The sequence below is a fragment of the Lactuca saligna genome, chromosome 5 (assembly GCF_052625555.1).
Source record: "Lactuca saligna cultivar CGN05327 chromosome 5, ASM5262555v1, whole genome shotgun sequence".
Taxonomy (NCBI): Eukaryota; Viridiplantae; Streptophyta; class Magnoliopsida; order Asterales; family Asteraceae; genus Lactuca; species Lactuca saligna.
In genome coordinates, this window is record NC_136421.1 from 32,603,896 (window position 1) to 32,675,984 (window position 72,089).

Sequence of the window (72,089 nt, forward strand, 5' to 3'; positions counted from 1 at the left end):
TGAGAGTAAACTTGATTTTGACTTGATTCTCCTTAAAATTGAATGTAGGGTTGATTCCCTTGCTTCCCACGCTCCAGCAGCACCTTTAGTCGACAATTGGCCTCCAAGGGTTCATCTCTCTCCTAGGGTATCGATCTGAAAGTCCCTTTATATAGATTTTCGCAAAACAGGGGCTACTCGGCGAGTCCATTGACCTACTCGGCGAGTCCATCACTTAAAACCCGTGTGCGGCAAGTCAGCGCGTCCAGAATCGCGAAACTTCTGACCAACTCGGCGAGTAATCGGCCCTACTCGCCGAGTACGTTTGGAATCAGCATTTTCTTAAAACACGAAAGTCGTTCGAAATTGTGTCTAGTTTTCAGAACATTTTGAATCTCATCAATCAGAGTTACGGTTCATGAGATATGGCCAAAACACTGACGAGGGGTCAAGCTGTCCAGCAACATCCTTCTTTCTTCAAAATCGAAGATCCATGCGTCCAATCGCTAGTTCCGCTTCATTTTCCTTTCGAGCATGTATTTGTTGCTGAAAATGAAATATTTAATCTAATTAAGCACCTTTTGTTCATTAAATGAGACAAAATCAACATAAAGTATTAAGATAATGCATGAATTTTATAACTAAATATGCCCATATGAATGAGTAACTAAATCCTGGACTTCTTGACTGCATGCGTTGCTCAATCTTGCACCCGCTCTCTATCGCGCATTAGACTTTCAATCATAACCTTCGAGTTAAAAAAATCAATATTTATTGGAGACTCCTTCTTCTTCTTAACAGATTTAACTTAAGAGAAGTTCTTTACTTTTATTATTATGACTGACTGCTGGGTCATGTTCTAATGACCTCTCATCGTATGATGCAATGCTTAGATTCAGGTCTCTTAGAGTCAAATTCCAGAATGGAATATACCTTCCTTCATGTTCTAATGTGATATAAGCACGTTCTAGTATGCAACACTTCTAGTTATAAGCTTCTTACTTTAACATCGATCGCGATATTTCTACTAATCGCTTCGATTATCTTTCATTTCGATCTTCTCTCTTAAGTCTGATGCTACATTGATCTTAGTTCTCTAAACCATGTAACATACTCGTCTTAGTCAGACTCGATTTGATATGACCACTAGGTTCGGAATAACAATCATCTTCTTAGTAATTACTGAAACAATGGTAACGAAAAACATGAACAAAACAAAATCAGTTACTAGCGCCTTTGTAACCTTGTGACTTTCCCAGATCCAATTGTGAGTCGTCTGCTTCAGGTAGTATATGCCTCTACTACCTTTCACACCTACTCATACTTGTCGCAAGTATTGTCTCGCAGTCCCCAAGTTCTCACTTCTTAATATCACAAAACGATTTAACAGATATGAACGTCTCCAAATAATCACAAAAATTTCCTTAGACTCTACTAGGAATTATTCCATGCGTATCTTCAGTCATCAATTCTGCTTCAACTCGGTTGGTGGTGGACATGCCAGACGATAGGAAAACTTTAGGAATCACCGGTCTAGCCTCCGCCTAACACATACGATAATTATCTATAATTAGTAACGACTCTCAATGAAGCTAGCCTAAACCCTTCTATAAAATCACAGAAGGATAAAAGACAATTTTACCCTTCCATGGCCTTAATAGTCCACAAGTTTACCAAACCCTAAAATTCAACTAAAAGTCAATGACAGCGCGTACTCTGTGCCTACAAGTCCTCTACGCTAGGCATACTCCTTCGCCATGCATGCATCGGGGATGCTCGCCCTACATTGCGCGTACTGGGATTACACTTAGTGTACGCCCCAGTTTTGCTCTTCCAACTCATTTAAATTAATCTATTAAGACATTAGCTCAAATCTCAGATTTGGAATCCCTAAAGGCTCATACTCCATAAAGTCTGTGACTTTAAGCCTTTGCATGGCTAAAAAAGTCACAAACACAAAAATTCTCGCTCTCTATTTTCAAGAATGCTCATATCACATGCGTGGGTTGGTTCAAACGTCAAAGTCTCGATTTTTATGACTCCACGCCACTAAAAACACTCAAAGGATTTGATAATAAACTCTGGAGCTCAATATCTCATAAAGCATCCAACTTTGGGACCAAAACCCTAAAATGGACTAAAATGATGCACAAATCAAAAGGGGTGAGAAAGCTTTGAGCTTTATACCATTAACTGAAGCTCCAACCACAGATAAGCTCAGATCTAAAGCCTGGACTCCCACTCCTTCCTCTTTAAAGCTTTGTCTTCACTCCAAAGAAACCACAAGAACACTTATTTAATTAGGATTAATCGAGAATTAATTTTGTGATCAAAAGAGACTAATTAAATACATGGGGATTGATTGTGTAAATCATTCATTCTTATATAGTGAGTTTATGATCCATGATTCATTAGATTGGGCTAAAACCCATAGGATGATCCATGGATGCTCCATGGAGGTTAAAACCCATGGATCATGGAGGAAATGAAAAGTCATGCACATTAGGATTTGCATGGTGTAACACTACATGTGACACATTATATAAAGAACCTCATAGCAAGTAAAATCGGCCACTAGAAATACAAGTGAGGGCTAGCCAAATTTTTTAGTACAAGTGTTCTTCTCTCAAGTTATTCCAATATTTGTGGTGTTGTGTGAGACAATTGAGGCACAACACTTGGGGTGCTAGGCTCACAAGGTCTTAAGGAATCAAAGCTACAAGAAAGGTATGTTATTCTATTAGTTTTTATATTACATATACCCCCATGATATGATAGTTAGGATGAAAACCTTGGAAAATGAAAGTTTGCATGTATAATAGAGAAACACATAGATCCAAGGTTTCTAGGCTTGCATGTACACCATAGGAGTGTTAGAATGCTCAAAACCCATCATATGGTGCACCAGACTCCATACATGTAATGGCGCCAAATCTTGAGGGCGTACACCACCACCCCCAATTCCAAATCGTGGGTGGGATACCTCGCCTTATGAGGCTTCAACTTCCTTGAGGCATAGTCTATCACATTCCCCCTCTACATCAACACTGTACCCAACCCCCTAATAGATGCATCACACAAAACCATGAAATCCTCCACTCCCTCGGGAAGGGCTAACACTGGAGCTTCGCACGATCTCTGGCAAAGAGTCTCAAATGAGGCCTACTGCTCGAGCCCCCAGACAAAAGGAACACCCTTCCGGGTCAGTCTGGTAAGAGGAAAACAATCTTGGAGAAATCCTTGATAAATCTCCGATAGTAGCCGGCCAGTCCCAGAAAAATCCTGATCTCAGATGGGGATCTCGACACCTCCAATCGCACAACTACCTCAATCTTGGATAGATCGACCAATATCCCATTCTGATTAATGAATTGTCCCAAGAACTGGACCTCTTGTAACCAGAAATCACACTTGGAGAATTTGGTGTAATGCCTCTTCGCCCTCAATACTCTAAGGATTTCCCGAAGATGCTTTTCGTGCTGCTCTCTAGACCTCGAGTTCACCAGAATGTCGTCGAGGAACATGATCACCAACCGATCCAACATGGGCCTGCACACCCGGTTCATGAGATCCATGAACGTTGTTGGTGCTTTGGTGAGTTCGAAAGGCATCACCACAAACTCGTAATTCCCATAACGAGTTCTGAAGGCCGTCTTCTGGATATCCTCCTCACAAACTCTTATCTGATGATATCCCGATCTCAAATCAATCTTGGAAAACCAAGATGCCCCCTGCAACTGATCGAACATATCCTCGATCCTTAGTAGCGGATAACAGTTCTTGACCGTCAGCTTGTTCAACTCCCGGTAATCAATGTACATCTTGTGTGAACCATCCTTTTTGATGACAAAAAGGATCCGTTCTCCCTACGGCGAGCTACTCGGCCTAATAAAACCTTCCCCAACAGCTCTTGGAGCTGCGAGGATAACTCCTGCATCTCAGGTGGCGCAAGGGGATAAGGTGCCTTGGCAAGAGGTGTCGCGCCCAGAATCAAATCAATCCGAAACTCCACCGGCCTCTCGGGAGGCACACCCGGTAACTCCTCAGGGAAAACATCTGAGATCTTGCACACTATCGGAACCTCGGAAATAGAACTTGGTCTCTCCAAAACGACCCGCGTATCCATCATGTAAGCCAAGAAGCCCATACAACCCTACTATAAACTCTGCCTCATAGTTCCAAAATGGCTCAACTAATTAATGCCCACGATGACATAGACATCACCCATTGCTATCGGCACCAGATTCATCGGGAAATCAACACCAAAAATATCTAACACAAATCCTTGGAATACATTGGTAGCAAAAACTGCATGCTCGTCGGCTATGGAAACCCTCATAGGTCGACTCAACACCTCAAGTCGGATACTGATGTGACGACTAAAAGCTATAGAAACAAAGGATCGACTGGCACCCGAGTCAAACAACACCATAGCAGGTACATGACTCACAAGAAAACTACCTATATATAACGCAACATAAGCACAACAGATATCAACATATATATATATATATATATATATATATATATATATATATATATATATATATATATATATATATATATATATATATAAGGAAATACATACCAGCCACAACATCAAGTGCTATGCGGACCTCCTCCTCGGTCAGCGGAAAAGCTCTCCAACGAGCCCTGAGAGCCTCGGCCTACACCGGACGACTATCACCAACACGTAATACATGAGGAGTAGAAGTATGAACTGATCCTTGAGTGAGCTGAGGACACTCAGCCTTCCGATGGCCAGTCTGGTTGCAAATAAAGCTAACCGAAAATCCCTTGGGGCAGTCCTTCTCCATATGCCCCTCCTTGCCACATTTGTAGCAGATCCCCGCCCGACAAGATCCCTCATGACTCTTGCCTCACTTGCCATAAGTGTGGCCCTTCTGGCCTCCTGATCTCGAATTAGCGAGTTTTGTCGGCTTCGGTGCAGGCTGCGACTGTACCGGTCTTCGGTCTCTCCCCTGGGACTCCCCCTCCTCCCTGGCCTGCAACTCAAGCTCGATCTCCCTCCGCCTGGCATTGTTCTGAATCTCATCCAATGTCTGGTATGACGATTTCGCCATGAACTCTTGTATATCCATCCTCAGTATGCTCAGATATTGGCTCACACGTTCCTGCTCGGTAGACACGTTCTTAGGGAAAAACAACACCCTTTCATGGAACATCCTCGAAATCTCAGTCACAGTTTCTATCTTCTGTTTGAGAGATAGAAAATCCTAGGCTAGCCGTTCCCTCTCCACCTAGGGAACATACTCGTCTCTGAACAACTGTGTAACCTCTTCCATGTCACTGCAGCATGATCTGCAGGGGTAAAGCTGGGTGTCACAAACTTCAACCAGTCCTTCGTTCCCAAGCGAAGCTGGTTCAGCACAAACCGAACTCTCAAATGCTCTGGGCATGAACACGTGGAAAAACATCGCTCGATGTCATAAATCTATCTGATAGCATAAATTGGATCATGTGTCCCATCAAACTCTGTTGGCTTCGTGTTGCTGAATTCCCGAAACAACAATGAGTCACCTTCCTGTGATCTAGCAGCAACAACAACCTCAGTAATAGCGGCATATCGCTCATCAAATGTCTCGATCAGGGTGGTCATAATTGACTCAAAATCTCTGATATCGCCTCTTGAATGGCTGCGGCCACCTCCTCATGGATAGTCCTGCGAATCTCCTCGTCACCAACACAACTACTCTTGGGGTTGTGGCCTGTACCCACCATGATGTCTCTGAAACACAACACAAAAATCATCAGAGACGTGCTCGAGCATACTCACACTCGAATTCCCTCCCCTACATGCTCCTTAGTACCCTAAGGATTCTTACTTGGGCTGCACACAAATCCGTTGTTTTCAGTAGTACGGGCCTAATATTACCTTCCACACCATCCTATAGTCACCCGAAGTCCTCCTAGGATTCCAATTCACAAGTACTCTATCTCTCATGGATATTAGACTAATCTCTCAATAGACTACTCATATACTTGTCTAGATATCTCTCCTAGATTAACCCTCGACTCAGAACTCTTTTTTAGTGATTCCTGCTAGATACTACTACTCAGCACATACTCAAGGCAACAACAGAGAGCAGCAATTCCTAGGCTAAGGCATCACAAATCAGGGAACTCTAGCCCTAAATATGAAATACCTAGCCTATCCTCTAGCATGCATCCCTAACATCTCATAATTATCTCATAACACATATAAGTAAAAGTATTTTGGGAAATCACTGTTCGGGCTCTGGCTGATTGTACACACTGCTCCAACTCGTTTTCTCTTAAAACTCTTGCCAGTTTTTAGAAAAATCATTTCTTTTGAAAAAATTTCTAAAATCCTCAGCTTGAGTCCAGACATACCCGAATGTATATCCGAATCCCTCAAATCAAGGCTCCGATACCAATTTGTAACACCGTAAATTTCCAAACAATTTTTTTCATTTAAGAAATCACATTTATTTCATTAACACAACCATAAAACCCCCAAATATCGAATTATCAAAAACACATGTTCAAAAATTCTTTAAAACACAATCCATGATCCTCCAAAACATATCTCCAACTCGCATGTGTATAATCAAGTCGGTGTCTTCCTGTGATCATGAGAAATACCTGAAAAACATAACACATAACACGGTAAGCATGAAGCTTAGTGAGTTCCCCAAAGTACCACACACATCTCATTAGCCTCTCATGGCTATACTCGAATAAGACTCTCCGGTCAATGTGTATTAGTGGAACCCTCCAGTCCCAAAACTCGGGTGGACCCTCCGGTCCTAACTCAGTAAGCTCAGAATAATACACAACATAATTCACAAAGACATAATGCAGGATATCACAATACTCAATATAAGCACATAAGACCCTTCGCCTAGCCTCCGCCTAACACATATGATAATTATCTCTAATTAATAACGACTCTCAAAGAAGCTAGACTAAACCCTTATACAAACTCACAGCAAGACAAAATACCATTTTACCCTTCCATGGCCTTAATAGTCCACAAACTCACCAAACCCTAAAAGTCAACTAAAAGTCAACAGCAGCACATACGTTGCGCGTACAAGCCCTCTACACTGGGCGTACTCCTTCAACATGCATGCATCGGGGATCCTCGACCCTACATTGCGCGTACTAGGATTACGCTCAGCGTACACCCCAATTTTGCTCTTTCTACTCATTTCATCTTAATCCGTTAAGACCTTAGCTCAAATCTCAGATTTAGACTCCCTAAAGGCTCATACTCCATAAAGTTTATGACTTTAAGCCTTTGCGTGGCTGAAAAAGTAACAAACACAAAAACTCCCACTCTCTATTTTCAAGAATGCTCATATCACATGCATGGGTTGGTTCAAATGTCCAAGTCTCAATTTTTATGACTCTACACCACTAAAAACACTCAAAGGAGCCGATAATAAACTCTAGAGCTCAATATCTGATAAAGCATCCAACTTTGGGACCAAAACCCTAAAATAGACTAAACTGATGCATAATCAAAAGGTGTGAGAAATTTTTAAGGTTTATACCTTTAATTGAAGCTCCAACCACATATAAGCTCAAATCCAAAGCCTGGACTCCCACTCCTTCCTCTTCAAAGCTCCTTCTTTACTCCAAAGAAACCACAAGAACACTTAATTGCTCACCAATGGACACACAAGCTCAAGGGACAAGAAATTAGGGTTTGAGAAGGTCGAGGTTTGGGAATGGTGGCTAGAAATGAGGCCATCATGTCCTTTAAATAGGGGCACACCCTTAATTAGGGTTTTCACTCTAGGCCTTATACACCCAACATACCCTCTAGTATGATTAACATACTAGGTGGCTTCCGCATCAAAAACATGCACATGAGTATGCTGACCGTACACACGCGTACGCCCCGTGTACTCATTTACCACCTTTTCTCAAATAAAGGGCCAAACTTGACAATTACCAAAAGAACAAGGGTTGATGAGGTATACCTGATCTAGGTATGTTACATTATGTTCATGGAAGTAGGCATTCAGTGCATCGGGACGAGAATATAGATAGAGAAGATTTAGATGTGTAATCCTCCTTATTACTTTGAAAAGTTTCATGTCAGTTCTAATACCGTAATTAAACATTCAGAAATATGAACACATAAAGTTTTTAGATCTGGTCTGCAACGGACCATAGATCCAATTAAATAATGACATCATAAAGTATCACAAATCGTTTAGCACATAAAAGCATTTTAGGCATCTTCCCTAATTAAGCAAGTGCTTGTGTCTATTCAGGTGTACTTCCTAAAATATATTAGACACGCTCCTCACGATAATCGCTTGACATTATAAGTTTAACTCTAGAAATAAATCATTATTCCTAGTTCGCTTAAACTAATGTTCTAATACCAACCGTGACATCCCCAAATTCACGGTCATTTTAATAATTTTATTTATGCTTAGTTAAAAATTGGAATATTCATTTTAAAGAATAATATTGTGGAATTTGTTCCCAAAAAAACATGATAAATATATTCTCTAAGCATTTCTGAAGAAATGTATTTTGTTTATATTAAAACATTGGGATGTCATCGTCAATATAGAAACATAAGCATAAACATACCTTACATTCATTTACACTAGTGATCTACATCTCCTTTAATGTCTCAGTGTAATGTAGCTTCGTATCGACAACTGTGATACGAATAAACTGAGTAGGTCATACTGGGAAACCTGGTGAGTACATAGGGTTTTCAACCCACAATAATAAAGTTATTATGTTTCAAAATCAAACAATTAACCTAATTACCTATCCCCATTATCTTTTATAATACTTAAGGATCTACCATAAGAATCATATATCATTCACTCATTCATTCATAAGGATTGTCCTAAGGAATAGGCACGAAGTCCATCGCTGCCACGATTCATTCAACATACATTAAGTCCATAGCTGCTGATTTTACTTATTAGGAACTAAGTCCATAGCTGCCAATATCCATTTATAGGGCACTAAATCCATAGCAGCCAACGTTCATTTGTAAGGAATTAAGTCCATAGCTACCGAGGTTTATCTATTTGACACTAAGTCCATAGCTGCCAAGGTTTATCTATTTGGCACTAAGTCCATAGCTGTCAGGGTTTATCTATCAGACACTAAGTCCATAGCTGTAAATGTTCATTTATATCATCTTTCATCTCTCATCATTCATCTACCCATCTTTAGCTAAAAAATTTATAGGTATAAAATACATATACAATTTAAATCAAATGAAACATGTATATTTTGTTCATCCAGTATAGATATCAAAAACACAGATAATATGCAAACATAACACATAATTTATATTAAATGCTTAATATCTATGTGTAAGATGAAAGTAACTACGCACTCATTTGTTAAAGTGATGATTCTAAACACGGGCAACACTTCGCTTCTAACAATTATATTTTCCTTCGGTGAATCCTTGTATCATTACCACTAGATTTTAGTCTAATATTTATAGAGACTATTTATAAGTGATATTGTTTTATAAGATTTAAACAATAGTTTTCGACCACTATGTACAGACAGGGGCCAAAAACGAAACATCGGAGAGCAGGACCATTTTGGCATTATAGCACTTCTGAAATCCAACAACCCTATGCTGTAACACCCATGAAATTAGAGCCAATTTAAACTTTTTAAATAATTTGAAACCATTAAATTATTACGATTTTTTTTCACAATAGTTTATACATCAGAGTTTCTAGAAATCATAATCATCAATCGAGGAAGTGTACGGTCACACCTTGGCCTTCCCGCGGTCATCCGCTGAACCTGAAACTGTAATCCCGAAATCTTAGTGAGTTACACCCAAAATACAAAGCCATACCGATAATCATATCAAATAAACATATAAGCAACAGAACAACCATGCATCTCGAGTCTATAGTATGACTCATCCGCCTGCACCAGGCCTTCAATCCACCTGGTACCCTCTCTGAGTCTACCGTATGATTGGACCACCCGCACCGGGCCTTCAGTCTATCTGGCCCACTCTTTGAGCCTTGGCATGTCTAGACCGCCCTCTCGGGGCCTTCATCCTATCCGCACCTCTCATCGGGCCTTCAGCCTGACTAGGTGCCCTCTGGTCCTCCCTGGGTATGTGGGCCAAACGCACGAAGCAGGACCCGCCTCAGCCTAACCACCATACCAATCAAGCAATCATGTGCACGTAAATATAATACACTAGCATGTATATAACAAACAATGATACCTATCTAATAGATCACTAGCATGTTCTTCCCGGCCTTTGGTACGAGTCTAGCATGTTCTTCCCTGCCATCATCTTTTATCTGCAATACTCATGAGCCCTTAGTATGAGTCTGACATGCCCTTCCCATCCCTCAACAAATATTTGGATTGCTCTAGGTCTTATTAGTTATCGCACGGAGCAATACAACCTCAACCCAACCCACACAGTATGTCGACATATAACAAATATTAAAATATATAGATAATCATACAGAGAGTATCACAGGTAGTCCTACCGATCTACCACACTAGCATATCAAAACTAGCATGTATATCAAATCCATACTCAAAATATCAATGAATATCATGTTATAAAACTAATGGGCCGACCTTGGTGCCTTCGACCCGTAAATACAGTGATGAAAACTCACCTTGCAAACTGAATAGAACTAATGAGGTCTGACACTGAATCTCATCTCTCTAACCAATATCTATTTCCAACAATCAAAATGCCAAATACCCAAAATATCCTCAAGGTTAAACATGGTCAAAGTCAACAGGTCAAACCCACTAACTTAACCCATGCAAGGCTAATCAACCGATTCAATTCAATAAGGCTGACCCAGTGAGAGTACGCAGGGCATACTTCAGAGGTACGCTTAGTGTACGCGAAGCCTCGCAGCTGACCACCATTGGGGTGTTTGACCAAGTACACGAGGCGTACTCCGATGTGTGCAGGGCGTATCCTCGCAGCCTCCAAATTACATTTAGTGCTTAATGGTTTAAGCACTTAAGCCCATATTTCAGATCCAAGGTCTAAATATGCTTTAGAATCATAAAGTTTCCAACTTTATGACTTTACAAGTCCAAAAAGTGCTTAATACAAGGTCTTAATCCATTAAGACCTTCTACAAGATGCATGAAGCAATTATAACAAATTGGAGCTCTTTTTATGGCATAGGACCCCTCCTAGGGTCTGAAAGGACAACTCAAATCGACAAGAACAACCCATGCACAAGATGAGACTTTTGGGACCAAAAAGATAACATAAAACACCCAAAAATGAGATCTATTAAAAACAAGTCATCAAGGTATGAGCTTTATACCTTCAAATGATGGAGAATGGTGCCAAAATTCCAAATCCAAGATGCTTTACTTCTCCAAGTTGATAATGATCTTTTTCCTTCCTTCTTTAAATCACACAAAAGCACTCTTTAATGCTTGAAATGGCCTCACAAGATGATTCTAGGGTGTCAATCACGAAGAGAGGGTAGATGTTGTTTAGGTGAAGAGAAATGTGTCCATAAAGATGCTTAAATACCACCCAAACCCTAAAAATTAAGGCTTCCATCTTTAGTTAGTATTCCCCGCATCCATAAGTGTACACCCAGTGTACTAGTGCACGCCCTAGTATGCTCAACATACACACATGTAGGCATGCTATACTTCTCCTTCCAAAATTAAGAGAATGCCACTAGGGCTTCAAGGCACATTCTCTTGGACTTAAGGACCAAATTGACATATAATAAAATTAAAAAGATAAATTTTGAAGTACCTTAACATCGGGGTGTTACAATGTCAGATCTCAACATATCATGGTATCGGGTCTTCCTCATTTCCTCACCAGCTGCATACTGGGGTACCAACAATTCCTTCTCTTTTAACTTGGTGGAGATCTCCGCTACAGTCTCAGTCATCTGCCTCATGTCAAGAAACTTCCTAGCTAATTGTTGGACCTTAACAGCTGGTGTAAACTTTGCTCGAAACCGGTTCACAATATATGTCCAAGTCATGGCCTTAATGGTCGGGGTTCCTAAAGCATAACTGACTTCTTCCTACCAATCTCAGGCTTGCTCCCTCAAAAATCTTGCAGTGAACCTAACCTTCGACCCCTCAAGACAGAAGCTCGTTATCTGAGCACACTCAATGTTGGATGTCCAATGCCTAACTACGATGGGGTCCTTCACCCCAAATAAATATGGAGTCCCAAATCCCCTGAAATATTTGAAGGAGAGTGTGTGGGTACCAGAATGGCTAGTGGCTAGATCGACCCTGAAAATCTAAAGTCTATCCACCATCAAATCCATGATACTTTCCTTGATTAACCCAAACATCACAGGGGTCGCACCAAGGTTGCACCTAGTAATCTATGATGCAATGAACTCTCATAAGCCCTAATCAATTGGTTCGGAACCTGTGACCGAACCAAATCCAGATCCTGAACCTCCCACTCCATGATTTATCATTACCATATAGAAACATAACCACATAAACAACTAGCATACACATGAGAAGTTTCACACTCTCGAGCTCCCTAGATTCACCTTAGTCCTCCTATATCGAGTATAAATCTTGTGTTTTTAGTACTATGAGCCTAATAATACATTCCATACCTACTTATACCCTCCTCAAGGCCTAGCCCGACTCCTCCAAGTCACTCTTCCCAACTAATACATTTCTCAAACTATAAGGCGTCCTACGCACCAAAGCATCCCATAGGGACTCCTTAAGACTCCCTTCTTCACCCCTCACTATTATCAGCTGCAGATGGAACTTATAGAAATACTACCTAACTACCGCATGAACACAGTTACATACTACTAGTATTAGATCATTCTTCAAATAACAGGTCCCACACTAAAATGATTGTACTCAAACAAGAGTTGCGCAATAGAGTTAAACCTATCCTTCTAAAATTATCTAATCACAATAATATGTAACCCAAGACATTCATCCACTAGTTAGCTAGTACCAACAAAAATTCTTAAAGAACAAAACTTGAAACATTCGAGCATTAGGCAATTCAACTCAAAACATACCCTATACAGGCCATCCTAAAAAGTAACTAATATTATACTAGCATGCAAATCCAAAAGCTCATACAAATAGGAATACAAAGAAATCTCTCCTAGAATTCTATCATGCAATTCTGAGCAGATCCTTAACCCCTAATCTAGCATGCAATCCTCATATCATAGCATAAAACATATAAGTCATATGAGTATTTTGGGAAGACTTACTTAGCTCGGTTGATTGCATGCATTACACCCATTTCCTTTTATTAAAAATCCTTAGATTAAAATGTTTCATTTTATGAAAAACCTACCAAACCCTCGATTTGAGTCCAAGCACACCCGAGAGTATGCTTGAATCCCTCAAACCAAGGCTCTGATACCAACTTGTAACATCCCAAAAATACAAATAAGTTTTTTTAAAATTTATTCAATTCATAAGAAAATGATATCAAAATAGTCAAAAGAGTATCATAATAAAATGTTATCAGAGTACAAATTCCCAAAATCTCTAAATGTGGAACCATATGATGATGTGGTGCGATCAGGTCGGGCCCTTCCCTTTCAAACTGGAAATACCTGAAACATAAACTAAAAATTGTACGCAAAAAGCTTAGTGGGTTTCCCCAACATACCACATACTAAACAAACATATTGCCAAGCATATATGGGTGTTGACCTACCCCTTCGGTCTATTTCAACATACTGCTAACAAGCATATCTAGGTGCTTACCTACCCTTTCAGTCTATTTCAACCAGATACTATCAAGCAAATCTGGGTGCTTGCAATCCCCTTCGGTCTATTTCAACCGGATACCAGGTCTATTTCACCCCTACTACTACCACATAATTTCATAATAGGAATCACAGATTCATCAAGCAAATACAGGCATCACTGACAATTATCACAAAGAAAATCATCACACTACATCATAAACTAGTGGGTTGGCATAGGTGCCTTCGACCCACGGATACTACAAAGGAAGACTCACCTCAGACTACATCATCAACTAGTTGGATGACTCATAGAAACCTCTCCTTAATACGCAATCATAAAAACATAATTAGAAATTAGGTTAATAGTCTAACCGAGAGTCCAAACCATAACCTTGACTTAAAGATAAGAGTTGCTTAACCCTTTCTGTAATGTACTTACCTCACTAAGGCCCAAATTCACATTAGTCTAAAAAAAGAATTCCAAGCCCAACTAAAACACCCTAAATCCCAAAAATACCCTGTTACAACATAAATGTCTGATGCCTAATTCTAGACAAGGCAAAGGGACTAACAAAGCTCAAGTTCAAAAATCACCTAAGCCCACTGGTTACGTACGCTCCATGTACTTGGCTTGTACACCCAATATACACTGGTGTTGATCCGGAGTCAGGACGCTGGACCAGTACGTGCAACGTACATTGCAGTACGCATGACATACTGTTCTGAAAACCCAAAAACACTTCCATGACTTAATCCATTAAGCCCTAACGTCCAAACCTTAGATCCAAGTTCAAAATAATATGTTAAGCCATAAAGTTGCAAACTTTATGCTTTTTCATGCATGGATGGGGCTCAAACCATGAAATAAGTCCATTAACTCACTTGGATGGTTACTAACACTTGCATGTTTGAGTGTTAACCACCAAGATTTAATTTTTATGACTCAAAACACTTCTAGGAATCCAAAAGGACAACTCAAATGGCCTGGATTTGCTCATACTCCAAGAAACCAAGCAATGAGACCAAAAGATGCCATATTCTACCCTAAACCTAGATCTAGGCTTGTGATGATAATATGTTCAAACTTTATACTTTCACTAGGATGGAAATGGTGCACAAAATTTGGATTTATAAGCTCCTTCTTCTCCTTTTCTTCATCCCAAACTTCCTTCTCCTTCAAAACCACCAAACAACACTATAAACACTTAAGGCAAGCTCAAAATTCACACAAGGAGGCTAGGGTTCTAGATTTTCAGTAAAAGAGCAGTGGAGGCTGAGAGGGGAGCCTAAAGAAAACACTGACAAAGTGATAAGTGTTCTGTATAGGTTCGTGTATATATATATATATATATATATATATATATATATATATATATATATATATATATATATATATATATAATGTGGCGATATATGATGTTTAGCTATAGGTCTCGTGTGCTTGCTATATAAAGTACATATACGAGTCACGAGTAAGAGGAAGTGGTAACGGTCGATGAATGTTCATATTCGAGTATTTGCTGAGGTAGAGGACTTGAGGGACTTAAGGTCTCTAAATACGGTGCAAACCATAAAAATTAGGGTTTTCCTTTTGGCTCGATTACGCCTAGCATACACCGGGGATCCCCCGATGATGTGTATTCAAGGAGGACGTTGTGTGTACCTAGTATATGCCCAACGTACTCACATTTCTCCTTCACCTTTTATTTGAATTAAACATAGAATGAAACAATAACTCATACCTGGTGACTCGGGTGCTACAATTCATCTCTTTTGTCTCTAAATATATTATGTAGTTTTGTTAGCTTTAATTGACTTGAAACACCCCTCCCTCTCCCCCCCCCCCCCCCCCCGCCATTTAGTTTATTGTTTATAGTGTAAATAGACTTTAAATTATCTAAACTGAATTCTCATTCTCTCTCTGATCGATACCTGGTCTTACCAAAACTAGACTGTTACACGGTCAGGTCTACTATCTATAATGTGTATTAGTTTAGCTGCGATAGATTATGATTTATAAATTTAGAACTACTAATAATTATATATATATATATATATATATATATATATATATATATATATATATATATATATATATACATACACATAACACATAAGGAAATATTTGTAGATCATTAGGTAACATTATTTGCGTTTATTGTAAGTTGTATTGACACGTTAATTTGAAGACTTTGATTTTTACGTTTTAGTATGTCAGCTTAAATCTTTTCCATTATGATTCCGTAGTACAATTGTATATTTGATTTTAATAATATGACTTGATTTTTTGTTTATATTTTCATCTAGAAATTCTATTCTTGTTTTAACCTAATGTTTAACTTGATCTTGGTGCATGTTGGCTACTAGAATTAAGGTTAGGTCATGGTTGTTAATCTATAATATATAAAATCCGAAATTATAATTTTATGAATTGATACCAAAGTAACCCACATTGAATTGATTCTATAATGGGATTAACTTTGGTGTAAACTAGAATGGAACGTTCTTACGCATCCGACCTTGTGAGAAGTATTGGATGTTGACTGCGAACATTAACACAAAATGTAATGAAGCTTTTCAATATAATTCTAAGAGCTTATATTGGTTAGAATAGTAAAGCTAAGGGGTGAATTATATCTTGCTTACTCGGTCCGGCTCAGCACTTTTGGCTGACTCAGTCCGATCAAAATGTTTGATATATGTGATTTTTGTCTGACTCAGTCAGTCCTTGCTGACCCACCTCCTGACTCAGTCTATTAATAGAATACAACTGACCGAGACCAAGCATCATCTTTTACCTCCTTGCCTTTCTCCTTCTTTTATAGGCCCCTTCTTCTCCATCACATACACCCATTGCCTCCACTCCAACAAATTCCTACCCCACACCAGTGACTGCCTCCAGCCACCATACATGAGCACCACCACCCCATCATTTCCCTCTCCTTCTCTTCGCCTTGACGAGGTTTCTTCCTTCTCCTTGCCCCAAAAGTAATTTCTTCCACAACTCCTACCACCTCCGACCAACACCTTTTCCACCTCCATGCAGTACCGCCTCGCTTAAGCTCTACCCTCCTTCCATTGGAATGAAAAACTCCATCTTTTTACAACTTTTTTTGTTCCAATTTTTTCTAGGTATGCATTTTTTTGTTCGATTTTTCTGCAATGTATTATCATAGATGTTCTCCCCGTCTTCATATCTTCAACCTTGGAGCTGTATACGATTTTATATACAAGTTTCAAGCATCACAACGTAATATTTTGGCATCCATGTTAGCTATTTGATAAAATTCCTGAACAAAATCAGATGAAAAGTCTGATGGATTTCTTTGTTTGTGAAATTAGACTATGTATGTATATGTGAAATCAGATTTTATATATATATACATATATATATATATATATATATCTATTTTTTTGCCTATGTTTATTTTTCATGTGGGAGGTTCAGATGTTGGTAGAAATCTTATGTATGTGTGAAATTTGATCTATGTTGGTACTTCTCCATGCTCATCCTTTGTCGGTGTTTTTCATGCTCATGTTGTTGATGATGTTTATGTTTGTGTTTGTACTAATGTACAAGTTCTTAAAAGTTAGGAACTTTGATATTGAAAAACCAAAAAATATGTGGGCTAAGATGCTTCAATGGAGAAAAGAATTTGGTATTGACAATATAATTGAGGATTTTGAGTTCAATGAGCTGAAAAAAAAATCTGGAGCATTATCCTTAAGGATATCATGGTGTAGATAAAGAAGGATGGTTTATTTATGTTTCCTACTTGTTCTTTAGTTGCACATAAATGTAATAATTTATGTTCTCATTTTCTAAAATATGTAATCGATTTCTGTGTGTTTCTTTGCTTTTGTAGTGAGACTCAAGATCAACATCGAAGCCCCCACAACCAAAACTTCCAGGGGCCATATCCTGGTCTTTCATAAAAATGCCAGGGGCTAGATCCTGGTCTTCCATATAATCATCACAAGGCATCCAAAATTCTTCACAAGAAACAATGGGTCGGCATTGGTGCATTAGACCCATGGATTTGGTAATGAAACTCTCCTCACAGATAGACGGAAAGCTGATCTGACATGCTGATCTAAAATCCTACTAGTCACCTTTATGAAAAAAGTAACCAAAACTCAGACTACCATTCAAATACCTAAAATACCTATAGGTCAAACTCTAGTCAAAATCCAGATCAACGTCAACTGAGTCAACTGGGTTGCCTCAGTAACTATGCGGGGCGTACTCCTCGTGTATGCGGGGCATACCTCGTAGTTGACCGAGGACCGGGGCACTAACCTCGTACGCTCAAAGTACCCTTCGGTACGCCCTGCATACAAGGTTGCTTGCCAACCTCTAAATAATTGCTTAATCCCTTAAGCACCTACGTCCAAACTTCAGATCTAGGTCACAAAAGATGCTCTAAACCATAATGTTTCCAACTTTATGGTCTAGCGTGGCTATAAAGTCCTTAATACCAAAAACTTTAGTCTCAACTCATTAAGACCATCTAGCACTTGCATGGAGGGAAACTAATGACCAAGAACTCGACATTATGACTTAACACCCCTTAAAACCTCTGAAAGGACAACTCAAATGCCTTGGAGTACCTTCTACTCACAAAGACTAAGTTTAGGACCAAAAGGGAACAGCTTAAGCAAAAACTAGATCCAAGATATTTCTTCATCAAGTTTGAAACTTTTTACCTCCACAACGTGCACAAGGGGGACAAAATGCTGGATTTAAAGCCTTAAGTGAAACACCACCACTTCAATGCTCTTCCTTCTACACCCAAAAGCTCCAAATCGCCCCAAAAATGTCTCAAAAAGCTTCACAATGCACAAACACTCTTTAGGGTTTTTAAGATGAAGAGGGAGGCTAAAGGTAAGAATGTGCATTAGCCCATGAATGCGTTTAAATAGGGTCCAAACACTAAATTTTAGGTTTTGTACCATCGCTACGTACTCCCTGCATATGTGCATCGTTCTAAGGTGCTCTGGAGTAAGCCCTGCGTACGAGGGTGTATGCCCTGTGTACTCCAGAGGACTTTGGATTTACAATTTTGCCACGGGGGACTAAACTTGGAAATTAAACATAACTTAATGGTTAAAACGAATACCTGAATTCTAGGTGTTACAACTCTCCGTCTGTAACACTGTAAAATTCAAAACAAATTTTTACCTTTTTAAACACGTTTTACCAAACAAATTTAACAAAAAAAATCCCATTGTATCATAACTTTGGTTCAAAAAATATTTCCCAAGATCAAAATACATAAAAATCCATGCATGTGTACGAAGCATGTCGGCGCCTTCCCGCGATCATCATTGGTACCTGAAACACATAACACATAACACTGTAAGCATAAAGCTTAGTGAGTTCCCCAAAATACAATACATAACACATACTAGCCACTCAAGGCTATAACTCTGTGGGCCGGTCGTTCCTAACTCTGTGGACCCTCTGGTCCTAACTCTGTGAACCTTTCGGTTCTAACACTGATATACTCTAATATACACATGATATAAACCACATAGAAACAATGCAGTACAACACATCACATAATAGCATACGATAACTCTGGCACATAACTCTAATTACCACTCCAGGTAAACTATAGTGAGAAGACTCACCTCAGATGTCCCGGTAAATCACTGACTCGCTAGAAATACGATCTAGCCTCGGCCTAAACACATAAAGTAATACCCTCATAAATATAACTCTCATACTAGACTCCACTCTCTCTAAGCACCCTCAAAAGGGTAAAAGACCATTTTACCCCTCCTTTGGCTCAAAGGACCTCATTGTTGACCAATCCCTAAAAGTCAACCAAAGTCAATGGTTAAACTTTGATCCGACTTGGCGAGTGCACTTGGGCAACTCGGCGAGTTCACCTGTGTCCACTTAACTCTTTAGTCCCATTTAACACGTCGAGTCCCTCCCTTTACTTGACGAGTCCCCAGGTAAGAATCGCGGGGCCACCCCAACTCAACTCGCCGAGTATCAAGAACAACTCGGCGAGTACATTCCATGCACAAACTCCATTGACCTCCTGACGTTAGATCTATTCCTCTAATCCATAGATCTATCCTTCCCAAGCATAATAATCACGTAAAGTCTAGACCTTGACACTCATATATCATCTAGATGGTATCATTTGGGGATTTAGCACCAAAAATGGCATTATAAGCTCATAAATCCCAACATAACTCATAAAGCTCCAAGGGTTAAGGTCTCTGGACCTATTTGAGTCCATATCCAAAGCATAAACTCGATAAGGGACCAATTGTTCCACATAATGATCCTCAAAAGAGGTTAGAAAACCCTAACTCTAAGAATCAATACCAAAACTGAAGAAGGTCTGAATAAATACCTCAACTTGAAGTCTCTGGACTCTGAAACCACTAGAATCACACCTCCTTCAGTCTCCTCTTTCTCTTGATCACCTTCTTCTTGCTAAACCAAAGATAGAAAGATCAAATATGGCTTCTCCTTACTCCCAAACGTTCTAGCTCACTAAGGGTTCTCTCAAGGGACTGGTAGCCGCAATGGGAGACTATGAGTGCCCTTAAATAGGCTCCAACACCGGGGATTTAGGGTTTCATTAAACAGCGTGGACTCGCCGAGTCCACTAATGGACTCACCGAGTCCAGATGCGAACCCGGATGATAATCCGCGACCCTACTCGGCGAGTCTAAGCATCAACTCACCGAATTCCTTCACAAATTTCAAAAATAAATTATTAGAATAATATACCTGGGAATCCGGATGTTACAATTCTCCCCCACTAGAATCAGACTTCGCCCTTGAAGTCTCATTCTACAAACAACTATGGATGCTGCTCACGCATCTCGCGCTCCGGCTGCCAAGTCAGTTCTGACCCTTTCCTATGCTGTCACTGCACCTGTACTAGAGGCACTTCCTTCTTCCTCAGAACCTTGACCTTCCGATCCCTAATTGCCACTGGTCTCTCAACATAGTTCAGCCCTACATCCACCTGAATATCCTCTAACGGTACCACTGCCGACTCGTCGGCTATACACTTTCTCAACTGCGACACGTGAAAAGTGTCATGAATCTGACCCAACTCCGCAGGTAGCTCCAAGCGGTAGGATACCCTACATACTCTCGCGATCACCCTGAAAGGTCCAATATATCAAGACCCCAACTTGCCCCTATTCCTGAATCAAATCACTCCTTTCCAAGGAGAGACCTTCAGGAGCACGAAGTCACCGACCCGAAACTCGAGCTCGGACCGACGTCTGTCCGCATAACTCTTCTAACGACTCTGAGCGGTCAAAAACCTCTATCTGGCCTGCTATATTTGCTCAGTCATCTGAAGCACAATCTCTGTACTACCTATCACACATTGCCCTACCTCTCCCCAGCAAATGGGGGTCCGACACCTCCTCCCATACAACAGCTCAAAGGGTGGCATACCAATGCTTGAATGATGGCTGTTGTTGTAGGAAAACTCTGCCAAGGGAAAATATGTGTCCCAACTTCCACCAAAATCCAATACACATGCTCGGAGCATATCCTCGAGCGTCTGAATTGTCCGCTCACTCTGCCCATCAGTCTGTGGGTGGTATGCGGTACTAAAATGCAGCCGCGTACCCAACTCCTCATGAAATTTCTTTCAGAATCTGGAAGTGAAACGCACATCTCGATCCGAGACAATAAAGATCGAAACTCCATACCATGATACCACCTCTCTCACATACAACTCTGCCAACCTCTCTGCAGAACAGGTCTCGCTAATAGCAAGGAAGTGAGCGCTCTTCGTCAACCGGTCTACAATCACCCAAATTGCATCGACGCCCCTCGCAGTCCTTGGAAATTTGGTGATAAAGTCCATAGTAATATGTTCCCACTTCCACTCGGGAACCTCTAACGGCTGCAACTTACCATGTGGTCTCTGGTGCTCGGTCTTAACCCGGCGATAGGTTAGGCACCTCTCAACGAACCATGCAACATCCCTCTTCATACAGGGCCACCAATACTCCTTCTTTAGGTCCAAATACATCTTAGTGGCCCCGGGATGGATCGAGAACTTCGATCCATGTGCCTCTTCCATCAAAATGGTACATGTCCCACCCACAAACGGTACCCAAATCCGACCCTAAAATGTCATAAGTCCTCGGCTATCGGTAATGAACTCCGATACCTGCCCGATAACTCGCTCCCTCTTTTGGTTTTCTGGTCTAACAGCCTCGGCCTGGGCCCCACGAATGGTGTCCAACACCGAAGTCATCACTATCAATCTCATACAAATGTCTCGCATCGGGACGCTCTCTGTCCTACGGCTCAGGGCGCTACCACATTAGCCTTACCCAGGTGGTACAGGATCTCACAATCATAATTCTTTACCACATCCAACCACCTCCTCTGCCGCATGTTCAGGCTGGGCTGATCCATCAACTACTTCACACTCTTATGATCTGTGTATATGGTACACCGGACCCCATACAGATAGTGATACTAGATCTTGAGGGCGAACACCACTGCCCCCAACTCTAAATCGTGGGTGTGATAGCTTGCCTCATGAGGCTTCAGCTGCCTCGATGCATATGCTATCACGTGCCCCCTTTGCATAAGCACCACTCCCAACCCTGATATCGACGCATCACAATATACCACGAAGTCTTCCATTCCCTCCGGAAGGGATAACACCGGGGCTTCGCATAACCTCTGACAAAGTGTCTCAAAGGAGGCCTGCTGCTCTGGGCCCCAAGAAAAAGCAACGCCCTTTCGGGTCAACTTGGTGAGTGGCACGGCGATCTTGGAGAAATCCCTGATAGATCTCTGATAATAGCCTGCTAATCCTAGGAAACTCCTGATCTCTGTAGGTGACCTCGGCACCTCCCAACTCATCACCGCCTCAATCTTGGCTGGATCGACCAATATCCCTTTCTGGTTAACGACATGCCCTAGGAACTAGACCTCACGTAACCAGAAATCACACTTGGAGAATTTGGCGTAAAGCCTATCCGATCTCAAAACTCCGAGGATCTCTCTCAGATGTCCCTCATGTTGTTCTTTGGATCTCGAATACACCAATATTTCGTCAATGAACATGATCACCGAGCGATCCAACATCGGCCTACATACTCCATTCATGAGGTCCATGAACACCGCCGGTGCATTGGTGAGCCCGAAAGGCATCACCATGAACTTGTAATGCCCGTAATGAGTCCTGAACGCTGTCTTCTGGATGTCCTCATCTCGCACCCTCACCTGGTGATAACCCGACCTCAAATCGATCTTGGAGAACCAAGATGCTCCCTGTAACTGATCGAACAAATCATCGATCCTCAGCAACGGGTAACGATTCTTGACCGTCAGCTTGTTCAATTCCCTGTAATCAATGCACATTCGATGTGAGCCATCCTTCTTCTTAACAAAAAGGATAGGCGCTCCCCATGGCGAACTGCTCGGCCGAATAAACCCCTTCCCCAGCAGCTCCTGAAGCTGCGAGGATAACTCCTGCATCTCTGGAGGCGCCAGGCGATAAGGTGCCTTGGCGATAGGTGCAGCTCCCGGAACCAAATCGATGTTGAACTCAACCTGCCTCTCGGGAGGCACACCCGGTAACTCTTCTGGAAATAAATCTGGGAACTCACGCACTATCGTAACCTCATCAACTAACCTTGGTCTCTCTGAATCAACCCTCGTATCCATCACATATGCTACAAACCCCTTACAGCCCTGCTGTAGACTCTGTCTCGCTCTAGCAGCTGAACAAAATGCCGACCCAGAACGCGTACCCACGCCGTACACGGTAAGAACTCCCCCACTAGGGTCTCGTATGGTCACCACCTATCTATCGCAGTCGATAACCGCTCCAAACTTGCTCAACCAGTCCATGCCCACGATGACACAGACATCTCCCATCGTAATAGGAACTAGATCAATCGGGAACTTGACGCCGAAAATCTCGAGTAAACATCCTCGAATCACCTCGGTGGCATACACCGCTCTCTCATCAGCTATGGAAACTCTCAAAGGCCGACTCATCACCTCTCGACTAATACTGATGTGCTGACTAAAAGCCAAAGATACAAAAGACCGACTCGCACCCGAGTCAAATAACACCAAGGCAGGTCCAGAACTCACAAGAAAAGTACCTACGCATATCATAATAGAAGCACAATATCTCAACAAAAAAGTAAATATACGAAAGAATACACACCAGCCACGACATCGAGCGCTGCGCGGACCTCCTCCATAGTCAACTGGAAGGCTCTCCCTCACGCCTTCGGTACCTCGGTGATGTGTGCTTAATTAGTTAATTATTTAGCACATATTGTTAATCATTTTTAATTAATTATGTGAATAATGTGGACAAAAGGTACTTAAAATGTTTTGAATTTTGTTTTCAGCCCAGAAGACATGCTTGGAAGTAAAAGGGAGCAAGGGAAAGCAATTGAAGACCAAAGAATGAAAATAGGAGACAAAAGACCACCTACTCGGTGAGTAGACGACTCTACTCGGTGAGTACACGAGGATGTTCCAGAAGATAGCTATGATTCCTGATTCAAGATGGATAACTATGCACCTACTCGGCGAGTTGGTCCTGCTACTCGCCGAGTACACCCTGTTTTGAGATATCTATAAAAACCGAATCTTTATCCAATAGGGCAACATTCCCAGCGATTTTTGAAGGTTAAGCTACGACTAAGAGCCCTAGAAGACGCTGAGGAATCCTACGCTTCAATCTTTTGAAGAATTCAAGCAACTAGGTTAATCCTACCACTTAGATTTAGGAATTGAATATGTTTGATCTAGTAAAACTTGTTTTTATGTTTGTTTCTACTGCAACTATGAACTAAATTCATTTTTGTTTCTGTTTGGGGAATACCAAGGAACTCCTATGGTTTAATTATTAGTTTTTGTTTGATTGTTTATTGGTGATCTATTAAATTAAGTTTGTTAAAGAACCTTATGCATTAATCACTACTATTTTCTGTTAATTGGAAGACAATTAGGCTGCATGAACATCTCTTAGTTGTTAACCTCATATGTCTATGTGAACACTAAACCATATGCTTAGAAATAATGATTATGAAACTAAGATTAATAAGACAATAGGAAGATTAAGGTGTGAGCTTATTTGAGAAACCATCAAACAAGAGGTTAATTGAATTAGTAACTTAATTGAAATCTTATTTAATCCAAATCATTAATCTAGGGAATTAATTAGTTTAAACACTTGATCACCGCTTAAATTAGTTAATTGTCTAAGGGTGAGGAGTAATGAACATGAACCTAACCATTATAATTGGTAACCAATAGCAATTAATCTATCATAAATACAAATAACCATAGGAGTGAATTGGTTGAACCTAAATAGAAACATCTTTATCAAATTTGGTGAATTAGTTTTGCAAAACTAGAAGAAACCCCTTTTACTTTTATTAGTTCTTTTAGTTAAAATTAGTTATTAATTTAATTTTCCGTTCCCTGAGTTCGACACCTTACTTACTAATCTATACCACTAAAAGACAGGTTCACTGCCTTTGTGTGCTAAATTTATTAATAAAAAGTACGGATAAAACAAGTGCATTTTACACACATCACTCGGCCTTCACTGGCCGGCTCTCAGTAGCTCTGATAGCAGCAGGGGTAGATCCCTGAGGTGCTCCCTGGGTAGTCCCTCGTAACTGTGGACACTCTGCCTTGCGGTGTCCGGTCTGGTTGCAGTGAAAGCATACTGCAAATCCCTTGGGGGCAATCCCTGGCCATATGCCCCTCCTTGCCACATTTGTAGCATTACCCCACTCTTCACACCCCCCTCGTGGCTCTTGCCGTACTTGCCACAAGTGCGGCCCTTCTGACTCCCAGATCGCGAATCAGCGGGCTTGCCCCGCTTGGCTGCCGACTGAGACTGTGTCGGTCTCCGATCCCTCGCCTGAGACTCAGCCTCCTCCCTAGCCTGGGTCTCCAGCTCTATCTCCCTCTTTCGGGCATTTGCCTAAAGCTCAGCAAATGTCTGATACGTCGAGTTCGCCACAAACTCCCATATATCCCTCCGCAAAATGCTCAGGTAGCGGCTCATACGTGCCTGCTTGGAGGACACGTGCTCTGGGCAGAACATCACCTGCTCATGGAACTTCCTCGTAATCATCGTAACATAATCAGTACCCTGCTTTTGGGTCAAAAACTCCTGGGCCAAACGTTCCCTTTCCACCTGGGGAACGTACTCATCTTGGAACATAGCAATGAACCTCTCCCAAGTTACTGCAGCAAGCTCAGCAGTCGAATAATGTGCCGTCACAAACTTCCACTAGTCCTTCCCTCCCAAGCGAAGCTGGTTCAGCGCGAACCAAACCCTCAAATGCTCAGGAGATGAACAAGTAAAGAAACATCCCTCTATGTCTGATATCCACTTCATCGCTGCCATCGGGTCCTGGGTCCCATCAAACTCCGGTGGTTTTGTGTTGCTGAACTGTCGGAACAGCAACACATCACCACCATGTGGTCTAGCCGCAACTACAACTGCAGTGGCCGCAGCAACAGCAGCCTCAGAAAGAGCAGCGTATCTCTCATCGAATGTCTCTATCAGGGTGGTCTTAATAGACCCGAACATCTCTGCAATCTCATCGCGGATGGCAGCAGCCACCTCATCATGAATCATCTGGCGGAGCTCCTCGTCGCTCACACCCCCTCCACTGGTCCCTGGTCTGTGATGTGTCCCTACCATGATGCCTCTCTGAAATACAACATAAGATATCAGTAATTTGCTCGGATGTACACACACTCGATATCCCAACCCTACTTGATCTCTGGTGCCCTAAGGATTCTTACTTGGGTTTCACACTGACCCGGTGCCTTCGATAGTACGGGCCTAATACTACCAACCACACCGACTCAACATTCATACCAAGTCCTCCTCCCGGAGCCCCAAATCCCAAGTACGTTATTCTCTCTAATCATGTGCTACTCACTAGCAAATCTCTCATAAGCTCCTTGCTGCTATCTCAACACTCTCAAGCATTCCTAATAGCAAAATCCCTAGACTAAGGCATCATATATCAGGCCACTCTAGTCCTAATAAGAATACCAAGTCTTACTCTAGCATGCATAATATAATTCATATAGCATAGCATAACAATTCTTTTACAACTTATTGTAAGGATATTTTGGGAAATCACCGTTCGGGCGTTGGCTGATCGTACACACGGTTCTGATCTGTCTGTTTCAAAACTCTTTTTACTCTTTTGTCTTTTAAATTTCCTTTATTATCAAATTTTTCCTCAAATCCTCAGTTTGAGTTCAGATACGCCCGAAGATGCATCCGAATCCCTCAAACCATGGCTCTGATACCAAATTGTCACACCGTAAAATTCAAAACAATTTTTTACATTTTTAAACACGTTTTACCAAACACATTTAACAAGAAAATACCATTGTATCATAACTTTGGTTCACAAAATATTTCCCAAGATCAAAATACATAAAAATCCATGCGTGTGTACGAATCATGTCGGCGCCTTCCCGCGATCATCACTGGTACCTGAAACACATAACACATAACACTGTAAGCATAAAGCTTAGTGAGTTCCCCAAAATACCATACATAACACATACTAGCCACTCGAGGCTATAACTCTATGGGCCCGTAGGCCGTAACTCTGTGGACACTCTGGTCCTAACTCTGTGAACCTTTCGGTTCTAACTCTGATATAATCTGATATACACATGATATAAAACACATAGAAACAATGCAGTACAACACATCACATAATAGCATACGATAACTCGGGCACATCACTCTAATTCCCACTCCAGGTAAAGTATAGTGAGAAGACTCACCTCAGATGTCCCGGTAAATCACTGACTCGGTAGAAATACGATCTAGCCTCCGCCTAAACACATAAAGTAATACTCTCATAAATATAACTCTCAGAACTAGACTCCACTCTCTCTAAGCACCCTCAGAAGGGTAAAAGACCATTTTACCCCTCCTTTGGCTCAAAGGCCCTCATTATTGACCAAACCCTAAAATTCAACCAAATTCAATGGTCAAAATTTGACCCGACTCGGCCAGTGCACTTGGGAAACTCGGCGGGTTCACCTGTGTCCACTTAACTCTTTAGTCCCATTTGACATGTCGAGTCCTTCCCTTTACTCGACGAGTCCCCAAGTAAGAATTGTGGGGCCACCCCGACTCAACTCGCCGAGTCTCAAGAACAACTCGGCGAGTACATGCCATGCACAAACTCCATTGACCTCCTGACGTCAGATATGTTCCTCTAATCCATAGACCTGTCCTTCCCAAGCATAATAATCAAGTAAAATCCAGACCTTGACACTCATATATCATCTAGATGGTATCATTTGGTGATTTAGCCCCAAAAATGGCATTCTAAGCTCATAACTCCCAAGATAACTCATAAATCTCCAAGGGTTAAGGTCTCTGGACCTCTTTGAGTCCAGATCCAAATCATAAACATGATAAGGGACCAATTTCTCCACATAATTATCCTCAAAAGAGGTTAGAAAACCCTAACTCTAAGAATCAATACCAAAACTGAAGAAGGTCTGAATAAATACCTCAACTTGAAGTCTCTGGACTCTGAAACCACTAGAATCACACCTCCTTCAGTCTCTTCTTGCTCTTGATCACCTTCTTCTTGCTAAACCAAAGATAGAAAGATCAAATATGGCTTCTCCTTCCTCCCAAACGTTCTAGCTCACTAAGAGTTCTCTCAAGGGACTAGTAGCCGCAATGGGAGGCTATGAGTGCCCTTAAATAGGCTCCAACCCTGGGGATTTAGGGTTTCATTAAACAGCATGGACTCACTGAGTCCAGACACGAACCCGGATGATAATTCGCGACCCTACTCGGCTAGACTCGCCGAGTTCCTTCACAAATTCCAAAAATAAATTATTAGAATAATATACCTGGAATCCGAATGTTACACCCTCACTTGAACTAGACTTCGCCCTTGAAGTCTGCTTCTGTGAACAAATATAGTTAGTTCTCTTGGATCTCCGCCTCTGGCTTCCACGTCCATTCGAAACCCTTCCAATGTTGCCACTGGACCTTGAACAGTGACACTTCCTTATTGCGTAGAGCCTTCGTCTTCCGATCTAAGAAGACCATCGGTCTCTCCACATAATTCAGGAGATCATCAACCTGAATGTTAACCAAAGGAATGACTACATACTCATGAGCCATACACTTTCGAAGCTGAGACACATGGAAAGTGTTATGGATCTGGCTGAGCTCATCGAAAATTTCCAAACGATATGCGACCTTTCCCACCCGGGCTAAAATCCCTAAAGGCCCAATGAATATGGGGCATAACTTACCCTGCTGCCTAAATCAGATGACACCTTTCCAAGGAGACACCTTCAGAAGCACCAAGTCTCCCATCTAAAACTCAAGATCTGAGCGTTGTTGATCTACATAACTCTTCTATCGGCTCTGTGCAACCTGCAACTTATTGCGCACCTACTGGATCAACTTTGTATTCTTGAGTACAATCTCTGTACTACCTATCACTCGATGTCCGACCTCCCCCTAGCAAACCGGAGTCCTACACTTTCTTCCATACAACATCTCAAATGGTGGTCGGTCAATACCGGCATGATAACTATTGTTGTAGGGGAACTCAACCAATGGAAGGTAAGTATCCCAACTCCCTCCAAAATCCAACACACATGCTCGGAGCATATCTTCAAGCGTCTGAATCGTCCGCTTACTTTGGACATCGTTCTTAGGGTGGTATGCTATACTAAAGTGTAACTAAGTACCCAACTCCTCAAGGAACTTCCTCCAAAATAGGGAGGTAAATTGAACATCTCGGTTTGAAATTACCGATACCGGTACCCCATGTCGAACTCCTACCTCTCGTACATATATGTCTAGTAACTTCTCTGAGGATATACTCTTGGCAATCGGTATTGAATGCACACTCTTGGTTAGTCTGTACACAATGACCCATATAGTATCAACACCACGTGTCGTCCTTGGCAATTTTTGATGAAATTCATAGTGATCTCCTCCCACTTCCACATGGGAATAGGTAACGACTGCATCTTTCCGTGGGATCTCTGATGCTCGACCTTGACACTTCTACAAGTCAAGCATCATTGAACAAACCAATCTATCTCCCTCTTAATACAGGGCCACCAATAACTCAACCTCAAATCCATGTACATCTTCGTGGGGCCCAGATGGATAGAAAGCTTTGACTTATGCACCTCCTCTAGAACCATCTGTCTCACCCCACTTGATGTCGGGACCCAAACTCTACCGCATTGGGTCAACAATCCATTGATGTCCTTGATAAATAAGGGAATCTGTCCCATGATCCGCTCGGCCTTCCTATTCTCCTTTTTCAAACCCTCAACCTAAGCTTCCTTGATTAAATCCAATATAGGCGAGGTGATAACCATACCTAAGCAAACATCTCTGATAGAAGAACTCGTTGACTTGCGAATCAAAGCATCGGCCACCATATTGGCTTGCCCAAGGTGGTATAGGATCGCACAATCGTAATCCTTTACCACATACAACCATCTCTGCTACCGCATGTTTTGATTTTGTTGGTCCATCAAATACCACAAACTCTTGTGGTCGGTGTAGATGGTACATTGAAACCTATACAGATAGTGACTCTAGATCTTAAGGGAAAAACCCACGACCCTTAATAGTAAATCGTGAGTAAGGTAGTTCGCCGCATGAGGTTTCAGCTGCCTTGAAGCGTAAGCAATCACGTGACCCCTCTACATAAGAACGGATCCCTAACCCGAAATAGAGGTGTCAAAATAAACCACGAAATCATATAATACCTTGGGGAGCATGAGAATCGGGGCCTCACAAAATCTTTGCCTCAGGGTCTCAAAAGCCAACTGTTGGTCAGAACCTCACCAAAAGGTCACACTCTTCTTTGTCAAATGAGCTAATGACATTGAAATCTTGGAGAAATACTGGATAAATCTCCAATAATACCCTGCGAGACCTAAGAAACCCTGAATATCAGATGCAGTCCTTGGAACCTCCCACCACATCATAACCTTGATCTTGGCCGGGTCGACCAATATCCTCTTCTGGTTGACGATGTGCCCCAAGAATTGCACCTCACACAACCAGAACTCACATTTGTAGAATTTGGCATAAAGCCTCTCCCTCCTTAGGGTCTCTAACACCTCTCACAAGTGTTGCTCCTTGGTCTTGGAGTAGACCAAAATATCATCAATGAATACAATCAAAGATAGATCCAACATCGGCTTGCAGACCCGGTTCATGAGTTCCATGAACATTGTTGGTGCATTGGTGAGCCCAAATGACATCACCATGAACTCATAATGACCATAAAATGTCATTAAGGATGTATTCTACACATCCTCATCTCTGACCCTCATCTGGTGGTACCCCAATCGCAAATCAATCTTGGAAAACCAAGACACACCTTGAATCTGGTGAGACAAATCGTCAATCCTCGGAAGTGGGTAATGTTTCTTCACTTTTAGCTTATTCAAATATCGATGGTCAATGCACATTCTGTGTGAACCGTCTTTATTCCTCAAAAATAGAATCCATGCTCCCCACGGAGACCTGCTCGGACAAATGAAACCATTATCTAGCAGCTCCTATAGCTGCATAGATAACTCCTACATCTCCGGTGGCACCAGGTGATATGATGCCTTGGCTATCAGAGCCGTACCGAGTATCAAATCATTCTGAAACTCAACCTGCCACTCGGGAGGCACTCCTGGAAAATCCTTGGGGAAAACATTAGGGAAGTCTCTCACAATGGGTACCCTGCTCAACTCCGTTGTGCCTTCAACTTGTGTGTCAGAAACATAAGATAGGAACCCCACGCAACCCTACTCCAGATACCTCCCTGGATCTCATAATTGAACAAAGAGTTGGCCCGTGTGAACCTCTCTCACCAGAAATAGCCAATTCGAACCCTCACTAGTTGCCGCTCCCAATCAATCACGACCCTATAGGGGCCCATCCAATCCATCCCGATGATAACGTTTGATCCTATCAAGGGGATCGACACCAAATCAATAGAGAACCCCTCGCTAAACATGTTTAGGACACACCCACGGAAAATCCTCGTAGCAATCACGATACAATCATCTAAAATATCCACCTCTATAAGGGAATCCAAAGTCCTCATAGCATCTCGAAACTTCTTGATGAGCACAAGAGATACAAAGGATCGGGTAGCCTCGAATCAAACAAAACATAAGCAGACAAACCATTGACTAAAGAGGTCCCTATACACGATCACAATAACCATAAGCATAAAAAAGGAAGCAATAAAAGATAGAGATAAAACACATACCAGTAACCACATCCAGTACTGTACGGGCCTCATCGGTGGTCAGCTGAAAAGCCATGCTCTTCACCACAAAAGCCTCCACCTTACCGTGGCAATCGTTGGTAATCCTCAAGGTGGTTGGCACGGGCACCACCACTGCTCCCTTAGATAACCTCGAGCAATTAGACTTTTTATGGCCGGTCTGATTGCAATGAAAGAAAATTAGAGCCCTCTTGAGGTAATCCCTGCTCACGTGGCCCGAATGGCCACAACTAAAAATATTGGTCCTGCAAATCGGCAAGATCCATTGTATGGCTTTCTGCACTTGGCACAACGGCCATGACCCAACCAACCTAGAGTTTGAGCATCAGAGGTCTTTGGCCTCTTAGTCTGGCCCACCATTTTCTGAACCTGCTTTGGCTTCCACTTCGTCTAGAGCTCCAACTCAATCTCCTGCTCGCAGGCCTTCTCGATCATATCATTTAGGTTCGTACACCTCAAAAAGCTCACAAACTCTCTTATATCCTCCCTCACCATGTCATGATATCTCGTCTTCCTAATCTCCTCATCCGTATCGTACTAAGAGACCAACAATGCTCTCTCCTTGAATTTGGCGATAATCTCCACTACAGTCTATGTAGTTTAGTGAAGGTCTTGGAACTCCCTCGCCACATGTTGCACCTTGATAGCTGGTGCAAACTCCCTCTGAAACCTTTGAATAAAGTCCTCCCATGTCATCACTTCCATCACAATCATCCCTACAGCCCAAGTAACCTCCTCCCATCAGTCCTGTGCTCTGTCCCTCAAAAGGCAGGATGTCAATCCCACGTTCCCCCCCCCCCCCCTTCAAGGAAAAAGCTCTTCAGCTGAGCATTCTCCATGTCAACGATCTAAGGATGGATAGTGATGGGTTTACTTAGCCCCAAAGAACTCAGGAGCTCCACATGCCTTGAACTCGCAATATGGGGGAGCTCAAACTCCAATCTAACCCACATCAATCTCGACTTGAAAAGTCTTGAGCCTCTCATCCATAAGCTCCATAATCCCCTCATTGATGGTATCAAACAGCACAGGGATAGCATCCAAAATACCACGAGTAACCTCAGCCGGCATGAACTCATGCAACCTCTCATCAATCGGTTTAGTACCTGAACCCGAGCCTAAACCAGAACCCGAACCTGATCCTTCTTGGGTAATCATCACCATCCTCAAACGGAAACACAACATATTAACAATCAGTTTATGACTCAAGGGAAATTCCCAGCACAAAGGCCTCCATAGAGTTGTCAGCTTTTCTCTTCTCTTAGGTACAGGTCCTATGCTTTTAGTAGTACAGGCCCAATACTACCTTCCACACCTACGTGTAACTTCCTCAAGGTAAATTCTGATTCCTCTAAGTTTCCACACTACAACCCGAAACAAATCCTATTCCACAAAACATACATATCCTAGAATCTCCATGGTACTCTCAACTTTCACCAATCGCAGTACCAAGAACCTCAATCAACACTGTTGGTCTACTTATGCATGCAAGTTGTACACAAAATATGATCACATAGACTGTCAAATGAAGATTCTACCCTAAGTCGACAACCAAACAAGGAATAGGAAATGAGGCTAAATCAATCATTCTAGTGTATAAAATCATAATCATATACAACTTTGAAAGAATACACTTAGCAATTAACTAAGTTGATATCAATTCCAAATATTACATGGCATCAAGTTCTATTGGGCTATAAGGCATCACATAAATTAGGCAATTCTATCATATGTTTCCTGAAGGTATCCTTAGCCCTAATCAAGCATGCATTTCTCACACTAATCATAACACATAAGTGTGGTTAACTTGGGAACCACTTACTTGAGCTCGACTGATCGCACACATCACACCCCCTCCCTTTTGATAAAATCATTTTTTTAAGTTTAATTATTTATTTTCTTAAGAAAATTATCATTTTCTCATTTTGAGTTCTGACACACCTGAAAGTGTGCCCGAATCCCTCAAACCAATGCTCTGATACCAACTTGTAACAACCCAAAAATAATGGTAATTTAAATTTTAAAAAAAAAAAGCTAGCCAACTCATTCATTAAATTGTTCAAAATAAACATCAAGTCATAATATCCAAAACATCATTGTACAAATTATTTCAAATGAGGAATCCATGAGCGGAGGATGTTGTGCCGTCACGTCGGGCCATTCCCTTTGGACTGGAAGTACCTAAAATCATAAACACAAATTGTAAGCGTAACACTTAGTGAGTTCCCCAAGTACCAAATACTACACATGAAAGAAGATAAATGTTATGGGTCAAATCATAGTCTTTCCGTTCAGTTCCGAGTAGGGATGAGAGTGGGTCCAAACTAAGACCGGTAGACCAAAACCTGGAAAACCCAAGAACCATTTAATGAGATTTTGTAGAACTGGAAATTGGATCGGTATATATGAAACGGTTCTAGTTTGGTTCCGGGTAAAGTGGGTCTAGAACCGGAAAACCCGGAAACATCAAATTGGGTCGGATAGAACCGGATAAAGTGGGTCTAGAACCGGAAAACCTGGGAAAACCATAATTTTTTGCTAATTACTTAGTGGTTGAACTTTGAAAATTTTCAACTTTGATATCCCAACTTTAGGGGACTGTAAGTTATTGAATACTAAACCAAAAATTACAAACTTATAGTCTAAAACCATGTACTAACTCTAAACTACACGTTTCAAAAAATCTCATGATAATTTGACTTCAAATGAATTAGATATGCATGTTTTAAAATTTCACAAAATACAAAAATAAAGCTGAAAAATAGAAAATTTACAACTTTGATATCTCGACTTTAGGAGACTATAAATCAATGAATATAAAACCAAAAATGATAGAATTAAAGTCTAAAATCATTTACAAACTTTATACTACACTTTGGAAAAAACCGCATGCTATTCTAACTTCAAACGAATTAGATATGTATGTTTTAAAACTGTCACAGAATACAAAAAAAGCTTAAAAACATAAAATTTCCACTTTGATATCATGACTTTGAGTGACTGTAAGTCAATGAATATAAACCCAAAAATGAAAAAATTATAGTCTAAAATTATACTAAAATCATGTACTAACGATAAACTACACTCTGGAAAAAAACCTCAGGACAATTTGACTTCAAATGAATGAGATATGCTTGTTTTAAACTTTTCATAGAAACCAATTTCGGCCCCTAAAACTGGTTTCAGTTCCTAACACGGTTTCGGTTCTTCAACCCGGTTTACCCGGACCCGAAGGACTCGAAACCTGAATTACTTGGAACCCGAATAGAGCCTTTCTTTAAACCCAAGACCCGGACCGATTTTACATGTTCTAATTCTAATGGTTCTAGTGCAGATCCGGTTTTTCGGTTCTAAATCTCATCCCTAGTATTGAGGGCCAAATCCTGGTATTTCATACAAATATCAGGGGCCAAATCTTGGTCTTACATATAACTGCCAGGGTCTAAATCCTGGTCTTTCATACAAATGTCAGGAGCTTGATCCTGGTCTTCCATATAATCATCACAAGGCATCCAAAATTCTACACAACAAACAATGGGCCGATATTGGTGCTTTCCACCCATGAATCTGGTGAGCAAAACTTACCTCACAGACAAACAAAAAGTTGAACTGACACACTGCTCCGAAATCCTCACTACCGGTCACCTTTACGAACAATAGTAACCAAAACTCAGACTACCATTCAAATACCTAAAATACCCCTAGGTCAAACCCTAGTCAAAATCCAGGTCAAAGTCAATCGGGTTGACTCAGTCAGTATGCAGGGCTTACCTCGCATTTGACCAAGGATCAGGGCGATGACCTCGTACGCTCATCGTACCCTTCGGTACGCTCTGTGTACGAGGTTGCTTGCCGACCTCTAAATAAGTGCTTAATTCCCTAAGCACCTATGTCCAAACTTCAGATCTAGGTCACAAAAGAAGCTCTAAACCATAAAGTTTCCAACTTTGTGGTCTAGCATGGCTATTAAGTCCTTAACACCAAAAAACCTAGTCTCTTAACCCATTAAGACAATCTAGCACTTAAAATGGAGGGAAACTAGTGATCAAGAACCTAATTTATGACTTTCTGAAAGGACAACTCAAATGCCTTGGAGTACCTTCTACTCACAAAGAATAAGTTTGGGACCAAAAAGGGAAAAAATTGAGGAAAAACTAGATCCAAGAGATTACTTCATTAAGTTTGAAACTTTTTAGCTCCACAAGGTGCACAAGGGGGACAAAATGTTGGATCCAAACCCTTGAGTGAAACAACACCACTTCAATGCTCTTCTATCTACTTCAAAAGCTCCAAATGGCACCAAAAATGGCTCAACAAGCTTCACAATGCACAAACACTCTTTAGGGTTTCGAGATCAGGAGGGAGGCTGAAGGTAAGAAGGTGCATGAGGCCATAAATGTGTTTAAATAGGGTCTGAAACCTAACATTTTGGGTTTGCACATTGGCTGCGTACGCCTTGCGTACACGCAGCATTCTAAGGCGCTCTGGAGTACACCCTACGTACGAGGGTGTACGGCCCGCATACTCCAAAGGACTTCAGATTTACGATTTTGCCACCGGTGACTAAACTTGGAAATTAAACATAACTCAAGGGTTAAAACGGATACCTGAATTCTAGGTGTTACAAAATAGTTTTGTGTCTTTGTGGACCAAACCTTCTTGCTTTGTATTACTTTTCTAGTGCAACACAACAGTGAATTTGGAGTCTAGTTGTATCTTTTTATTTATTGGAATTGGCACACTAACAAAAAACATCATGATTGAATCAAGGATCCAGTGTTTATCAATTAATAACAACTAGATATCCACAAAAGGGTTTAAATAAAACCTTTATGATTTTAACAAGATCAAGGATTCAAATTAGAACCCATCTCATAGAATCACACTCCTCGGCTTCAAGCAAGCAAGATATTTAAGCTCTCTTCCTTGGCGCACTAGTTGAATAGGAAAACCCTTTTAGAGTTCCATTTTTAGTCGTGGAAGTGGAGAGGAGAAAAGTGAGAGAGGTGAACGAAATTATGATTTCCTTAGGAGCATCATTTGGTCTTGCATTCCTTATATAAGGATTGAAAACACTAGAAACATTTCTTAGCCTCCAAGTTTGTTCACATTGTGGTAACACTACCATAATAGAAACTCTCCAATTACACGTTAAAAAATTCTAAATGATACATTGTTTTTTCGTGATCGATAAAACTTTTTCTAGTCCTAATAACATCTTCTAAATGGTCTCATTTTGCCATGAGTATGTCAATCTTTGCATCCACACCACCAATCCACTTTTCTACCACTTTAATATTTTTTCTTATTATCCATTACCCATTTCATATTTTCTTCAATATCTCCTAAGAGAATGTCTACACGATCATTAACTATCTGATTTATTTTCGAGTCCCTTCATTGGTCTTTTTCAACATTTTCATCACTTCAAATATATAATTGAGCATCTTATATGGTTTTGGTCTACCACGATAAAAGTCTTGTTGATCTTACCAACTCTAGAAAATGAGTTAAGATCACACAAAATAACCATCTTCATTTTTGTAATGCAAAATACCATTTTGAGAAGTCTTTCAATTTGCTTGGAGGAACTCATGTTTATAAAAAAGTAAATGAATTAGTTCAACTAATATTAGTTTAGTTTGATATGAATAAGAGAATGTTACGGTTAACAATTTTATATACTATTTGAAATAAGATGGTAAACGATAAGTAAAGATTGTTAGGTAAATTCATAAACAAATATTCAATCCTATTTACAACTTGTTAGTATAGAATGTCGTTTAGTAAACATGTGTAGATCAATTTTTATCCTATCAAAACATAATAGTCCAGAATATGTACTGGATAATCCGAAATGTGATGTTAGTCATGGTCCTAAATCTACCGATCTGTGATGTTAGGGACTAGTAAGTCATTTTCCTATGGTCATTCTAAAATATCCATTTATTAAATTGTGTATAATTGGAAAAGGGGGACAGGCTAATGTGTGGGAGTTGACCAGTCAAAAAGGTTGACAGTACATAAATAGTAAGTAGTCCACATGACACGTAGCTTCCGTAGGAACAACCCCCACTATACCTCCCACCGACCTCTACCCCACCCCCATCTTCTATCATATTTGTTAAAAGTTACAATGTTTTATCTTCTTTAACTTGCATAATAAAACGATTAATTAAATTTCACTTTTGTTTGAATTATAAACATTATATTTATCAAGATAGCCAGTCCAACCTTTTTGTATCACTTTCAAAACCGTTTATTGGTCTCTTTTGAACTTAAAAAATGCATATTATAAGTTCATCTATACTAACAAGTATTTGTTCATTCTTCTTTTAGCAACAACTCGTTCTAAGTTCAAAGTTTGTGAGATTTAAAATGTGACAGATAATTTTGAAATGCTTAAAAAAATGCATATTATAAGTTCATCTATAGGAGTATTATTTTATCACGAATTCTGTTTGCATATTTTGGTTTCCAACAGACGGCCTAGCACATAGTTATCAGACTCTGTCCTATTTTTATAGTTTATTGATTTATTTTCCATCTATACTATTTGTTATACTCAATTTTTTTTAAATCATGTTTTAGTTGAATCCAAACTACCAATTCAACCCAGTTGTACATCACTAAGTTCAAATGTCAAAAGTAAACATAACAAGTTTAAATTAATCCGGGTATATTAGAAAACATAGTCATAAGTTTTAGATAAATTCAAATATATAAAATATAATATCAAAACAAAATATAGTTATAAATAAATACAAACATATTAAAAAACTTTATAATATTTATCATTTTTATAACAAAATTACACCATTTAAGCTATATAGAAATAATTATCAAAGACCCAATGTTGAGAAGTTATTTGTTATTTTAAAGTTCTATAAAATTGGTCGATATTAACACTAGAAATCAAATCAAATGTTATTCGATTATTGTACATTCAAAAGGTTCTTATATTTGCATTTTAAAAATACATAAAATAAAAGTTGGGGCTAGCCCACTTGGCTAACAAAGTATCTCACCGGGAGTTTCTAACCAGAAGATCATGAGTTCAATCCCAGACATATACTAACCCTGCCATTTAAAAAAAAAATACAAAGAATGGATCTGGAACTGGTTATCAAATAAATGATATACATAGTGACAATATAAGTCTAAAGACGTGAAAGTGTTTTATTTAATTTAACCGGTTCAATCAGGTTTTTATTAAAAGAGGTTTTGATTTAAAAATATGCATAAATTATTATTATTACTATGCAGAGTGAGTGAATAACCACTTTGTCAATTAGTATCGTTCGATGGCTTCAACTTTTGATCACAACTATTCTAAATCGCTAATTATTTTTTTTTTTCAGTTTCTTCATTTCTCCTCCTTCCCGTATCCATGACACCTCTACTGTAACACTCATAAATTTTTTGAAAAATTTAAACTTTTTAAATAAATGCAAAAACCATCATTCATTACAATTTGTTTTCAAAATGAGTTTCACATCAGAGTTTTCCCATAAATCATAATACAAAACATGAGGAGGTGCACAATCGAACATTCGTCTTCCCACGATCATTTGAAGTACCTGAAACATAACTAAAACTGTAAGCCCAAAGCTTAGTGAGTTCCCCTAAAATACCAATACATAACAAACAGTTCAAATATAATATCAACATGCAATCGGTCCACAACTGACAGACTGGATTACCCCTGAGCCCACAACATAAATCTGGCTTGCCCCTTTGGCCCACAACTTATGTTTGGCTTGCTCCCCAACCCTCAGTACGAGTCTGGCATGCCCTTCTTGGCCCTCAACTCGTATCTGGAATGCCTATGAGCCCTCAGTTTGAGTCTGGCATGCCCTTTCTGGCCCTCAGCTCATATCTGATATGCTCCAGGGTTTGTTGGCTACATCACAAAGCAGTACAATCTCAACCCAACCCACATAATATGTCGACATATAACAGATAATATCATAACCAGATAAACAAGCAATTCACAGGCAGTCCTACAAATCTACTAGAACTATCATAACAAGACTAGCATGCATAACTATATCATACTCAGCATATCAGTGATATCAGTTTATCAACCAACGGCCGGCCTTGGTGCCTTCGACCCGAAAGTATAATGATGAAGCCTCACCTCATACTGACGTATCAAAAAGAACCTTTGGCCGCTAGCTCACGAAAACCTCGAACTACCATAATAAATAAACCTCTCATTAATAATTGGATTATCACCATCTTAACTCATAATTGTCCATTAACCTTTATTAACTGGGCCAAGCCCAAGTCCAACCTTGATCCAAAAAGGTCTAAGATATATAAGGCCCATAATTGGCCTAATTTTCCAAATTGGGCCCAACTCCATAATAGACCTCATCTTAAGGTCTAACTCCCTTAATTGGCCCAGAATACTTCTACTCAGAAAGTCCATTAAAGACCTAAGCCCAAACTGGCCCAAAGATGGCCCAAAATTGAAGCCCAACTCATAAAATCCCAACAAAGAACGTACGTTGGACGTACTTCGAGGTTACACGGGGCGTACGAGAGCCTCGCATTGACTGCAAATGGGTTCGTTGACTACGTACACATGGCGTACTCCATTTACGTGAGGCGTACCTGTGACATCCCCATTTTCACGGCCAGAAAAGACCGATTTTGTTTATGCTTTATAAAAATCAGAGTTCTTCTTTTAATAAAAATGGTGTGGAATTCGTTCCCAGAAAAACACGATAAATACGTTATTAAAACATTTTCGAAGAAACGTATTTTATTCATTTTAAAACGTTTGGGATGTCATCGTCAATACAGGAACATAAGCATAAACAGAACTTACATTTATTTACACTAGTAATCCACATCTCTTTAATCTCTCAGTGTAATGTGACTTCGTATCAAGACCTGTGATATAAATAAACTGAGTGGCTCAGGTTGGGAAACCTGGTGAGTACATAGGGTTTTCAACCCACAATAATATAATTATTATGTTTAAACAATCAAACAATCAACCCAATTACCCATCCCCATTATCTTCTTTACTCTTAAGTATTTATCCTAAGAGTCATCTATTCTGCATTCGTTTATTCCGAAGTCCCTTACTTCCAGGGTTATAGGACTGGCACTAAATCCATAGCTGCCAATGTTCGTTCATAAAGCACTAATTCCATAGCTGCTATAGTCTATTCATCGGGTACTAAATCCATAGCTACCAGTGTTTATATAATAGGTACTAAGTCCATAGCTACAAACTCCTTAACAGGTACTAAATCCATAGCTACCGGTGTTTGTCTAATAGGCACTAAGTCCATAACTGCCGATGTTTATTAGGCACTAAGTCCATAGCTGCTAATGTTTACTCACATCATTTTTTATCTCTCATCGTTCATCTACCCATGTCATACCCAACATATTCGTATATATAAAATACGTATACAATTTAAATCCTTTAAAACATGCATAAAAACGTTCATCCAGCATAGACAGCAAGTATATAGATAATATGCACACATAGCACATAGTTTATATAAAATACTTCATATCTATGTGTAAGATGAAAGTAACTATGCACTCACTTGAACAGGTGATGATTCCGAACTCAGACAGCGCTTCACTTCATGAAAAAAATAATTTCCTTCGACGAAACCTAGTATTATTACCACTAGAGTTTAGTCTATTATTCAGCGAGACTAATTAATAGTCTAGCTATTATTACTATTATATAACCGTTAAATAATACTTATATAACCCATAATAATAGCCCAATTACTTATTATATGTTCTTAATAACGTTAATATAATTAAATAAAAACTATATTAAAAATAGCGTAGGCGTAGCTCACTTACAGCGGGTTTTATAGAAAACCAGGCTTTTCTTGGAGCAACATTCCCATGCGGAAAAGCTCTTCTTCTCGGAGCCGTCGAGCACTCAGGGGCTTCTGTCTTGTGCTAGGGAGGTTCCCTAGGCTTTTCGGGGGGTTTCGGGGCTAGAGAGAGGTTCTAGAGAGAGGGGGTAAAGAGAAGAAAGAATGAGAAAGGTGTGAACAAAATGAGGGTGGGATAGGTTCTATTTATAGGGTGAAAATGGATGAACTTGGTGCCACATGTCACCATCTAGTGGCAAGACTTGGGGAGAAAGCAATGGCCAAGATTGTGCCACATCACCTATTTTCGCACAGCACACTTCCGACTTCTAAAATCCGTAACTTTTACATAAGACCTCCATTTTTGATGTTATTTATATTCACGCGTAGGTAAAAATAATATTACGAACTTTCATTTTGACTCCGTCGGCTAATTCTCGACTGATCTTAAATTTAACAGTACGAGGCGTTTAGACTGTTAAATGACCGCGAAGAATTCGTAACTCCTTCATACGGACTCAGTTTTCATCTGTCTTTTTACTGTTAAGTTCCTATTAATGATATCTTCAACTCTCATTTAAGTCACGTAAGCCAAAAAACGCTCGAACTAAAATTCGAGTTTCAGGTCGTGCACTGCTAAGCCGAATCATAGAAAAATCATAACTTCTTCATACGAAGTCAGATTTGGGCGTTCTTTTTATGGATTTTCTCAGTTTAACATATTATACGACTTTCGTTTAGATCAATAAGGCTAAAAAGTCCTCCATCGTAAAATCACTATTTACGCTTCCCGGTGTCGTGCCGTGCCGGTTCCGTCGCGAAACTTCGACGGGTCATAACTTCTTCGTTATAACTCCGATTTCGACGTTCTTTATATGTACGGAAACCTTTTGACATATTCTACAACTTGGTTAAGATTATTTATTCTACATAATCTTTTGTCGAAGAGTCATTTTCGACCCCTATTACCTCTAAATTGACTAGCCCGGATCTACGGGTGTTACAATTATCTCCCCCTTAGGATGATTACGTCCCGGAATCATCAATGAAACAGGGCTCGCATAATGACTCTATATGTCATCTCTTCATCCTAGGTAATAATTGTAACTTCTATATTCCTTCAAGTCTATCTCTTAGACTCATTGACTGTAAGCGGTACTCGATCGTGCACCTGCTCTCCTCCTCAGGCTAGACTCCAAATTATGACCTTCAAGTCACAATCTCGATCCTTATTGGATACGAACTTGAGATAAGTTCTTTTATTACTACTATGGATCTATGTGCCATATTCTAATGACCTGTCATTGTATGTTGCAACGCTTTAGACTTAGGTCTCTTAGAGTCAAACTCCAAAACAAAGTATACCTTCCTTCATATTCTAATGTGATACAATCACATTTTAATATGTAGCATTTCTAGCTACTAATTTCTTTAACAAATATCGTGATACTTCTATTGATCGCCCTGGGTTAGCTTTCATTTCAATCTTTTGGTTTAAGTTAGATGCTACATCGACTTGGATCTCTGAACCACGTAACATACTCATCGTATTCGGACTCAATTTGATATGACCACTAGGGTCAAAATAACAACAATCTTCTTAGTCATTACCGAAATGATGGTAACTACATGGTTGAATAAAACAAACTCAATTATTGGCTTCTTGGTAACCTTGTGACTTTCCCTGATCCAAGCGTGAGTCATGTGCTTCCGGTAGTATATGCATCAACTACCTTTCACACCTACTCATACTCGTACCAAGTATTGTCTCACAGTTTTCCATGTCACCATTCAAGAAAAATCACATAACAGTTTAACACATCAGATAACAAAACAAGGGCTTTATTATTTCTCGAAACTATTACATAGGTGTTCAAGTTCACCCTAGACTATGCCTCTAAGAGGCTACATCATGTGGTTTTATCTATTAGGCTACCTCGTAACTCGATCTTCGGGTATAGATTCCTTATCCTTGGTTTCTCGCGTTGTTTCCGCTTCGTCGAGGATCATGTGGAATGCCCTTGGCCTTGGTGGCGTTTCTGGTCTTGCTGCTTTATTTTTCCTCGGGCAGTCTCTGGAAATGTGCCCCTTGCCTCCACATCCGTAGCATACTTTATCATTATGTGTGCAATCCTTGGAATAGTGACCAATCCTTCCACACTTGTAACAAGTCACTTCTTTGTTGCACTTCCATAATGCTTCTTCTTGCATTTATCACACCATCTTGCTTCACCTCCATTTCCTCCTCCAAGCTTTGAGAATTTGATTTCCTTGTTGGACCTTGAAGGTCCTTCGAACTTCCACTTCTCTCCTACCTTATCTTTTTCTAGACCCTTTTCTCTTATCTGGGCCTCTACGTTCTTAGCTGCCCTAACAGCTGTTTTCAAGGTAGTTTCCATTTTGACCATTGGGCCAAAGTCTGTGGGTAATCTGTTAGCAAACCTATCAATCTTGGAGAGTTCAGTAGGCACCAAGTAGGGGAATAGCTTCATCCTCTCGGTGAATGCGGTGGCATACTCATCAACACTCATCTTCCCTTTCTTCAGGTTCTGAAACTCGTTGTTTAGGTCTATCAGATCTATCTCCGAGCAGTACTGCATTTTCAACTGTTCCAAGAACTCTTCCCATGACATCCTTAAGGCTTCTCCTCGTGGCATTGTATCTGCCAATAGCTTCCACCAGCTCAAGACTCCAGTTTTTAGTTGTTTTACAGCGAAGATGGTTTTCTGTTTCTCGCTACAATCGCAGCTCTCAAACACCATCTCCATCTCGGAGATCCAATCCATAATCTCAACCGGCTTCGGGCTTCCTGAGAGACTCGTTGGTTTCGCACCCAGGAAATTCTTGTACATTCACCCATCCTTGTCGTTTCTCCCTTCCGGGCCTTCCCTTCTTTCTCCTTGAGTCCCCACTTGACTCGCTTGGCGGCTGTAGTTCCCTTCCTCAGATTGTTCGGGAATTGGCTCTGTCGGCTCAACATGTATGGTAGGTTTGTCCCTATTTTCGTGGAACATCTGTCTCATTTCTTCCCTTTGTTCAGCTAGCATAGCCCGAATCATGGGTTGAACTCCAGCCATGGTGACTGGCTCATGTGCAACTTCTTTTACAACAGCTATTTGCTGAACCACTAGGAGTTGAGGGGGTTGGTTCCTATTTCCATTTGCGTTTACGTTTACACTACGGGTCCTTGCCATCTTGATCTATACACCGAATAAGGTGAATCTAGATCTTTATTTAGGATTAACGTTTAAATCATCCTTATCACTCCGAAACGTTTATATGCTAGTTCTAATATCGTATTCGTACGTTTAGAATCCTAAACACATAAGGTTTCCAGATCCGGTCGGCAACAAACCATAGATCCGATCAAATTATAGCATAACAAATCATTTAGCACATAAAAGCAATTTAGGCATCATTCCTAAATTAAGCTAGTGCTCACACCTCACAATCATCGCTTAGCATTCTAAGTTTAAGTCTAGAAATAAATCCATATTCCTAGTTCGCTTAAACTAATGCTCTGATACCAACTGTGACATCCTCATTTTCACGACCAGAAAAGACCGATTTTGTTTATGCTTTATAAAAATCAGAGTTCTTCTTTTAATAAAAATGTTGCGGAATTCGTTCCAAGAAAACCACGATAAATACGTTATTAAAACATTTTCGAAGAAACGTATTTTATTCATTTTAAAACGTTTGGGATGTCATCGTCAATACAGGAACATAAGCATAAACAGAACTTACATTTATTTACACTAGTTATCCACATCTCTTTAATCTCTCAGTGTAATGTGACTTCGTATCAAGACCTGTGATATAAATAAACTGAGTGGCTCAGGTTGGGAAACCTGGTGAGTACATAGGGTTTTCAACCCACAATAATATAATTATTATGTTTAAACAATCAAACAATCAACCCAATTACCCATCCCCATTATCTTCTTTACTCTTAAGTATTTATCCTAAGAGTCATTTATTATGCATTCGTTTATTCCGAAGTCCCTTACTTCCAGGGTTATAGGACTGGCACGAAATCCATAGCTGCCAATGTTCGTTCATAAAGCACTAATTCCATAGCTGCTATAGTCTATTCATCGTGTACTAAATCCATAGCTAACAGTGTTTATCTAATAGGTACTAAGTCCATAGCTACCAATTCCTTAACAGGTACTAAATCCATAGCTACCGGTGTTTGTCCAATAGGCACTAAGTCCATAGTTGCCGATGTTTATTAGGCACTAAGTCCATAGCTGCCAATGTTTACTCACATCATCTTTTATCTCTCATCGTTCATCTACCCATGTTATACCCAACATATTTGTATATATAAAATACGTATACAGTTTAAATCCTTTAAAACATGCATAAAAATGTTCATCCAGCATTGACAGCAAGTATACAGATAATATGCACACATAGCACGTAGTTTATATAAAATACTTCATATCTATGTGTAAGATGAAAGTAACTATGCACTCACTTGAAAAGGTGGTGATTCTGAACTCAGAAAGCACTTCACTTCTTGAAAAAAATAATTTCATTCGACGAAACCTAGTATTATTACCACTAGAGTTTAGTCTATTATTCACCGAGACTAATTAATAGTCTAGCTATTATTACTATTATATAACCGTTAAATAATGCTTATATAACCCATAATAATAGCCCAATTACTTATTATATGTTCTTAATAACGTTAATATAATTAAATAAAAACTATATTAAAAATAGCGTAGGCGTAGCTCACTTACAGCGGGTTTTATAGAAAACCAGGCTTTGCTTGGAGCAGCATTCCCATGCGGAAAATCTCTTCTTCTTGGAGCCGTCGAGCACTCAGGGGCTTCCGCCTTGTGCTAGGGAGGTTCCCTAGGCTTTTCGGGGGGTTTTGGGGCTACAGAGAGGTTCTAGAGAGAGAGAGAAAGAGTAAAGAGAAGAAAGAATGAGAAAGGTGTGAAGAAAATGAGGTTGGGAAAGGTTCTATTTATAAGGTAAAAATTGCTGAACTTGGTGCCACATGTTACTATCTGGTGGCAAGACTTGGGGAGAAAGCAATGGCCAAGATTGTGCCACATCACCCATTTTCGCACAGCACACTTCCGACTTCTAAAATCCGTAACTTTCACATACGACCACCGTTTTTGACGTTCTTTATATCCACGCATAGGTAAAAATAATATCTACAACTTTCATTTTGACTCCATTGGCTAATTCTCGACCGATCTTAAATTTAACAGTACGGGGCGTTTAGACTGTTAAATGACCGCGAAGAATTCGTAACTCCTTCATACGGACTCTGTTTTCGTCTTTCTTTTTACTGTTAAGTTCCTATTAGTGAGATCTTCAACTCTCATTTAAGTCACATAAGCCAAAAACCGCTCGAACTAAAATTCGAGTTTCGGGTAGTGCACTGCTAAGTCGAATCTTAGAAAAATCATAACTTCTTCATACGAAGTCAGATTTGGGCGTTCTTTTTATGGATTTTCTCGGTTTAACTTATTATACGACTTTCGTTTAGATCATTAAGGCTAAAAAGTCCTCCATCATAAAATCACTATTTACGCTTCCCGGTGCCGTGCTGGTTCCGTCGCAAAACTTCGACGGGTCATAACTTTTTTGTTATAACTCCGATTTCGATGCTATTTATATGTACGGAAACCTTGTGACATATTCTACAACTTGGTTAACATTATTTATTCTAAATAATCTTTTGTCGAAAAGTCATTTTCGACCCCTATTACCTCTAAATTGACTAGCCGGGATCTACGGGTGTTACAGTACCCTTGCAGAGTTCAAAGCTCTAATAAGTGCTTAATGGCTTAAGCACTTTAGCCCAAATTCCAGATCCATCGACCTAATGTATCTCAGAACCATAAAGTCTCAAACTTTAAGACTTTGGACATCCAAAAAGTCCTTAATGCATGGTCTTAATCCATTAAGACCTCCTATAAGCAACATCAAGCCAAACTAGCCAAAGAAACCTTGTTTTTATAATTTAGAACCCTTCCTAGGGTCTGAAAGGACAATTCAAAACGTCCAAGATAACTCATGCATAATATTAGGACTTTTGGGACAAGAAGAATACCAAAAAGCTAACAAAACAAGATCCACACAATACAAGCACAAAGGAAGAAGCTTTGTTTACCTTCTGGAGCTTCTAAATGATAAGATGATCTCAGATCTACAAGCTTGCTTCACTCTCCAAACACATTGATGCAACTTCTTCTTCTTCAACCACACAAGAAACACACTCTTAGCTTACACACACACACACATACACAAAAAAAAAAAAAGAGAAGCTAAGGTTGCTAAGAAACGATCTTAGGAATTGGAGGCTGAAAGGATGGGAGTAAGGGTCCATAATGGGGTTTAAACACCCAATAAACCCTAAAAGTTACGGTTGCACTCGGATACATGTACGCCTTGCGTACATATGCATACACCCAGCGTACTAGGGTGTGCCCTAGTATGCCTAGCGTACTCCCCCTCCGACCAAAATTACCAATTTTCCCCTCAGGCCTCTTAGGGCTAAATCCAACCAATTTCAAAGACCAATCATGACATATTAATTTACCAAAGGTAGGATTTGAGAATACCTAGAAACACGGGACGTTACATCCACGTTCATCTTCTTCATAGTTTCTATAACTTCCCTTACCTCTTCTATAAAGGAACCACCCACCTTCACATTATCGTCTCCTTCCCATGTTTTTCAACCTCCATCGATGTTAGACTTCTTCAGCGCCAGCCAACCCATGATCCCTCTCCCCACGAAACCTAAATATCTTATGCTGACTACTACAATTCAGGTTCGATGCCTATATAAATCAATGATATGAAGATAATATCATCATCAACATCGATTGTTGATTAATCATGGATGTAAGGGCATCTGAACTCTCTTCACCCAAGGTAAAACCCTTTAATAATTATATTTAAAGTTCTCAAATTTCTACCTCTTTAATTTCTGAGTTTTATTGTAATTGATTGTATAATGAAAAAATATGTAGTTGCTGATGAAAAGGCCATCATTGATTCATCTGTACCGAATCCCCCACCTGATTCTGAAACTGACAGTGTGGAGATAATTAACTATTCTCATCACTTTAGTCCTTATAAATATGATCTAGATAGCGTTATTTCCGAGGAGGTAAAAATACTCGAATTTTTTATCAATTCTTATTAATTTATGATGTTTCCTTAAATGTATCAGGTTGCTTTAATTGCTAAAGAAGATATAGAAATCGAGAAGAAAAAAATGGAAGTTAGCTATTTTACAGTGGAACTAGGATGAAGTTATTGATATTTTTTCAGATGGTGATTTGGGAGAGCATGTGCGCATAATTCAACCAAAAAATAAACTCAGAGTTTTTGCTCAGAATTGAAATCGCCCCACTAAACTCATTGATGAGTCGGACTTTGATGATGATTATTTTATAAGTTTCCTTTAATCTATTTTTTTGAAGGTTGAATTTAGCATTTTATGTTCCCTTTTATGTTTTTTGTTGTTCTTAATCAGTGTTTGGAGTTTAGAACTTTCTGTTAAATTTTATGTTTTATGTTGTTCTTAATCGGTGTTAGCAAGTTTTTGCCTTATAATAACATTTGTTTTTAATGTTTTTTTGTGTTCTTGTGGGGAATATGAAATTATTTGTCATATTATATTGATGTTTGTTGCTTTTGTTCATATTTTCAATTTTCTTTACATTGTCAAAGTACGGATTATTACCTGTGAATGCTTTCACTTTTCATGTTTGGTTTGAGTTCATTAACTATCATGAATGTTTTGTCTAGTTTCCTAATTATGTTTTTTTGTCAATTCCATAATCCCTGCACATTTTGGTGAAGATAAATATGTGTTTGTGTGACATCCCCAAAATCTCGGCCCGAAAAGACCGATTTCATTTATGCTTTTTAAAATAATTTTCAGAGTAAATCCTTTTTATTTTAAAAGAGATGCGGAATTTGTTCCCAAAAACAAAACATAATAAAATAGATATTTATCAAAACATTTCATAAAGAGATATGATTTCATTTCATAATCAAAAGTCGGGATGTCATGTTCCGATACAGATCATAAAGCATAAACGATAGCATTACAAGTCTTTCAACAAATATATACATATACAGACTTGTAAACAAAACAACTTGATGTTCGCCCATCTTAAGCTCTTGCGCCACTTCCTGTAAAATAAATCAACTGAGTGGGTCAGGCTTGGGAGCCTGGTGAGCATATAGGGTTTTCAACCCACAATAATTATATTTAATTTCAACAATCAATAATAAACCCGATTACCCATTCCCGTTATCCTCACCTTACGTTCCTAAAAATAACGTCTATTATAAGGAACCTATTTTAGGATTTTTCGTCGGGATGGACATTACTGCAGAGGGGCTTCCTTAACAATAAGTATCCTATAGGCAACCATGTGGGGGATAGAGTACACCGGTGAACACGTCGTTCACAACACCTACAGGTAATGAGCCTGCTAGTGTTCCACAGGACAGTCTAGAATAGTCCGTGGTCGTCATCCATACTCTGCTGAATGACTAGAATAACACCAATAACACCAAGGCCTCTCATCTGTTTATTACACACCAATTACCTACCCATGTTCTACCCAACATATTAGTAGATAAAAATATACATTTTTATACATTGTTTAAAAACCTGTATAACATGCTTTAATCAATACATATTCCACATAACAGATGAGGCATACACACATAACACGTATTTCATAGAGAATACATCAGATCTATAAGATAGAAGAGAGTGAATATACACTCACACGTATAACAACCAAATATATACACTTAACACGTATTTTATATGAAATACTTCATAATATTGCGTTGGAATGAAAATAACTACACACTCACTTGATCAGAAGATGATCGGGCAGCACTACGGCTTGCAGAAGAGGTGTTTCTCCGTAGATCTGGAAGATCTTCACAAAACTGGGCTCCTCGCGGGCAGCGTTTCGGCTCGGGAATAACGCTCTTCGGGATCCTCGGGGCTTCGGATCTTACTTCGGGGCTCGGGAATATTACCGGGGCTTTGGGGTATAAACGACACGCAAAACGAGGCAAAACTTAGAGAGAGGGAAGAGTTTGAACAAGAGAAAATGACTGAATTCGAGTTCTATTTATAGGCTGCTGGGTCTGGGATTACGCGGGGCGTACTCAAATTACGCGGGGCGTACTCGGGTTACGCGGGGCGTACTTTGATGTCACTGCGTGCGTCGACTGGTGGCACTCGAGTATTGGTCAGACAAGTTGCATCCGACTGAGTACGCGGGGCGTACTCAAATTACGCGGGGCGTAATTGACTTGTCAAACTTCTAAATTGCGTAACTTTCGCATACGAGCTCCGTTTTCGACGTTCTTTATATCCACGTGAAGGTCAGACCATACTCTACAACTTTCATTTAGACTCCGTCGGCTAATTTTGACTTTTATTTTTATTATTTATTTTTAGAAGGCCGGGATAGAAAAACTTCGTTATAAATTCATAACTTCTTCGTCTGACGTCCGTTCTCGCCTAACTTTTCATCATTTTGCTACTAAAAACAAGATCTTCGATTCTCATTTAGATTGTTTAGGCTAAAAACCGCTCGATCTCAAATCGAGTATTCGGGCTGCATACTGCTAAGTCGAAACTTAGAAAAATCATAACTTCCTCATACGAAGTCAGATTTGGGCGTTCCTTTTATGCACGCTCTCGGTTTAACGAAATCTACGACTTTCGTTTAGATCGCTAAGGCTAAATATCGCTCTATCTTAAATTCATATTTTACGTCATTCGGCGTCGTGTCGGTTCTGTCGCGAAACTTCGACAGGTCATAACTTCTTTGTTATAACTCGGATTTTGGCATTCCTTATATCTCCGGAATCCTTGTTTCGACCACTACAACTTTATGCAAAGATGTCGGGCTTATCTCACACTTAAATTTTGATGCTTATTTTATTCTTAATTTATTAAATTATAAAATTAAGAAAATACACACATAAATCACATAATTCAAATAATTCACAAATAATACATTCTTATTATTTCAAGTTGAGTTACAAGGTTAACCTAGACTATTACATTGCTAAAAATGGCAAGCCTAGAAACACGGGCGTTACAATTCTCTCCACCTTAGAATGATTCCGTCCCCGGAATCACACACCAGCAAACAAATGCGGATAGCGACTCATCATGTCACTCCCTGTCTCCCAGGTGAGATTTGACCCATTCGTGTGTTTCCATCGGACAAGCACTAACTCCACCATCTTACGTCGCAATTTCTTAGTCTTTCGGTCAACAATTGCCTCCGGTTCCTCAATCAACCTTTTGTTCTCATCGATCCTCAACTCTGAAAGTGGAATTATGTCGGGAACTTCTCCCGTGAACTTCCTCAAATAACACACATGGAAAGTGTTATGAATTCCATTCAGTTCTTCTGGTAGTTCGAGCTTGTAAGCTTGGTTCCCAATCCTCTGAAGAACTTTAAACGGTCCAATAAACCTTGGACTTAACTTTCCCCTTTTTCCAAATCTTATAAGTCCCTTCCACGGCGAGACTTTAAGCAAAACCGAATCTCCAACTTCAAAAGTCATCGGTCTTCGCTTTTTGTCAGCATAACTCTTTTGACGATCCTGAGCTGCTAACATTCTCTCCCTAATTATTTTCAACTTTTCAGCAGTTTGATGGACTATCTCCGGCCCCATAAACTGCTTTTCCCCAGCCTCAAGCCAACAAGACGACGTACGACACTTCTGTCCATACAAAGCTTGATAAGGTGCCATCTTTATGCTCGAGTGAAAACTATTATTATAGGAAAATTCTACCAAAGGTAAATGTTCATCCCAATTACCTAGGAATTCCAAGGTACACGCTCTCAACATATCTTCAAGTGTTTGTATCGTCCGTTCGCTCTGACCATCAGTCTGTGGATGGTAAGCTGTACTTAAACACAACTTGGTACCCAATTCCTCTTGTAGACTTTTCCAAAATCTTGAGGTGAAACGACTATCACGATCCGACACAATTGTTAGCGGAACACCGTGAAGTCTCACAATTTCCTTCACATAAGAATTCGCAAGCTTTTCCATAGACCATTTCTCATTGGCTGCTATGAAATGCGCACTCTTAGTGAATCGATCGACGACCACCCAAATCATGTCGTGACCATTCTTTGTTCTGGGCAGTTTAGTGACAAAATCCATAGTGATATCTTCCCACTTACCCATAGGCACAGGCAATGGTTCTAAACTCCCGTACGGTTTCTGATGTTGTGCCTTGACTCTTGCACAAGTCACACACTCGGCCACATACTTCGCAATGTCGAGCTTCATCGTCGGCCACCAATAATAGGGTTTCAGGTCCCTATACATTTTAGTGCTACCGGGATGAATTGAGTACATGGTCTTGTGAGCTTCTTCCATCAGAAGATCTCTGACTCCTCCTGTCTTAGGTATCCAAATCCGATCTTGGAACACCTTCAGTCCGTGACTGTTTACACCGAACACCAACGTTTTGCCCAAACGTTCCTCCTTTCGGTCATTCTTCTCCGAAGCTTCCTCTTGAGCTTTCTTTATACTTTCCAAAATAGTCGAGACAACTTCAATTCTCAACGCTCTTGGCCTTCTCCTTTCAAGATTGACTTTCCGACTGAGAGCATCAGCGACAACATTGGCTTTACCGGGGTGGTAAAGTATCTCACAGTCGTAGTCTTTAAGTAATTCCAGCCAGCGTCGTTGCCTCATATTTAATTCTTTCTGACTAAAGAGATATTGGAGACTCTTATGATCAGTGAAAAGTTTGCACTTCGTGCCATAGAGGTAATGCCTCCATATTTTCAGAGCGAAAACTACCGCTGCCAACTCCAAATCACGAGTCGGGTAGTTCTTTTCATGCTCTTTCAGCTGTCGAGATGCATATGCGATCACCTTATCTCTTTGGGTCAAAACACAACCCAATCCAACACCAGATGCATCGCTATAAACAGCGAAGTCTTCAACTCCATCGGGTAGAGAAAGTATCGGTGCCTCGCATAGTTTCTTCTTTAGCTTCTCGAATGCTTCATTATGCTTATCACTCCAAGCATAAGTAGCTCCTTTGTGGGTCAAAGCTGTTAATGGACTAGCGATCGAAGAAAAGCCTTGGATAAACCTTCGGTAATATCTAGCTAATCCTAAAAAGCTTCGGATCTCCGTGGGACTTTTTTGGTTGTTCCCACTTCATTACAGCTTCAATCTTTGCTGGATCAACCATTATACCTTCTTGGTTGACCACGTGACCCAAGAATTGGACTTCTCGAATCCAAAAATCACATTTGGAGAACTTCGCATACAGCTTCTCCTTCTTCAAGACTTCCAAAACTTCTCGCAAGTGTCTGCCATGCTCCTCTTGGCTTTTTGAATAAATCAGAATGTCATCTATGAACACTATCACAGATTTATCAAGGAACGGGTTACAAACTCTGTTCATTAAATCCATGAATGCTGCTGGAGCATTGGTTAGTCCAAACGACATAACCAAAAACTCATAGTGTCCATATCGGGTTCTGAATGCGGTCTTCTCTATATCCTGCTCTCTTACTTTTAGCTGATGATATCCTGACCTCAAGTCGATCTTTGAGAAATAACTTGAACCTTGTAGCTGATCGAATAGGTCATCAATCCTCGGCAACGGATATCTATTCTTTATTGTTGCCTTATTCAGCTCTCGGTAATCAATGCACATCCTCATGCTTCCATCTTTCTTCTTTACGAATAACACCGGAGCTCCCCAGGGCGATGAACTAGGTCTAATGAAACCTTTGTCCAATAACTCCTGAAGTTGCATCATTAGCTCCTTCATCTCCGTCGGTGCTAATCGATAAGGTGCTTTTGCAATTGGCGTTGTTCCGGGCAACAAGTCAATACGAAATTCTACTTGTCGATCGGGCGGTAATCCAGGAAGATCTTCGGGAAATACTTCCGGATAATCACACACAACAGGAATATTTTGCATCACCTTCTTTTCCTTCTTAGCATCGATCACGAATGCTAAGTATGATGTACATCCCTTGGTCAAACACTTTCTGGCTTTCATTAGGGAAATGATTCCAGAATTTACTCTACGTTTATCTCCATACACCATAAACGATTCCTTTCCAGGCGAATTCACTTTCACTATTTTCTTCTTGCATAAAATTTCGGCATCATTGGCACTAAGCCAATCCATTCCCAAAACGATGTCGAAACCATTAAGTTCTATAGGTAATAATTCCTCGTGGAACTTATTCCCATTCAAATCAATTAAAATGTTTTTCATACGATGGCTAACAGGTACAATCTTGCCACTAGCAACTTCGACTAATAAAGCATTATCTAGTCTCACAATAGGAAAAGCTAGTTTTCTACCAAATTCATGCGATATAAAGGAGTAGTTGGCTCCAGAATCAAATAAAATTTGGGCAGGCAATTTGTTAACGAGAAAGGTACCTGAAGCGACATCAGCTTCATCTTTAGCAGCTTCCAGTGTCATCTGGAATGCTCTCGCCTTTGGCTTTGGCGGAATGTTGGGTCTTGCTGCCTCCTTCTTCTTCGGACAATCCCTTGAGATGTGCCCCTCCTCACCGCAACCATAACAAACATTCTTGGTGAAGGTGCATTCGTTGGCATAATGCCCTGGCTTTCCACATTTGTAGCATGTGGTTTCCGCGCCACACTTCCCATGATGCTTCTTCTTGCACTTGTCGCACCATTTCGCCTCTACCTTTCCTCCACTTCCTCTCAAACTAGACTTCGAGAATTTACTTTTCTTGCTGGACCCTGAAAATCCATCAATTTTCCTTTTCTCACCAACCTCTGACCTTTCTAGACCTTTTTCCCTGATCTGGGTCTCAACATTTCTAGCAGCCCAGATGGCGGCTTTCAATGTGGTTGCTTTCTTAACCATTGGACCATAGTCCGCTGGTATTCCAAGGGCAAATTTGTTGACCTTAGAGAGTTCTGTAGGCACCAAATATGGGATAAACTTCATCTTTTCCGTGAAACTTGTAGCGTATTCAGTAACGCTCAATTTCCCCTTCTTCAAATTCTGAAACTCATTACTGATTTCCAGAAGGTCCTGCTCGGAGCAGTATTGCAGTTTTAGTTGTTCCAGAAAGTCTTCCCAAGACATTTTGCTTGCTTCTCCCTTGGGCATAGAGTCAGCTAACAGCTTCCACCAACTCAACACGCCAGATTTTAGCAGAGGGATCGCAAGAGCGGTCTTCTGCCTGTTGCTGCATTCGCAACTTTCAAACATAGTCTCCATTTCAGAGACCCAGTCCATAACTTGTACCAGCGTCGGGCTTCCGGATAGGCATGGTGGTTTGGATGCCATGAAATCCTTATACTTGCACCCACGACCATCATTTCCTCCATACTGGTTATTGCGTCTAACTACTGGTTGTTCGTCTTGACCAATGATCCCACTAAAGTTTTCTCCTTCAGACTGCCCTCCATTCTCCTCGGGCTCTTCCGCTTGAATTGACGGTTCTTCACGATTCTGCCTAAGCAGGCGTCTTGTTTCTTCCATTTGACGATCCAACATCATTTGAATCATCATTTGTACACCAGCCATTGTTATCGGCTCAGGTGCAGCAGCTACGACAGGTACTTGCTCGATTACAGGCGGTTGATTCCTGTTTTCATTAGCATTTCCAACTCCGCTTCTTGTTCTCACCATTTTGATCTATACACCGAATAATTTCACCTTATTACTCCAAACGATTACATGCTAGTTCTAATATCGTACATATACGCTTAGTATCCTAAACACATAAACCTTCAGATCCGGTTGGCAATAAACCGTAGATCCGAACAAACAATATCATATATGGCAACATACAACATTTAGCACATAAAAGCATTTTAGGCAACTTTCCTAAAATAAACTAGTGCTTGTGTCTAAGATCCAACAGACACACACCTCGCAATCTCCACTTAGCGTCCTAAGTTTAAGTTTAGAAATCCTACAAATTCCTAATTCGCTTAAACTAATGCTCTGATACCAACTGTGACACCCCCTCTGGCACGTATCACAATATTGTCCGCTTTGGGCCACTCGGCACAAGGACTTCCCAGGGGGTCACCTATCCCGGTACTACTCCCGCCCGAGCACGCTTAACTGCAGAGTTCTTATGGGATCTGCTGCCCTCACGGCTTTAAAACGCATTGTAATAGGGAAGGTATCCACACCCCTTATAAGGTATCCACACCCCTTATACGTGCCAGAGGGGGTGTTACAGTTTGGTATTATATTTTTTCATGCTTAACTGATTTATGAAGATAAGAACCCAATGTGTAAGAACAAGTCATAAACAAGGCAGATTATGTTAATAATGCAGGGTGGCAACAATACTTCAAGACTTACTGAAAGTCGGGTAGTTGTTTTTAGTTCTTTTTTCCTTCTCTTTATTTTTTTTAACTATCTAATTCATAAAGAACATCTTATGTTTAGTTTAAAATATGTTGTCGTGTCCTTAATCACTTGCAGATATATGAAATATTCACTGGTTTGACTGAAGTTGAAGGAGTTTCACAAGCATCAATGTTTTGAAAAAGTATATCTAATAATGAATCTGATGAAAAGGTAAGACTTTATTACTTTTCATATTGAATTGTTTTTGGGTTAAACAAAGAACTGAAAGTATGTTGCTATTTCATCACCTGGTGTTTTTAAAAGTATGTACCTGATCTAAATTGAGTTATTTATATAGGTTTCAAGATTTTTGTTCATGATGGTTTTGACACTCGTAGGACTTTTTTATGATAAACAGCAACAACCATAGTGGATATGGGGTTATGTATATCGAATCTGTTGAAGGTATAGTGCTTGATTGAAAATACATTGCAATCCTTTTTGCTGATCTTTAGTTGCTTTTTCACATGATGAACATGCGGAGCATATGTCTTGGGTATAATAGGTATGAACACTTTTTACATATCGTATATGGTATTCACTTGATTCTGTTTAATGTAAATAACTCTTATATTATATTTGTGTCAGTTATTGAGTAACTATGATGTTTAGATGGATTTGATTAAGAATGGATTATTCACATACTCATTTGTGCACAATTAGTCATCCAGATGTAGATTATGAATTACCACGCAATATGCTTGAGGTATATTACCCAACTTTTCCAATAAAACTTTGCTTTTATGTATAACTAAATTATTGGCAAATCAATGATCAAACTTGAGAAAGTATTGACCTTAATCGTAAATAAAAACTCTCTTTAATCCATGCTTAAGTGATGTGCTATGCTAAAGTATGTGAAATGTAACATATCAAGGTATACATCCACTAATTAGATTGTATATTATTGATTGATTACAAAGTTATCTGATTATTTTTAATAAAAGAATAACAAGCACATGGGACAAATCCACTAATTAGATTGTATATTATTGATTGGTTAGAAGAGTGTTGATAATATTTTTTTTATATTTTTTTTTTTGTGTTTCTTGAGAGTGTTTGCTGATTTTCTTTCTGGTTCAAATGACAAGAAGTTGAGAATAAAGGGAGCAGTTACAATGTCTACCAATGTGCTTATAATAACAAGCATGAAGTTTCGTTCTTTTTAAGCTAATTCAACTTCTCAAAAAAAAAATTATATTACAAATCTATATTACTTCTAATGAAATAACATATAATATAGTAATTAAACAATAGATTCCACTCTTTTGTTTTTTTAGTTAATATTATTTAATTATTTGTTAATCAATTGGTATTTTTTCTTTTCTTTTTTGGTGTTTCTTTTTTGGTGTTGTTGTTGTATGATGTGTGATCCACACACTTTCATTCAACTTTTAAACCCATTAAAGTGTTTAATAGCTTACAAAACTTACTCATGAAAGTTGTTTTTGGACTATAAGGTACATGTATGTGACTAAACTATAGACTATGTTTACAAAAGACAAATAAAAACTTATTTTTATACAATGAACTTAGTTTGGTTTGAAACAAATATTATTAAAAAAAAAACATGTTAATGAACAAAATAACAACACGCATTCATATACTACCATAAACGCATAACTTCCCATTATCATACGACTTAACTTCTACAACATTCAATACAAAAGATATTACATTGCTTCCTTCGGTTTATCTACACTAACTAAACACTAATTAAAAGTCCATATGTAACAAGCCAAAATTTGGTAGCATCCCAAATCGACACATAATCATTTTCTTTAACCAAAAGAAACAAAAGGTTTGCAAGAAAACCTTTTGGAGCGGAATTCAATCCAAAATAACAACCATCATTCATATACTACAATATACTAACAACTTCCAACGACCATACCACTCACCTTCCATATCCTTCAACCATATTATTTATTTGGTAGATTTGTTATTGTACAGTGAATGGTTATAAATTACATAATGATAATATAGAACAAAGTAAAACATTAGTAAAATAATAATTATTTTTTATTAAATCAGTCAACCGTCCACCGAACGGATATTAAATTAGTTTAGTGCTAGTTGAACCGCTATATTTCTTAATTTCCTGTATAGTCATTCGGACTGTTTTTAAAAAAAATAGCTATTTAGGATATGTGCTCTCTTGAGGGTCTAGCTAGAGGACCACACAAATTTCAAGTTTTCCACTGAACATTTGGTTAAAACTAGCAACACTTGACGAGAATTAAATTCGAAATCACATGTCATATTAATATAAGATTCTAAAAACCCAATTATTAGTTAACTATGTTATAAAATTCTATGTAATATATACACTGTCCTTTGGGGATCCTATGCATTAACTAAATCGTACACAAATATTGGATAAAAATAATCAATTAATGGTTTTTTTAAGACGTTGTAAGATAAATGTGGTTTGTTTAAAAAAAAATGAATACGGGCATTACAGCTGATATAGAACACAATCATAATCATAATCAGTAAATATATACATGACATATAGAACAATGTCCAACTTTTATATATTAAAAGTCGGGAAATCTCGATAAAATCTCAATATTTTGGATCAATTTAAGGTTTGATCCCAACATTTAATTTATAGAAAAATCTCATTTATCTAATTTTATATGATAATCTGTCATTTTCTGTTGAAAAAAAAAAAAAAAGAATTGTTTCATTAATTTGGACAAAATATAAAATAATCAGGACTTTTCTGTTCAAAAAATAAAAGTTTGAATTAAACCATAAACTGGCCAAAAATATTTGGATTTTATCAAAGATTTCCCGTCAAAAGTCCATTGTAAATATATATACATGATAGAATTATGTCCAACTTCTATATATAAAAAGTCCACCGCTAAAAATCAATTTTTTAAATCTATTAGTAATTTGTTGTATAACTCAATAGGGAAATCCCCATGTACTCACATTGTTATTTAGTGAACACTAACTACCATTCTTTTCCTTCACTTAGTGATTCTTGATTAATACTTCAATTCTTACTCAACCAACATAATAAGCTCATAAGAATACTTCTTATTAAAAAATAGCTTAATTCCATTCCATATTTTCATACCCATATTTCTTGATGACATGATTTCTTTATTCCATGAATAACTTATTTATATGTCTTAATTCATTAAGATATTAACCCATTTTCATGTATCTAACAATTCATTTAATTAAAGTTCATAAGCATCATCTTCATATTCACACAATAACCATATTTTAACAAACCAAGCTTAAAATCAAGATTACCATACTCACCACACCATTATTCTCAAGGTTTCATCCATAAACATGATATAAGGACTATGGTTTCATTACCTCTTAACACTTTCACCATTAAAGCTTGTTGAGCTTGTTAAGAAGAAGACAACGATACGTTAATCCAAGTTATAATTGTAACACTCGTTTCCTGATTTGATCAACCAAAGTCTTGAGGACTTTAATGATGAGGTTTTGGGGAAAAACCTTGTGTCACAGCGTGGTGGGATGCTGAACACGATGTGGCCAAGGCTCACAATGAAGAAACGCGTTTAGACAGGTTGCTATGACGTGGCAAGAGGATGGCCACATCATGGTGGCTATTGCAACACAACCCCAAGATTTTAGGGTTTCTCCCATATTTAAGGACATTAACTCCTATATTATGTCATTTCCTTCAACCTCTATCCCCCCATTTCGAAACCCTAGCCTCCCTTTCATGGGTTTGAGTTTGATGACTTGATCTTGAGCTTGTCTTCTTGATTTTGTGAAACTTGAGGTGGAAGAAAAGAGTTAGCTTAGATCCTTCATCTCCTTCATATTTCTGAGCCATTTGAGGTATAAATCTTGCACATTGATCTTTGTTGTTGTAAATTGAAGTTATTGCTCTTTGTGGATGATTTAGTCCATTTCATGAATTCTCTTGGAGTTTAAGGAACTCCATAGCTTTTATGGCACACTAATGGTCATTAGACTCCTGTTAAGAAAGAAAAAGGTTCTAGCTTGGGTGTTCTTAATCCCATACATGTGCAGAACATGGCACTTGGTGTCATGCTATGCTATATTGTCTTTGTGATTTGTTTTATAAGAAAGGTTGTGGTTGGATCACAACATCTACATGAAAGATTATGGTTGTATCATATCACATGTATGAAAGAATGTGGTTGGATCACAACACTTGTATTAAACATTATAGTTGGATCGCATCACTTGTATGAAAGACTATGGTTGAATCATAACACCAGTATGAAAGATTATGGTTGGATCACAACACATGTATGAAAGACTATGGTTGGATCATAATACTCGTATAGTATTGAATGGTTAGAGTAATGATAGTTTCCAATGGTCATTGAGTGGATATACTATGGTCGTATGTATTCTAAGTTAGATAGCCTGAGAACTCGTGGTCCAAAGCCTTATTGCATGGTTTTTGTTTGATTTATTGTTTTGCGGGTGGACCACTTGTTTGACTATCTATTTGATCCTTGACTACATATGACTTTATGTATTGTATGAAAGACCAAGATTTGGTCCCTTCCAGTTGTATGAAAGACCAGGATATGGCCTTTGGCACTTGTATGTAAGACCATGATTTGGCCCATGGTAGGACGTGACAGTAAGACTATGATTTGGCCTATAACATCCCTTTGGGGTTGGAATAGACCCGCTAATTTATATAATATTGGTATGTATATTATGCATGTAATTATGAGAGAGTTGGCAGGTCAACGCTAAAGTCGAGGACTTTGTGTCGATGCATTATATGTATGACGGAATATGTAGTATATTGGGGAACTCACTAAGCTTTATTCTTTGAGTTGTGGATAAAATGTTTTGTGGGTTGTTCGTGAGAAGATCTCGACGGGACTATACACATGCATCAAAGATATTGGTTTTGTAAGTTCACACTTTATGATCTGATGAGTTAAACACCTTACACGCTGACCGCCAGCACCAACGCCAACATCAACATCAACACCAACATCTCAATACCTTATTAGCGTAAGCGTCTAGAAAGTAATATTATATAATCTTTGTATATTAGGCAATTATATGGATATGTATAGAATAGATAGCAGATCCGATATCTTGGTGATAAGGATCTGTTTATATGTTGATTAGATACAATCCCTTGATTAAACGGATATACTAGAATAGTTTAGTATATAATGTTGTATTAGGGTAAAACCTTAAGTGTGTCTTTGTGACGACTTAGTGTCAATTGCTTTGTGCACCTAGTTCTATTGGTGAGAACATTCTTTCTTGGTGAAAGATATCTTTGTGATACTTTTGTGTTCTTCATTGTTCTTTATAATTTGTATCCAATCTATGAATCTACAAAGGGTTTGGGATCAACAAGTTGTATCATAACAGGCTAGAATATCTGTTCTAGGATTTGTTAAAGATTCAGAAGTTTAATCACTATACAGAAACTCAAAAAAAAAAAAAGAATATATCTTATTCAATCATCCAGATATGAAGAATATTTCATAATTAGAAAAAAGAGATTGTGATGAGAAAACAATTTCTAAGTGGAAGGATCAACGAAAATACAAGTGTTCTTGATGAAGGGGAGAAAACTCCCTGATCCAAAGAAAAGCTGAATTTAAGTGGGGCAGATATCAACTGAGAGTCATGATTACAGAAATTTTGGGCAATTATATAAGGGAACATTTGTTGAAGATAGTGAATTCTAAAATGGTTCCTTTAATGACTCATCTAAAAAATATTAGTTTTGACATCATCAGATAGGGGAGATTGTAAGGTCACACTTTATGATTAGATGAATAGAACACTTTACACGTTGACCGCCAGCGTCAACACTAACATCAACATCATCGCTAGCGTCTCAAGACCTTATCAGCGTCATCTTCTAGAAATTAATCTTACGCAATCTTTGTATATCAGGAAATTATACGGATATGTATAGAATAGATAGAGATCCGATATCTTGGTGATAAAGATATGTTTATAAGTAGATTAGATACAATCCCTTGATTAAATGGATATTTGCATTAGGGTAAAACCCTAAGTGTGTCTTTGTGATGGTTAATGCCATTTTCTTTGTGCACCTTGTTCTCTTAGTGAGAACATTCTTTCATGGTGAAAGATATCTTTGTGATACTTCTGTGTTCTTCATTGTTCTTTATTTTTTGTATCCAATCTACGAATCTACAAAGGGTTTGGCACCAACAAGTGGTATCATATTAGGCTAGAACATTTGTTCTAGGATCTGTTGAAGATTAAGAAGTTCAATAACTATACAGAAACTTGAAAAATCAGAAGAAGAAGAAGATATTTTATTCAATCATCTAGATATGAAGAATATTTCAGAATCTGAAAAAGAGAGATTGTGATGAGAAAACAATTTCTAAGTGGAAGGATCAACAAAGATACAAGTGTTCTTGATGAATGGGAGAGACCTACCTGATCTAAAGAAAAGCTGACTTTAAGGGGGAGCTAAATCTAAGGGGGGTCAGATATCAATTGAGACTCATGATTACTGAAATTTTTGGCAGTTATATATGAGAACATTCATTGAACCTGATGAATTCTACAATGGTTCCTTTGAAGACTCCTCTGAAGAAGATTAGTTTTAACATCATCAGATATGGGAGATTGTAAGATCACACTTTATGATCTGATGAGTCAAACACCTTACACATTGACTGCCAACGCCAACACCAACATCAACATTAGCGCGAATGTTTCAAGACTTTATCAGCATAAGCGTCTAGAAAGTAATCTTATGTAATCTTTGTATATTAGGCAATTATATGGATATGTATATAATAGATAGCAGATCCGAGAACTTGGTGATAAGGATCTATTTATATGTAGATTAGATACAATCCCTTTATTAAAGGGATATACTAGAATAACTTAGTATATAATCTTGTATTAGGTTAAAACCTGAAGTGTGTCTTTTGTGACGGCTTAGTGCCATTGGCTTTGTGCACCTCGTTCTTTTGGTGATAACAGTCTTTCTTGGCGAAAGATATCTTTGTGATACTTATGTATTCTTCAACATTCTTTATTGTCTGTATCCAATCTATGAATCTACAAAGGGTTTGGGACCAACAAGTGATATAAGAGTAGGCTATAACATATGTTCTAGGATCTGTTGAAGATTCAATAATTCAATCACTATACAGAAACTTGAAAAATCAGAAGAAGAAGAAGAAGATATCTTATTCAATCATCCAAATATGAAGAATATTTCAAAATCAGAAAAGAGAGGTTGTGATGAGACATCAATTTCTAAGTAGAAGGATCACCATAGATACAAGTGTTCTTGATGAAGGGGAGAGACCTACCAAATCCAAAGAAAAATTGAATTTAAGGGGGAGCAGATATCAGTTGAGACTCATGATTACCGAAATTTTGGGTTGTTATATAGGGGAACATTGTTTGAAGCTTATGAATTATACAATGGTTTTTTATTACACTTGTGAAGAATATTAGTTTTGACATCATCAGATAGAGGGAGATTGTAAGATCACACTTTATGATCTAATGAGTCAAACACCTTACATGTTGACCGCTAGTGCTAGTGTCAACATCAACATCAATCCTAACATCTCAAGACCTTATCAACATCAGTGTCTAGAAAGTAATCTTATGTAATCTTTGTATATTAGGCAATTAAACGGATATGTATAGAATAGATTACAGATATGATATATTGGTGATAAGGATCTGTTTATATATAGATTAGATACAACATCTTGATTATAGGGATATACTAGCATAGTTTAGTATATAATCTTGTATTAGGATAAAATCCTATGTATGTCTTTGTGACGACTTTGTGAAATTCGTTCTCTTGGTGAGAACAACCCCTTTCTTGGTGAAAGATATCTTTGTGATACTTCTGTGTTCTTCGTTATTCTTTCTTATTTGTATCACGTCTATGAATCTACAGAGGGTTTGGGACCAACAAGTGGTATCAGAGTAGGCTAGAATATTTGTTCTAGGATCCGTTGAAGATTCAGAACTTCAATCACTATACAGAAACTCGAAAAATCAGAAGGAGAAGAAGATATCTTATTCAATCATCCATATATGAAGAATATTTCAGAATCAGAAAAAAAGAGTGTGTGGAAGGATCAACAAAGATACAAGTGTTCTTGATGAAGGGTAGATCTACCTGATCCAATGAAAAACTAAATTTAAGGTTGAGCTAAATCTAGGGGGAGCAGATATCAGCTTAGACTCATGATTACCAAAATTTTGGGTAGTTATATAGAGGAACATTCATTGAAGGTGATGAATTCTCTAATGGTTATATTGATGACTCCTCTAAAGAAGATTAGTTTTAACATCATCAGATAGGGGGAGATTGTAAGGTCACACTTTACGATCTGATGAATCAAACACCTTAGACGCTGACCGCCAGCTCCAGCGCCTACATCAACATCAGTGCCAACGTCTCAAAACCTTATTTTTGTTTTGAAAATAACTTTCAAATTTGCTTTCAAAATAACTAAAAGAGGATGCGATGTGTACGATCAGCCGAAGCCAGTAATTTGACCCCAAATTACCACACTGTTCTTTGATATTGTGATATGTTAGAACAACATGCTAATGATAGGGTAGGGATCTTCAGGAATTGCATGATAGAATTGCTTGATTATATGATGCCTTGTCTCTTATATAATCCTTGATTGGTTGTGGTATGACTCTTTCACGTGTGAACTAGCTATTGAGTGAATACGCTAAGTCACATGTTGTATGGTTTAAATGAACTTAGGGTAAGGGGTTTGGTCCTGCTGTGTAGCTCTTCTCTGAGTCCAATCGTTGTGAGATTGAATCTATTAGCCTAAGATTGTTTAAACTATGGGTTATGTGATTGTATTCATGTAATAGTCATCTGGCACCAATGGAGAGTCGCATGGCAGCTAGTGGTATGGTGAGTCATATGGGGTCAGCCGGCTAGTTGTGTTATTGGATGAGGTAGCGGTGGTTTTCCTGGAATGGGCGCGGTTCATAGTGGGTCGGTGTGAGGAAAGATTAGCCACTCTTGAGAGAGTGAGGGCAGGGCTAAGGTGCGCTCGAGATGCTGGGAGTCTTAGATAAAGGATTTCATAGGAGGATCTGTCAGATTTTTTTGCATTTTAGTGCCATTCGGCTCCTCTACACAAATGATGATTGCTTTGAGCTTTGTGGAACTCGTGAGTGATGTGACTTAGCCATTAAGTGAATGTGTCAATTCGCATGTGAAAAAGGTTGAATAATCTCAGAGAGACGAATTTGACCCTATTGCACAGCTCTTGTCTGAGTCCAACCGTTGTAGGGATGAGTTTGTTACTCGAAGGATTATCTGAGGTTTGTTGCATGTGATTGTATTCATGTAATGGCTAATTGAAATTGTGAAGAGTTCTTCAGCAGCTGATGGTAGAGAAATCTGGAACCCTAGGATAACCTAGGGAGTGTTTTAGTGCAGTTATTTCGATGTGGGCAGGTTTCAAGGGTATTTTGTGACTAGGTCTTAGAGGACCCGAGATAATTCTTAAGGAAAGCATGGATATGTGTGGAAGGTTGTATTGGGCCTGTACTATTAGAAGCATAGGATCCATACTCGGATCAAAGGAGGTTTCGGGGATTCTAAGGACTGGTCGGGGAAGATAGCATGGTTGGATACCATGGTTCGAGGTAGTGGCTCCGTATTTGTTGATCTTTTGGATTGGGTTGCTCAGGCAAGGATGAGTTTTGTGTTGTTCAGGCCCCAATGGTGATGACGATGTGGGTTGAGTTGATCATACCCGGATGAGAATGTTGGTTAAAGGTATTCGAGTTTTGGCTAGAGGTCGTGCCTTGGGCCTCAAGACACAGGGTGTAAGTGCTTGATATGATCAGTTTGGTCTGGGATTTAAGTGACAGATTGTCGGATTAGATTGTCGTTATCTGTGGCAAGGATCCTGCCTTTCAGATTTCTGAGTTCGAAGGAGTGGGCAGGCTTGTGACATCCCGAGTTTGGTTGGATTCGAAGCTTAAGGTCTATTGGTCGAGGTAGTTGGCGACAGTATGTCAACGCCAATGTACGCAAGTGGTTTGATGTGGCATGAGTACCTTAGCGATGCAAGCAAGGGTCGCATTCTTTGATGATGGGAAAGCCAGGTGTCGGATTGTCGTTTGGGTTGAAAGCAAAGGGTGTATGTTTGGATTGTAAATCGGTAGTTGTCTATGCTTTTTAAGTGGTTATTATTGTAAATTCATAGGTTTCCAGTTGAAATTTAGGTTTTTCTTGGGGTTCATTTTATCTGTATCTGGAGGACCATTCTGCGGATGATATTCATTCCATGGTCAAGTATGGTTGTACCTGGTTGGGTTGGTTGGGTTTTGTTTTGGTATCACCACCAGTGGGTGGTGGTTCAAGTTCTAAGTGGGGGAGAATTAGGATTATCAGGTTGAATGTCAGTCATTGAGGAAATTGTCAATTCACTGTTCGAATTACTGCTATCAGATTTGTTGGGCAGATGTTGATTGGTGAATCCTTTCCAGAAGCGGGTATGTTTAGCTCTAGGTGGGTTTGTGGTCCTTTAGTTTAGGTGTCAAGGTGTTCTATACCATTGGTCTTTGTGTTCGTCATTCAGCGGGAATTCTCCAAAGGATTCAAGTGGTGATAGTTAGAGATCAAGGAATACATCTCCTACCCTCCAGTGCAGTATGTTATGTTCCCTTGGTCCCTGGGTATGTTTACCCTCAATGGTGATGTGGAATTCTGATTCGTAGCAGACTCCTATTTTGGTAAATTATAGGATCATCTTGGAGGTCTTCTCGAGCTAGTGGTGTAGTGATGGAATCTGTTCAGTCTTAAACAAGTATAAGGTCTTGTTTGACCGATCATGAGGATGGTTTATGTATTGATTAAGGTGGCCTTTCAATTATCTTTGGTGTTTCTTTTCTCTTTGGATGAGATTAAGGGTTTATTGAGTATGTGTATGGGGATGCTCCTTGTGAGTTGGGCAAGAGGGCGTTAGAGCACTTGGATCAAATTATGTGCATGGTCGTTTTTGGGTTATAGTCTTCGAATTGGACCAAGAGTGCGACCGTTATCCTATCCATGGATCGTGTGCGACTTTTTTTCGTAACGTTTTTGTGGTGCTCAGTTGGCATTGTAAGGGAGTTGATTAGGTCCCTTCAAGGTAATTGAATGAGGTGGGTATCTTCAGGCCCAGATTGTTGGGTGAATGATGCGATGACGACAATGTCGGTAGGCTATCGGGAGCATTCAAGACATGGGTTGAGGGCCAGGGAAGGCATACTAGACTCATGTTGTGGGCTCAGAGGCAATCCATATCTATGTTGAGGATTTTTTAGGGGTATTCTAGTCATAGGTTGTGGGCCTATTGATCACGATGATTCATCTCTTCTGCTTGTAGTGTTTTCAGTATTGACGCGTTGAAGGGGGTCGGGCAAGTCGTAAATCTGTTGGTTGGATAAGGGAAGCAGTAAGGCTTGAGAGAAGTATTTGTCAAGTATCAGAAAGTCTCGACAAGTTGTATGCATTATAAATCCATTTGTTCTCATGTTGTTGTTAGATTTGTGATTCTCAAGTTGGAAATTGATTATGTAGTCGTAAGTCATAAAGTTCTTGGTAATTGTCTCGAGTGGACGCCAGGTGGGGGTGCACTGGAGCCGGTAAGGGTTGGATATATCGCATAAGTTCATGGTTTGATCGTCGTTGCTCGTTGTTGCTCATCGAAGCAGTGGTTGGTAATGGCATAGCAAAGAGTCAAGGGTTGTTAAGATTTTGATTCATCATATGGTTTGGTTGTGGTTTAAGTTCATGGTCGGTGTGTTTCGAGGATCATTCTGCATGGTTCTGGTAGTACCCCAGTTAGGGATTGGGGGTAGATTCAAATGGATATTCATCAGTTTTAGGGAAGGTTCTGTGAGAAGGTATCATAGGTAGCCATTTTCAAACAGGCTTTTGGTGGAAACTCGTGTTGGGAATCGCAAGTAGGCCCATGCAAAGTCTGTATCCAAAACGGAGGGGGGGGGGGGGGTTAAGGAATCTGTATTTCAAAGGCATCAGTTGGAGGGTTTAGGATTTAGCTTATGTGTTTGTGCTCCAGTATGGTTCCACCTTGTGAATGAAGGGCAAGTGACGATGTTTCGGATTCTTAGCAGCAATGTATTGGCCCGACAATTGAGGAATTTGTATTTTGTATCTCATTGTGTTTATGGAATTTTTATCATACCAAGTTGAATAGATTGTTCAATGGATAAGTGTCATGGTTTTAGCAATTGGTTCAGTTTGGGAGGTCTGTCAGGGAGTCAGACCAATTCGATACCTAAATTCGGATATATATATATATATATATATATATATATATATATATATATATATATATATATATATATATATAAATTTGGGTCTTTGCATCGGATTATGGGTTGTTCTTCTTTAGGTTGGCAGTTTCTGTTTGGGTTTGATTGTTTTCAGAAGGTCGTTTTATGTGTAGAATTTGTGGTTATGTTCCTCGGGATGTTAATATGATCTAAGTGTTAGAGAGGAACGATTCCAAGGACGAAATCTAATTTAAGTATGGGAGATTTGTAACATCCCGACTTCCAGGTTTAAGAGTTATCTTTTGTATGATTTTCCAGTCGAACTCAGTGAGTTGAGTAGCCTCAACTCGGCGTGTTGATGAATGTTTTGGCCGCGGGATTTAATGAAGCAACTCGGCGAGTTGGCAATTAGGAAGGAAACCCTAATTTTTAGGGTGTTGCATCCTATTTAATGGCCTTAAGTCCCTTGGTTGGCCTCCTTACCAGCCTCCTCAATTCAGAAACCCTAAATTCGAGTATCATCTTCCATAGTTGAGTGTGTGAGCTTGTGGAGAGCTTTGAGTGTTGATTTTTGGTACTTTTTTGGAGGAGCCTTGAAGTGAAGGTGTCTAGCTTGGTGGAAAGGCTTCAGATCCAAAACTTCCCCACTTATTGCAGTCTCTTTGAGGTATAAATCTTGTACTTTTCTTCTTCATTGATTAGATCTCTTCTTTTGGGGATTTATCTTGATTGTTGGATTCTTTGATGGATTGTCCAAGGATTTGAGTGTTTCATGGGTTATCATTTTAGATTTGGCCATTCTGTGGCCTAATTTGGCTTAAAGTTGCAAGCTTTATGAGGATTTTGGTGTCATACATGCATTAAGTCAATTCTTATGTCCATTTTAAGCTTAAGAGCTTCATTTAGACATGCATGAACGTAAAGTTGGCAACTTTACGTGGTTTTCCAGCTCAAGGAAGTCAGATCTAGGTTTTCGGGTCATGTGCTTATGGATTAAGTGCTTATTGTATTAAGTTGTTGGGTTTTGATATGACTCGGCGAGTATATTAATAAACATGGTGATTTGGATCGGTTTTTCCCAACTTTGTGATTAAATGAAAAACACACGACGAGTTGAAGGAACAACTCGGGCCGTTGAACATGACTTTTTGACTTTTATCTTTGACCAAGTTGTCATAAGGGGGTACTTGAGGTAACATGGATTATACTAAAGGAAATTATGAGATTAGGATAAGACTCATATGAGGTTGGGCTTAATTTGGGAAATTAGGCCACTAGTGGGCCTTTGTGGATCTTTTGGTTTCAGACCTTTTGGTTAATGGAATTGGACCTCAATTTTGGTTCATGTTGGGTTAGGGATAAATGAAACCCTATTTTTAATTGGGTGTTATTTTGATTTAATAGATCGGAGGTTTCGTCAGGGCAACAACTAAGGATTCTTGCAGTGAACTTCAATATTCGAGGTGAGTCTTCCTTACTGTACTTGCATGTCGAAGGCACTAATGTCGACCCATTGGATTGATATCCCATTATGAATATTGCTATGTTGTTATGATCTGTTAGATCAGTATCGTGGTAGATAGGATGATGCTATGCTTAGTGATCTGTTAAATCTGTTTGACTGGCTGTAGACTGTTATATAATTATCTGATATATGTGCACTTATGTGATTGGTGACTGAGGATTCTCTGCTTTTTGCATAAGCCAATAGACCTGGGGTATTCCAACCTGATGGTTGATGCGTGCAAATAGCTACACCTAATTTTATATTTATAACCTAACTAACTTAACTAACTAAATTGCACCTGGACAGTGTACCTAGTCAAATTATAGAATAGTCGGGTAAATCGGGTATCGATCACAGGGAACGGTTTTGACTAATTAATTTATCTACTACTAAATTAACCTAATTACTAACAAAGAAATGGAATTTATCTAATTTTGCAAGTTTAGATAAACTTAATTCTTTAACACAAATTCAATCAGTAAACAAAACACTTCTGTTAGTTCGAATCCACTTTCCCTCAATGGTTTATAAATTAGGTATGATAATTACTGTTGGTTACCAATTAAGATAGTATTAGCAATTTAGTTCTAAATCTACTAACATTAATTAATTCATGTAAATCAAAGTATGTTCACACTTAAGTTAACACATAATCAATTATTTAATGGATTGGAGCTATGTAAGATTGATTAATTAAACACATTTACGGTCATAATATGAGTTCTCTAGCACAGCCTAATTCAATAGTTAATTGCTTAACTAAGATTGGTTTGATCCTAGCTGTAATAATTTAATATTCACTAAATTACCAGGTATGCTAATTCATGCAGATCAATGGTCATCAACTACACGAAATAAGAAATCAAAGCAATCAAATACTAAATCAAACATGCTAGGTTCAATCAATCTAACACAAGTCTTAACCAACAAGTATATCAAAGCTAAAT